Below are 67500 nucleotides of genomic sequence, written 5' to 3' on the forward strand. Positions count from 1 at the left end.
TACAGGTATAAACCTCAACTTGTAACCTGGATAGAGCAACTTCAGATTTCTCAATAGTTCAGCGTATGTGTTCTCTTTTTCACTGATCTTCAGCTTTATGTTAACAACCGCTGGGTAGCTGATTACCACAGCTATACACAGTTGCTCTTCTCTATCCCAAATCATTATATCAAGTCTATTATGCTTACATTTTATTGAGGTCTTCACTGGAACATTCCACCAGTATTCCTTTTTTATTATGAATGGCTATGGCTTCTATCATACTGAGGGTTCTTATTTCTTTGTCCTTGAGGTTATCCTTTCAACAGATCTCGCTATTCAGCGTCCTAGCTACATCATGTCTCATCGATAGATAGTACCGTAGTGACATTTTTTTACAAATGCTTATGATGTGCGTGATATCTTCGGTGTCAACCCCACAAATCTGCATCGGTTGTCACATTTTACTGCTTTTCCTGCATCTCTATCCCTTTTGTGCATCAGGTATTTGGTTGATATTTCCTGTTCCTGGATTGCAAACGCATACCCTTCAAAGTGAGAGGTAGTAATCTGGTTGTTCGTCCATGATAGACTGCTTTGAGGATCAATGTTACTATCGTCTCAGAGCTTTCTACTCACATATCCATACATGGTCTTCTGCTCATATATGCTTATCCCTTCATCTAATGATATGCTGCGGTAGAGTTGTGCGACTTCGCTGTGCATGCATTTAATGTTATCAGACAAAGAATGTTACTCAAGGAGCTGCCTTCCAAGTCTTATGATGTTATCAGCCTCATGTATGCAAACTTAGTGAAGGGATGCACTTCGACACTTGGTGGCTAAAAGATGTAGCCGAAGGGATATGATACAACATTCAAAAGCATTTTGGATCGATGTTAAACCTCTTCTGCCTTGTTTTCGTTTTAGTGGTCACTGTTTATGTGGAAATTATGTGTTTGTTAATATCTTCCGGAATTTCACATCAATGGCTCGGATCTCATCAAGCGTCCAATCAAGGAGCCCAAATGTTGGTATCAGTATTGACAGTGCAAACACATTGTGGGCCATTGTTTTATTGAATGCAGAGAGTTCTGAGGTCCAAATTTTCTTTATTCGGCTGTAATATTCTTTAGTGTTTTATGACAGGCGCCATTTCAAAATATATTTTCATCCACCCCTAGATACCTGTAACATTCCTCGTCAGATACAGGGGAAACAGTCAAATCATTGATGGAGGTGTTACTAGTCTAGTTTATAGTTTTCTCCTTTTTCACAACCATATAACAACATTTATCCTAAAAAAAACTCCAACCCTATATCCTTTGAAAATGTTGTAACCAGGTCAAGGCTCTTTTTCCCCTCATGCATATTCTTTCCATAAAGTTTCAAGTCATCCCCAAAGGAACAGTGTGTAATTTTGGTCTTTCTGTTTCCCTGCGAACCAGAGAGAAATCCTTCGGACTACCTCAACATGAATGACAAGGGGTTTACAAAAAGTATAAACAACATCACAGAGAGGGTGTCCCCTTGGAATATACCTCTGCAATATTGTACTCTGTGTAATAACACAGTCACTCCTTGTGTCTAATTTCAAGATGGTAGCCCACGATGCCCACGATGAATTCAGGTCAGCTTTGGCTTTGACTATACTCATTGGAACTTTGGCATGTATGTATGTATGTATGTATGTATGTATGTATGTATGTATGTATGTACGTACGTATGTATGTATGTATGTGGAGAAACAAAGAACGGAGATCACGGCATTACATTTATGAATCAATTTCGATCGTTTTGGTAATTGGTAGAATTGTTACATCAAGCGAAGTGCAAGGTTATTTAAATAAAATTTTGTAAAAGCCACAGACAGTAAATGAAAATTTTTCACCAGCATCTCAAAAACGTACATAGTCAAATTTGGTTAAACAAATGAGAAGGGGTCACTTGGATCATCATAGTAAAAAATTAAAAAGCAAGTCATAACTCTGACAAAGAAGTAGCCCAGGAGCAAGACTACGAAGACAAAGTATCGTCTTAGTTCCATTGGCTAGATTTAGTAAATCACGAAGATGTCTAAATGACAGAATAAGAGAAATGAAAGATTAATCATATACATTTATATACTAGTAGAGAGATAAGTTGATTAAGGGATATAATAGAAATGTTCAAAGAGATGATAGCTTGCTACTAAATTCTTAGAAGTGTAATTAATAGGAGGAAGAGAAGTATAAAGAGAAAAATCAAGATAAAGACTTGAAAAGATAAGTACAAGGAATTACAATAAAGGTATAGAATAAATCTATAAGACTGTCACAAGAATTATGGCTGGATTTCATTTGATCACTTACAGTTGAAATCAAATAAATACATTAGTTAAGGAATAAATGATTAGTTACATAGGAAATAATTTATGCAGGAAGTATCAAGACATAGTGAACATCTTATATTGAATCACCTATGATAAAACTGGGGCACCAGAAATAATACGAACGTCATGGAATTTTCAAGAATGTTTTATTGAATTAGTGGAAACAAAGGATCAATAATTCGTTATGCTTGTTAATTTGATCTGACTTTACACTTGAAAACTTCAAATACTTCCATAGAATATAAGTTACAACCACCCCAACCTCTTTCTATGGAAGTGTTGTACGTATAATTAACCATGAAATTGAGAAATCAATATTCCTCTCTTTAAGAGCCCAGATGAATATGGCAAGTGAAGTGCAAAAAGTTTTCTTTCATTACTAAAGAAATGCATATGAATGTACACTCTAATTTTGAATTTAGATGGCGTAGTACTTTGTAATAATGAACTTTATCGGGTGTTTTAGCAGAGCATTTATATATTAAATTACATAAAAGACATTGGTTATTTTGATCCCTACAGTTATACAAACTATTAGGTTTATTATCAGAAGAGGCATTTGGTATTATTCTTATTGCTGGGAGAGGATAACAAAGAGCTCTTATTATTTATACTAGACAGAGACATATAATTTACAGAAGACCTAAAGTTATATTTACAACAGGAAAAATTGAAAATACGCTTCCTATTACATATAATATTTAGTTTCCTTTGTTGCAATAGTATTAGCTAAATTAGGTGTGGTAGAATACATAAATTTTACACTATTCCTATTAACGATTTTCCTATACTATACCAGAGGCGAGAAAATGCTTTTCCAAAGCCCCTTAATATTCCAGGGATACCGATTTTATATCAATTCCGAAGGGAGGTTAGACCCTGTAATATTTCTCTTGTGTAGCCTATTTTTACCAGTTATGTTGTTTTTTAAGGGTGGTGTAGTTCATTCTAGATTCGCTCATTCTTCTACTTTTATTGGAGGTAAGATAAATATCATTGGAATAAAACTTGTCATATTTATATTTAATCATTTTACTCCTACTACTTTGAAATCCGTTTCCTGAATCATTCAGGTTCGGGTTGGGATTTCTAAGGGGAGTTTCAATGCTTTTCAAATAGTTTGCATTTTTAACCAATGAGTTATTCCTATCCCTATCTATAGGGATTAACGTTTCCCTATTCAGTTTTTTTATTGCTTTCTACGTGGGAATTTGTCACAGATTTAACCATGTAACTCATAGTATTCTTACTCATGTATATGTTAGTTAACATATTAGTTAAAAATGCTAGTTAAAATTTTTAAGACGAGTTTTATCTCTATGTCTATATCTTTTTAATTGAAGCCCACTAACTTTATTAATATTTACAATTTTGCCATCAGAGATATATCATGTTTTCATTACACCAGGGTCGAGTTAAAGCTGTATTATAAAAGTCTGCATTTTGAGAGAAAGTCTGGAATTTCTAGATGAAGCGCCTCTAAGGACGGACTTAATAACGGTTCTAGGGTGATTGAAATGTCTCTTAACGTATTGCAGGTTTTCGTTGGGTTTATGATAGGGATCATAAAGGATTGTATTATGTTCCAACGTCACATTAAAAAAATTAGCTATCTTACAACTATTTCTTAACATAATGTATAACCTTAGGTTCTTAAGTAAATTTCTAGGCTCTTTTCATTATCCTCTAGTTCTAGTTCTTTGCTACTTTTATAAAAGTTGTAAAGAGCCACATCCTACTGTTCGTTTTCCTTTAATGGGTAGCATTTTAACTTGATGTTATTAATCATATTTATCACTTCAACTGCACTGAAAAGCCTTTACAAGTTCAAATATCTCTCAAACATATTTGAACTGGGTTTAACTTTGTATTCTTTCCGTTATTATTTCACACACAGACTATCAAATTAGTTTCACCTTGGTGACTAATGTGTACTAGCAGTCAATAATATTGATTTCAAATTTTGGCACAAGGCCAGCAATTTCAGGTAAGGCGATAAGTTGATTATATCGAATCCAGCATTCAATTAGTGCTTATTTTATCAACTCCAAAAGGATGAAAGGCAAAGTCAACCTTGGCAGAATTTGATCTCAGAATGTAAAGACGAAATGCCGCTAAACATTTTGTCTGGCATGCTAATGATTCTAGCAACTCACCACCTTCTAGAAATCTTTGTATTCTTTACCATAAATCAGTCAATAATAAAACGAGGACATAAAAAAGACATAGAAAACGAACAACGAAAGAAACAAATAGAGAAACGAGACAGGCAACATAAAGAACATTCCTTTCATCAGTTGTCCTGCTTCAAAGGTAGGGACAAGACGCGAGTTCGTTAAAACAGTCGTTCCCGCAAAGCAAATTAAATAAAATTTGGGTTTTTTTGTGGAGGGTGAAAGTGGTAACAAAAACAGGACAGTGAGAACAAAACAGTAAAAACAAACGGTGAGGGCTGTTAAGCCAAGACAATGTGAAGTGGTGAACGCTGGAAAAATTAGCTTTGAGAAGAAACAAGTAAAAGCACGCCTTGTCGTTTAGGAAGGAAGTGGAAGAAAGAGCAAACTTTATATCCTACTTAATGTGGGTTTATTATAAGAATGCCATAATACTGTAGTATTTGTTCTGAGAGAGAACCTCTTAGAGATGTTTAGTGCTTAAAGACACAGAAAATCAGTGGTGGACTAAAATTGTCCAGCACTAGTGCTGGAACTGCGAAATCCTTTAATTCCAGCATTTGTGTTCTTCATCAGCAACAGGTATTCACTTTCACAGTATACATTAGGCACACATGAATACACACTTACTTGTATATAATATGTATGCAAGAGACTCATACATATACAAATGCATACATATATTCATACATAAATACATACATATATATATATATATATGTTAACATAGAGTGGTGAATAAATCGATATATCGAATTGGAAGTCTCTGTCTCTTTTGAATATGAAAATTTAAAAGTTTAAAAACCTTATGATATAAATATAAACTGTGAGAACGACCCTTAAGGAATCTAATTAATGATCTCCTAAGGTAAGTTCTTATGCTATATTGGTAACGGTTGCTACATCCTCTGGCAAAAAAATTATTATATATATATATATATATATATATATATATATATATATATATATATAAGACTGTTACTCGGAGTTTCCCGTTCCGTTCATCACACACACACAACCTACTTGTATACGTACAAGCATGCATACATATAGATAGACAATCCTATATGCACACAGATACACCTTATATCTATATTCAAATTTGGGGATTGTTTTCACATCAGCCTTTCCACGCTGGCATGGGTTAAATGTGATTTATTGAAGTATAGTCTTCAACCAAATGCCCCATCGCCTTTTTTTTTTCCTTTTTTGTCAACCCACATATCTTAGGTAAAGCATGCAATCATCAGTTAACATCTGTTTTCCATGCCATGAGGAATTGGTAGGAGCAGCCTTATATCTTTCCAGAAGACTGCACAGAGCTCTACTGTTTGCTTTGAATGGTTTCTTTGACTTGATGACCTTCCCAATTCCAACCATTTCATAGAGTAGACTAGGTACTTTTTATGTGGCATATATATATATATATATGTGTGTGTGTGTGTGTGTGTGTGTGTGTGTGTGTGTGTGTGTGTGTGTGTGTGTGTGTGTGTGTGTGTGTGTGTGTGTAATATGCATATATGCATCTCACCTGTCTCTTTCCATATGTATATCGTCGTCGCCGTCGTCGTCGTCATCCTTTAATACCTGTTTTCCATGCTGGTATACGTTGGACGGTTTGACCAGAACTGGAAAGCTGGAGAGCTGCACCCAGTTATAATCTGATTTGTCTTGGTTTCTATGCTTGGATGCTCTTCTTGTTAATGCCAACCACTTCACAGTGTGCGCTGGAGGCTTTTAATATGGCAGTGCATGAGCACTTTAACACGTCACTAACTGGCACAAGTGCTATATATGTGACACTAGCACGTGACTCTTGCAAGCCAATCCTCTTCACCAGAAGTCAGGTCTCTTGAGTACAGCAAAGCACCAGATATCTCAGTCTTTTGTTGTCGTCTCGTCTGAAAGGCTCAGCATCCTCAGGTTGTCCTTCAGTATAATATATATATATATATATATATATATATATATATATATATATATATATATATATATATATATACATATATATATATATATATGGTTGAACACACTCAGTATGCAACATTTATTCCCTTCAGGTTTTGACACCTCTTGTTAATTGTGTTAAACTATTATCATTGTGAGTTCACAAAGGGTCCTGAGTGCTCTAAGGAAGGCTACTATGACAAAATACAAAGGGCACATGTACAACGACAGGAAAGAACATAGGGTTGAACTTCATATTCGTTTATTTCATCTCTTACATATGTTTCAGGGTGCTATGTCGTTTCGTCCGACGTCACTTCGTCAAACGCTTTTTCGTCCGACGTCACTTCGTCAAATGTCTTTTCGTCCACGTCATTTGGTCCGACGTCATTTGGTCCGACGTCTTTTTGTCCAATGATATTTTTATCCAACGGCATTTTGTCCAATTTTAAATAAACTCTTTAGAAAACAATGTGAAATATCTCTAATGATATATTCACAGAACTATAACGAGCCTTATAGTAAAATCCCAGTTTTGTTCAATGTAAAATGACTAAAATTCTTCAAGGAGATCCATCAAATTCATGAACACGATATCAAAGAATTACTGAACGCCTCAAAAGATTGGTCATTGAATATGGGTCAACAAGAAAAATTGATTTTTTGAAGAGTGTGTCATATAATTTGCATAAATTTTAAGCAATCATAATAAATCACTAGTTATATCTTATTACTTTTTTGTAAATGACTTGTTTTTAAATACATTTTTCCACAGTATTTTACTTGAATCCTATCAATAAAATTCTCAATGATTATTTGATTTTGATGTTCACTTTCTTTTCTATTGAGTTTATTTAAAATTGGACAAAAAGTTGTTGGACAAAACAATCATCGGATAAAAAGACATTGGACCAAAAGATGTGAGTATGAAGTGACAGTGGACAAAGTAACATCGGACGAAAGGTCAGGTTGTGATGTTTCACTGTTTGGTAATAAATGATGTTATATCATAAATGCAATCCATAGATTCTACTCATAAGGATAACTTGCATAAGCAAACGCTTTCTCAGACAAAGTAACAAGAAAAACAAGTCACAAACATGCAGTAACCAAATTTAAATATCCAAGAGATACAAGACTAGGGGTGAGGAGTGGAATGATGATGATGATGATATGTATATATGTATATGTATATATATATATATATATATATATATATATATATATATATATATATATATATTAGGGACAAAATATATATATATATATATTTTTTCGCCATGAACGGTTTGTGTTTTTAAACGGAGTGTATTTTTTCTGATGTTATATCTGTTCCTGAATGATGTGTAAAGAAATTTTGATTTAAGCATCTTAATGAATTCTTTATACTGAAATATATATTGAAGAAGATAAATATGTTCTTTTGAATTTATACGTTTTTGCGTCGTAACTCCTTTATTATTATTAATATATATATATATATATATATATATATATATATATCTTTTGCTCTTTTACTTGTTTCAGTCATTTGACTGTGGCCATGCTGGAGCACCGCCTTTTTAGTCGAGCTAATCGACCCCAGGACTTATTCTTTGTAAGCCTAGTACTTATTCTATAGGTCTCTTTTGCCGAACCGCTAGGTTACAGGGACGTAAACACACCAGCATCGGTTGTCAAGCGATGTTGGGGGGACAAACACAGACACAAAAACATACACGCACACATACATATATATATATATATATATATATATATATATATATATATATATATATATATACATATATACGACGGGCTTCTTTCAGTTTCCGTCTAGCAAATCCACTCACAAACCACCAGGTGTATACTATATGATTTATTAACTAATAATATATATATTATTATATATATATATATATATAATATATATTATTATTATATATATATGTATGTATGTATAAGTAGAGTAAAATCCCAGTTTTGTCCTGAAGTACTTCTGCTTATTCCATTATTATAGCCCAGTATGTAGTTGTTGTCATTGTTGCATAGATGCAAGGTACATATCAGAGTTCAAAATTTTGAAAATTTTGATTGCTGAGTTATTGTATAACAAAGGAGGAGGATGGAAAATTTATTGGCATTATTTATTCACCATTACACACGTTTCTTTTGTTATTATCGTTCTTTTTCCTTCTCTGTTAACAGTTTTACTTTGCTCATTTTCCTTCTCTCTCATAAGTATGACGCTGTGTATAGAGAGTGCAGCAAATTTAGTGTACACATTTTTAACTTACCCATCCTGAAATGACAAAATTCATAGCATCGACCAAAAACAAAAGAAAAGTAGTTGATGAAAGTAATTAAATCTACGATTTTCATTCAAGCAATTCAAAACTAGGAAAAGAATACTGGAGATGCGAGAAAAGAAAGCTGTGTTCATTGTAAATTCACACAGTAATGGAAAACAAGGAACCGAATATTATATATTTTTCTAGTGAGCACCTTTATCTAGCTGATGTAGATTTGTTAAATGCTAGAAAAGCAGTTGCAGAAATAAAGCATGAAGCGGTGGGAAACGTAGCAGCAAGTTTGTGTAGCACAATAGTGGCTAAGTTTACGCAGCTAAGAGAAAATACTTGCTCATAACTTTCTCGTTTGCCTGTACTTTCCAAGATTATTCAAAGGTGCCAAAAAAAAAGTTCTGGATTTCCCGTTAATCCAGGGGCTAGAACTGGTTTTGAAATGCCTGAAGGATATTTTAAATTTGATAATGGCAAATAGCTCCTGCGATACGATTCAGGTATCGACAGCTCATACCAGTATTTGCATCAGAAAGTGCTCTTCAAGATATGGCATCATATTGTCATTGGGTATGTGATAGAATGTTCAAAATTGTGCCAGAACAGTGGTTTCAACTGTTTAGTATTCGTGTACAAGTTAAAGGTAGTAGTTTTCCACAGGTTTTTGCATTACTGCCAAAGCAGATATACAAATTATTTTTCGAGCAATTGAAAATTATGCAATCTAATCCATATCTGCTTCATCTCATGGCAGATTTCAAAGTTGAATTTCATACAGCATTTAATTCATGATTCCTTAATTCATCTATCGTGGCATGTTTGTTTCATTTGAGCTGATCAGTATTTCAAAAAATTACAGATTTAGGCCTCAAAGAAAAATACAATAAAGACTCTGACTTCTGTCTTAAAATTCGGTATTTTTTAGCATTAGCCTTCCTATCAATTGAAGATGTCAAAGAAGCCTATGAAGAATTAACAGACAATGAAGAAATACCTGCTTAATTTTTTACTTACTTTGACTTAACTTACATAGGTGTTGTGAGAGGAGGTGATGCTAGACGAAGGAGAGAACCACCTACATTCCCGATAGCTGTATGGAATGTTAATCAGCATGTTCTTCAAGACATTCCCAGAACAAATAATGCTGTGGTAAGGTTTCATTCTGTGATAAAGCATTTGGCAGGTGGAGTACATTTGAATATTTGGAAATTAATCAAAACTCTGAAGGAAAATGACTAAATTCTTCAAGGAGATCCATCAAATTCATGAACACGATATCAAAGAATAACTGAACGCCTCAAAAGATTGGTCATTGAATATGGGTCAACAAGAAAAATTGATTTTTTGAAGAGTGTCATATAATTTGCATCAATTTTAAGCAATCATAATAAATCACTAGTTATATCTTATTACTTTATTAAAAATGACTTGTTTTTAAATACATTTTTCCACAGTATTTTACTTGAATCCTATCAATAAAATTCTCAATGATTATTTGATTTTGATGTTCACTTTCTTTTCTATTGAGTTTATTTAAAATTGGACAAAAAGTTGTTGGACAAAACAATCATCGGATAAAAAGACATTGGACCAAAAGATGTGAGTATGAAGTGACAGTGGACAAAGTAACATCAGACGAAAGGTCAGGTTGTGATGTTTCAGTGTTTGGTAATAAATGATGTTATATCATAAATGCAATCCATAGATTCTACTCATAAGGACAACTTGCATAAGCAAACGCTTTCTCAGACAAAGTAACAAGAAAAACAAGTCACAAACATGCAGTAACCAAATTTAAATATCCAAGAAATACAAGACTAGGGGTGAGGAGTGGAATGATGATGATGATGATGTTAATGATGATAAATGGAAGTGAAGAGACAAGTTACTGAAGAGATTGCAAGAGTGCAATGAAATAATTTAACAAAAAACTATATAAATTAATAAAGGACTGAACCAGTGCGTGTGTTTATTACTGGCATAATGCCTCTCCCAAGGTTTAATTGTATTTCTTTCAACACACGTATCCACATCAAGAATCTTGCACACGAAATACACATACGAAATATATATATATATATATATATATATATCTTTTACTCTTTTACTTGTTTCAGTCATTTGACTGCGGCCATGCTGGAGCACCGCCTTTTTAGTCGAGCTAATCGACCCCAGGACTTATTCTTTGTAAGCCTAGTACTTATTCTATTGGTCTCTTTTGCCGAACCGCTAAGTTACAGGGACGTAAACACACCAGCATCGGTTGTCAAGCGATGTTGGGGGGACAAACACAGACACAAAAACATACACACACACATACATATATATATATATATATATATATATACAACGGGCTTCTTTCAGTTTCCGTCTAGCAAATCCACTCACAAGGCTTTGGTCAGCCCGAGGCTATAGTAGCAGACACTTGCCCAAGGTGCCACGCAGTGGGACTGAACCCGGAACCATGTGGTTAGTAAGCAAGCTACTTACCACACAGCCACTACTACTGAACACTGAGAAAGTGAACACACTTTACCGGTAAACTACCAGGTGTATACTATATGATTTATTAACTAATAATATATATATTATTATATATATATATATATAATATATATATATATATATATATATATGTATGTATGTATAAGTAGAGTAAAATCCCAGTTTTGTCCTGAAGTACTTCTGCTTATTCCATTATTATAGCCCAGTATGTAGTTGTTGTCATTGTTGCATAGATGCAAGGTACATATCAGAGTTCAAAATTTTGAAAATTTTGATTGCAGAGTTATTGTATAACAAAGAAGGAGGTTGGAAAATTTATTGGCATTATTTATTCACCATTACACATGTTTCTTTTGTTAAAAGGAATTACAGAACTTTACGCGTTAGACAGACATGTAAGGAATTTCCCATTAGAAATTCTTCAGATAGAGAATTAAATAACATTATTTAATTTAAATAGTATTATTTAATTCTCCATCTAAAGAATTTTTTTACATGTTTATCTAATATGTAAAACTCATTAATTTCTATTAACAAATGAAACATGTGTAATGGTGAATAAATAATACCAATAAATTTCTCAATTTCCTGTTTTGCTTAATATATATATATATATATATATATATATATATATATATATATATATATATATATATATTATACAATACAAATAAGATGATATTTTTTTTTAATGTAGAATTTCCATTAGATCAGTAGAAATACTGGGTAAATTACCCATACAAAGCAAAAACATTTGTCAACAAATGGCCATGGGATGTGGGTCCATGCCCCATGGCTGGTTGTTGAGAATTTTTCCCACTTTGTTCTAACAGCAATTCTGCATTTGAAAAAAATAAAATTTTATTTGTATCATTCAATACACATTTCAATGCTTATAAAAACAAAAGTTAGTTTGTTCATATTTATATATATATATATATGAAGTATTATTGGCAGAAGTAGTATTAGTACCAATGAGCATTCTTTTTATCCAACTAAACATGAATGTATTATAAGAATGCCACAACCACAAAAGTGGATTGGTATTGGTAAGAATTGAGGTGAACTGCTGACTGCACATTCATGTATGTATGTGTGTCTATATATGTATGTATGTTTTAATTACTCTTTTTTGTCCTATCTTTTATACCAGAATTTTTTTTTTTTTAATCATAACGAGATAGTCATGTCAATCAACTCATTTGACCAATCTGTGTCAAATACATGAATTTATTTTCCACTGGATGAAGATAAAATTCCTGCAAGAGACAGATATAGTTGATTAGCCCAACATCCATTCTCAATCAATATTTTACTAGTTCCTATTTTGCTATCTGCCACCATTTATTCCAGATTGAGGAAAAAAAAAAAGAAAATGTTGAAGTCAAACCCTAATGAGGTTGAAATTAAAATATGCAGAACTGGAAGCGTGACAAAACATTGAATTAGTCTTAACATGTGTGTGTGTGTGTGTGTACTTGTGATTGGATGTGCATCATGCCATAGAAAGCTGTTTTTAAGGTCTTGTCCTAATATAAACATGAGAATGTATATGTATATATAGAGATATGTACATTATGTCTATCAATCCATCTCTTTATTTCTCTCTCTCTCTATCTCTATCTCTTTCTCTCTCTCTCTCTATCTCTATCTCTTTCTCTATCTCTCTCTCTCTCTCTCTCTCTCTCTCTCTATACATACATACATACATACATACATACATATATATATATATATATATATATATATATATATATATTGATATATACATATATACATATATCATCATCATGTCTTCCACACTGGCATATATATATATATATATATATATATATATATCGCAGGAGTGGCTGTGTGGTAAGTAGCTTGCTTACCAACCACATGGTTCCAGGTTCATTCCCACTGTGTGGCACCTTGGGCAAGTGTCTTCTACTACAGCCTCGAGCTGACCAATGCCTTGTGAGTGGATTTGGTAGACAGAAACTGAAGGAAATCCGTTGTATATATGTATATATATGTATATATATATATATATGTATGTTTGTGTATGTTTGTGTGTCTGTGTTTGTACCCCTACCATCGCTTGACAACCGATGCTGGTGCGATTACGTCCCCGTAACTTAGCGGTTCGGCAAAGAGACCGATAGAATAAGTACTAGGCTTACAAAGAATAAGTCCTAAAGGTGGTGCTCCAGCATAGCCGCAGTCAAATGACTGAAACAAGTAAAAGAGTAAAACAGTAATATATATATATATATATATATATATATATATATATATATATATATACATATATATATATACATATATATATACATATATATATATATATATACATATATCCACACAGAGAGACAGACAGACAGACAGACAGACAAACTGACTGACAGACAGACAGATAGATAGATAGATAGATAGATAGATAGATAGATAGATAGATAGATAGATAGATAGATAAATAGATAGATAGACGTATTCTCTGTATTTGTACAAGTGTCACTTGTTTTAAATGTGCATGTGTTTACACCCACACTGACATAGATTCTTGTAAGCATACATAGATGCATACCTATGCATATGTGTGTGCGTGCGTGTGTATTTGTATGTATGTATGTATGTATGTATAAAATATTGAATATATCTGGCTAATAATGTAATTTTATAGAGACTACTTTCAATTTCGATAGAATGTCACACATATTTTGGAAATGACATACGCTGGTGTAATCGATATGAACAGCTGAACAGTTGGGACATTACTGGAAAGGAAAAGTAGAAACGATTTAGGTAAGGTTTGAACTCACGACGTCATTAAAAGGAGACTTAATTAAATACAAAGCTTATTTTTGTTCGGTGTTTATTGCTATGAAATGGAAGAATTGTTGGCAGCTTTCTTTTAAGTGTCTGTATTTATCACTGTTTAATGCTCCTCCCTCGCGTACACACATCCACACGAACATAGATTCATACACTGAGATAAGCATGCGTACACACAAGCAGAGAGAGAGAGAGAGAGGGGGGGGGGAGAGAGAGGGGAATCATTAACTGTTCCATAAAATGGCAGATTTATGAACATTCACACATGCATACACACACAATATATATAAACATATATGTTAACACACATGTTCACGCAAGATTGTGTTCCTTTGTAACATAAACAAAATGACAAATACTCTTTTACAATATATACACACTCATATACACACAGACATGACTACTCCCACACACCCACACACATGCATACATACATATACACACAAACACCTACACGTGAGCAAGTGCACACATACACACACACACACACACACACACCAGGAAGTATACATACACACACACATTCATACACATACGTAAACGCATACGCATCTACACTACCAGATACGCACGCGTACACACACACACACAGTATATTGCGGTTATTGTGAACTCATTGAAACGACTGAAAGCTGGTTGGAAGGAGTTGTGCAGTTGTCTCCCTTAACAACATTCACCAACATTAAATCACACCAGGTAATTTCTGATATTTTTATCTCTGTTAACACACTAACAACTACGGTTTATTAATTGATTTTTAGACGCACCTGTTTATTAAAAACACCATCGCTTTATTTGCAAGCTATACACCCTCCTACTTACTAGAAATAGCGTAAAAAATATCGTCTTGAAAAATAGAAGACTCTTCCAGTAATAATTATATTTTGTGCGTGATGTTGAATATACGCGAAATATGAACGAGTTGGTCCTGATTGGAGCGTATTCAATCATAGTTTTTACTCTGTGTACTTTGACATGAGACTACGCAACAAGTCATGATAACCTCTTTCCTGCATCACACACACAGACACATTCTAGGCTGGTTATGTTTTTACTAGGACTCTCTCATATTCTTACAACATAGCAATAATATAGTTATTTTGTGTTAGTTACTATGTCGAACTTTCTTTTATTCCTGTTTTTTTTTTTCTTTATCATTTAACAAATATTTTCTAGTGATGTATTCGTTAAGGGAAGCATTGGTCGCCGCCTAATATATATAATAACGATTATCTTAATCTTCAAATAACAGGAACCTGTTTCTTTGTTTTGATTTTGAAGTATACACGCGTGCGCATTATTATGCATATATACGTTACATATAAACATATATGTAACGTACATATGTTTATATATACGTTACAGAGCAATGGTAAAGAATGCGCACACCCGGTGTTTAGGATTAGGGTTATAAATATATTTATGTGTACGTGTGGTATATTTTTTGTTTATGCAATAATTCTCTTCGGACGTTTTGCTCTCTCTCTCTCTCCCTCTCTCTCTCTCTCTCTCTTTGTTTCACTCTCTCTCTCTCTCCAGCATAGTTTCTTACCACACAAAGTTATAACCGGGTATTTGTTAATGAACTTGGAAAGACTTCACAACTTACACGAATAATTTCACCATATATTAAAATATTTTTCAACAAAACAAAACAACCCAGAACAATACAACAACAAAACTGGATGGAACATAAAGCGAACACTTCATGCATCTTAGCAACATACAGTTTCTCTAACAGGTCTATGACCCCTACCAATGCAAGTACATCAGGAGTTGCAATGAAAAATCTATAAACCTATTGAAAATGCATAATAATAATTGTTCAAATTTCGGCATCAGGCCAATGACTTTTAGTGGGAGGGGCAAATCGATAACATTGACATAGACGCAGGAGTGGCTGTGTGGTAAGTAGCTCGCTTCCCAACTACATGGTTATGGTTTCAGTCCCACTGCGTGGCACCTTGATCAAGTGTCTTCTATTATAGCCTTGGGCCAACCAAAGCCTTGTGAGTGGATATGGTTGATGGAAATTAAAAGCCCGTTGTATATATATATAAATATATATAGATGTGTGAGTATATGTATGTCCACTTGACAACCGATGTTGGTGTGTTCTTGGCCTCGTAACTTAGTGGTTTGGCAAAAGAGGCTGATAGAATAAGTACTAGGCTTAAAAAGAATAAGTCCTGGGGTCGATTTTCTGGACTAAAGGCGGTGCTCCAGCATGGCCGCAGTGAAATGACTGAAACAAGTAAAAGAAGAAAAGAATCAGTACAATTAAAGTACAAAACTGGTTCTTTATTTTATCAATACCCAATAGGATGAGATGCAAAGTTGAAATCAGCAGGATTTGAAACCAGAATGTAAAGGGATGAAAAATAATTCACCAAGACACTTCAACTGACACCATAACCATTCTACCTATAATAAAGATGGCGAGCTGGCAGAATTGTTAGCACGCCGGGCGAAATGCTTAGCGGTATTTCGTCTGCCGCTACGTTCTGAGTTCAAATTCCGCCGAGGTCGACTTTGGCTTTCATCCTTTCAGGGTCGATAAATTAAGTACCAGTTACGCACTGAGGTCGATATAATCGACTTAATCCCTTTGTCTGTACTTGTTTGTCCCTTCTTTGTGTAGCCCCCTGTGGACAATGAAGAAATAAATATGATAATATTTCCTTTATTAGCCACATGGACAGGACACAAAGCAAAATGGGAGAAGTAGGGATCAGCATAATATTCATGTATGAAATAAAACAATAACAATTAGCAGCAAAAATTTTTAAATAAGATTCTCCAAAAGGGGTTAGTTCCTCCCAGGCCCATCCTAAGTAATCTTTTTTCAGTTAAAACTAATTGGAGGTTGATATTTCTAATAAAACTGGACAACTCTTATTCTCTCTTTCATCATGTATTTTTACATCATCATCATCATCACCATCATTTAACATCTGTTTTCCATGCTGGCAAGGGTTGGATGGCTTGACAGGAACTGGTAAGCCCAGGGACCACACCAGGCTCCATTTGTCTGTTTTGACATGGTTTCTATGGCTAGATGCCCTTCCTAACACCAACCACTCCACAAAGAGTACTGGGTACTTTTTACGTGGCACCATCACAGGTGCTTTTTAGGTGGCACCAGCACCACTGCTTTTTATGTGGCATTATTATGGAAATCTGAGATTAATAAAAGTTATAATCAAAATTTTCTAATCATGAACTTTCAAATTAACAAGATACTAACCACACCTATTAGATGTGAAAAAGAAAGAAAAGATTTGGGGGGTGACTTTTGTACCACCCTGTGTTACATTAAGGTGTTAAATTGATGGAATTGGAAGAAAAGCTAACCAATTGTCTTTATGCGCATTTTCATTTTTCAAAGGTTGATGAAAATTTTGTACCAGTGATTCACTGGGATCAATCTATTCAGGGTGAATAAAATAATGTACCAGCCACATACCAGGCTCAATGTCATTGACTGTTACTTCCCTCAACATTACTCAAAGCTGTCTGCCAAGGTTAGAAATCTTTCCATAAATATCAAAAATCAACATTGAGTCATTTGGTCAGCTGATTTACATGTTCGTTTATTTACCATGTAAATGGCTGCGTGTTCCATAGACACTTGACCCTTAAAGTAATTCTAAGACAGGCTTGTTTAGCAACATAGAAAACTACACAAGATTATGCCCTTTCAATTACAGCTGTGTTCCATTTGACAGGCTTCCACACAGTTTCCAACCACCCACATTCGTTAATGAACAGAAACCAAAGCCATAATAAAAAAAAAAAATAAGGAACTTACACAAGATTCTATGCAGTGTGATTGCACCCACTATCTCCACCCACTTAATTGCAAATTGAAATTGTTGACCATTCAGTGATGGTACCTTGCCTACACTTATTTCTTTGAATTTAAAGATAGAGTAGATCAGTAGAATTGGTAGAGCAGAAGATAAACCATCTAGTGGTATTTATATACTGATTTTAAATCCTACCGAATTTACCTTATATTGTATTTGTCTAGGATCACCAGTATGTACCGGTGATTTACTGGTGTTTATCTTATTGTCTGTGTCCTTTCCAGTAATATGTAGCATTTGCTCTATGTTAAAAATATTATCTGTGTACATGTAGTGCAATGGACAAAATGCTTTGTATTTAACTTAAAAGTTAGATAAATTTACATTCCAGGTTCAAATCCTACTGAGGTCTACTTCATTTTTTTTATCCTTCCAGGGGTAGGTGGAGGATAAAAAATACCATTCATGTATTGATATCTATTTAACAAGTTTGGGTCTCCTCCAACAAAAGTTTATGTTTTCGTGACATGGGCATATAGCATAGTGGTTAAGAGCGTGGGCTACTAACCCCAAGATTCCAGGCAGTGACCTGAATAATAATAATGATAATAATAATAACATCGAAAAATACCTTAGGAATGAGAACCCAGGTTCGAAATTTTCCCAAGATACCTAATGAAGGCTGGAGGGTATATCAGCCAAAACGTTGTGTTAACAACAAACAAGATGAGGATGAATATCCGTCAAATGTAAATAATGTACATAATTCCACATCTTTTAAATATAAAACTATACTACACCACGCCACAATAAACCACATGGCACTGCACCACAAACTACTAAGTAACACACCTGTTCTACTCACACATTTTTGGTGTAGAGGCAGGTGTGTATGTTGAATGAAATATTGGCATTTCTCCATGGCTAACAACTGCTTTTGTGTAAAGAGAGAGAGAGAAAGAAACTAGCCAGGCTTGAGTCAGTTCATCTGACTTGTTCTCTGTCTTTATTTCCATGTAGTATCCTTGGTTACGACCTCAAGTGGTTAGCTAAAAATACCCAGAAATATCATTAATAGTTGGGTATCATCAATACAGCTTACAATGACATGTAACAGACATCTTCAATAAGAGCTTCAAATGCTTATTTTTTTTTAATAGAGACCAACTACTCAAATTTGGAAGCTGTATGATGGTTACACTGACTTTATTGTCTAGACCAGGGGTTTTCAAACTGTGGTCCGCAGACCACAGGGGGTTCGCAAGGACAAGACAGGAGTCCGTGGACAGCAAATACTTTTTATGGGCAATTTGATTTTATATATGTTTTTTAATTGAAATCTTTTAATTGACAATAAACCTATTTGTTAAATACTGTTAAATAAATAAATGTAAAAATATATGTTATTTTAAGCAAATATTTATGTATAAATTTCATAAGCATTTATAAGGGTAAAGCCTGAAATATAAAGGGGTCCGCAAGTCAAAAAGTTTGAAAACCCCTGCTCTAGACTACAAAGACAATAAATAAATTCACTAAAATATTTGGGTTTACTTTTTTTTTTTATTGTTTAGCCTCATGGCAGTTCTGTTTCAGTAGATCTGTGATTAAAGACTTTCCAGCCATGACAATACTGCCTTTTATTCAGATATATGTAACATTATGCTGTTCAGTACAGTAGAAGCTCAATTTGTGAACACATCTCATCATGAAAAAAATGGTTTATGGACAATTTTTCGGGTTACGAACGATGTCACAAGTAATGAACATGCAAGCCAGCAACAATTGTTGGTGACAAGCTGGGAGTAACAAAGAGAGTGTTAGTTGCTGTCTAGCTTTCACTCAGTGTACATCCCCACTTAAATTCACTGAGCTTTTCTTTCAATTTCTTATGGGAAAAATAGTTTCAGTTTATAAACATTTCAAGTGAGAAGCATCCTTCAGCAATGAATTAAATTTTAAACCGAGATTCTACTGTATTTCTTTTCGTGTCTTTGTATGGTGGGTGTGATGTGAAGGCATTCAGGCTGCTATTTTTAGCATGTCTAATGGCTAAAAAATGTCTCATTGACTCAAGTCTAATGACTGAAACAAGTAAAAGATAAAAGATATAACATATTGAATTAATACATGCTATCAATAGGCAACTTACTGCAATATTTGTTTTGAGATAACTATAAATATAGTTTTCTTTCTCTTTTCCTGTCAGATGTTATTTGTTCATTCATTTTTAACTCTTCTTCTTTTCTATGCTGGTGTGAGTTAGATGAATGCATTATTGAGTGATTGTTTTATGTCTGGGTGCCTTTCCTGCCTTTAAACCTTTGCTCTGTAGGTATCGGGTTATACACCATCAGGTGTATCCCAATTCCGTACATTAAATTTCTTAAGGAAGAAAACGGAACGCAGACTCTAAACTAACAACACAACAAATATTTTATTACAGTAGAATTCTGCTCACTCTAGGAGGGAATTCGGTAGCATGTCGCCTTTTGGTTAGATGAGACGCCGTCGATGAAGTTGCGTGGTTAGAAGTAATTTTTCTCCTCTCTGGTTGTCTATGTGGTTCCATTGTAGAGTTGTCGGAGTGCTGCTATTGTGACGTCTAGCTTCCACGAAGTTCAGCGTCAAAAGAGGTAGAAATACGCGGGAACGCTTGGATATTGAATGACTACGCATGCTCATGAGATTCTTCCTGTATTCCTTCCGGAACTAGTCTCTGCGCATGCGTGGATAAACTCCAGAATGGCGACTGATATTAGGCGCTACTACATGGCTCCCCCTCGAGTGCAGAAGCACGAAAATGGAAAAATTGGAGTGGCGCCTGAGGCAAGATGGCTACCAAAACCACCCACAAGATGTGGCACAAATATATGAGTGCACAAGTGTGTGTGTGAGAGAAACACAGAACATAGTAAAAGTGTCTGTAACATAGACTGTGAAAAGTTTTAAAACACTGAGATAGAGAAAACCAGTTCATATTAAAGTTACACAAGGAGATAGAATGTTCATACGCAGGAAGTTGTGGTCAAGGAGCAGAGCTGTAATATCACACTGTGTGTTGAGCGTCGAATGCTGACCTGTGTTACCTGGTACAGAATATTCTGGCTGGTTAGTTCTGACTGTTGTTCGTGAGTGGATACTCCACTCAACAGCGTCGATAAAACCTGGTTTGTTGATATTGGTGTGTCCCTGGTGGTGGGGTTGCTGGCGCACGACATTGTGGTAGACAGTACATTGGTGGTGAAAACGTCGGCGCTGGAACTGGCTGTAGCTGTGTTCTGTATGTGTGTGGTCAACGACCAGACCTGTGAGAGATCTGAAGCCGCAACATGTGTGTGGTCAACAACCAGACCAGTGAGAGATCTGAAGCCGCGACTCACTGGCAACGGTCCAACCAAATCAAGGTGGACGTGACGGAAACGGGCCTCAGTGGATGGAAATTGTCCAAGTGGAGCACGAACGTGCCGGTGGACTTTTGCACTCTGGCACTTCAAGCAAGAGCATGCCCGAGTGGTGATTGACCGCCCGCATGTTGGGCCAAAAAGAAAAGACACAATATTTTTCGTGTTCTTGTAAGTTACGGTGTGCACAAAAGAGAGAGAAAAAAAAAATTTTCGTAAAGAAAACAATTGTGTTTGCCTTTTTTTTTTTTTTTCTTAGTGTGTATGTGTGTTGCTTTTGTGTACTGTATGCAGGAACATAATATCACCCACCTTGTCGCGCTGAAAGGGAAATATAACACAATAAAACAGGGCAAAAAATTAAATGTGTGCGAGTCTGTGTTTGTTTATAAGGCTGTCCTGCTAGACAAAGTCAAAAGCAACGTCTGTGGTGAAATATAGCGATTCAAAAGGAACCATGAAAAAGGCATGTGAAGTCGGGTGGAAAATTACTGTTCAGTTGTTTGTCTTGTCTCGCGGTCTAAGGCTACTGTGGAAAGCATGTGTGAGACAGGCGACGGCTTGTGTAGTATTGTGGTCGGTAGTTCAGAGTTTTCGGGCTGCATTTGTTCTTGATTCTGGGTCACCAGTTGTAGGTATCGGGTTATACACCATTAGGTGTATTCCAATTCCGTACATTAAATTTCTTAATGAAGAAAACGGAACGCAGACTCTAAACTAACAACACAACAAATATTTTATTACAGTAGAATACTGCTCACTCTAGGAGGGAATTCGGTAGCATGTCGCCTTTTGGTTAGATGAGACGCCGTCAATGAAGTTGCGTGGTTAGAAGTAATTTTTCTCCTCTCTGTTTGTCTATGTGGCTCCATTGTAGAGTTGTCGGAGTGCTGCTATTGTGACGTCTAGCTTCCACGAAGTTCAGCGTCAAAAGAGGTAGAAATATGCGGGAACACTTGGATATTGAATGACTACGCATGCTCATGAGACTCTTCCTGTATTCCTTCCGGAACTAGTCCCTGCGCATGCGTGGATAAACTCCAGAATGGCGACTGATATTAGGCGCCACTACAGCTCTTTTACTTGTTTCAGGCATTTGACTGCGGCCATGCTGGAGCACCACCTTTAGTCGAGCAAATCAACCCCAGGACTTATTCTTTGGAAGCCTAGTACTTATTCTATCGGTCTCTTTTGCCGAACCGCTAAGTTACGGGGATGTAAACACACCACCATCGGTTGTCAAGCGATGTTGAGGGAACAAACACAGACACACAAACATATACACACATATATATATACGACGGGCTTCTTTCAGTTTCTGTCTACCAAATCCACTTACAAGGCTTTGGTCGGCCCAAGGCTATAGTAGAAGACACTTGCCCAAGGTGCCACGCAGTGGGAATGAACCCGGAACCATATGATTGGTAAGCAAGCTACTTACTATACAGCCACTCCTGTGCCTATACCTTGTTTGTTTATCAAGTAAAGTATCTTTTAATCCAGATGTCTTAGAAGACATGATTCCACCAAAAATAATTTGAGAACGGAGGAAATGACAATAACGTTACTACAGCAATTCAGTATTTTCAATGAAGTACAAATGTAAACAAACATATATATATACACATGCACATATCACACACACACACAAATACTATGGGCTTCTTTCAGTTTCCATCTACTAAATCCACTCACAAGGCTTTGGTCAGCCTGAGGCTATAGTAGAAGACACTTGCCCAAGGTGCCACGCAGTGGGACTGAACCTGTAACCACATGGTTGGGAAATGAATTTCTTAACTGCATAATATACTCTATTGCAAGAGGCAAGTGATTGAAAAGAATGTATGAGGCAAAAGGGGTCTTTCCGTGCTGGCTCAACTGAGTGACCAGCCATTAATCTTTTAATCCTTTAATTTTCTATCCATTAATCTTTTAATTCCTTAAATCATTGTTATAGTTTCAGGTACTTTTCATTTTTTTTTCCTTCTCTTTTTTGTTTCATTTTAAGATCAAACCATGGAAGCTGCCCAGATCTATTATTTTTTCTTGGACAACTCAACAGATAGAATCATATTCAGTTTTGTGGGTATTCTTCTCAGCATCTATGCACTTTATGTAGAAATCCGGAAAGAAGCAGATCCAACTTTCAAAGCTGTTTGCGATTTGGGTAACAATGTTAGTTGTTCAAAAGTTTTGACATCAGAGTAAGTGACTGATTTATTGTTTATTTACTTTTTACACATTTCAATCAGCAGACTGCGGCCATACTGGGGCACCACCTCAAAGGATTTTTAGTGGAATGAATCAACCTCAGTACTTATTTTCTCTAAGCTTGGTACTTATTCTATCGATCTCTGAAGATGAACTGCTAAGTTACAGAGACATAAACACACCAACATGGTTGTCAAGCAGTGTTAACTGACAAATATAGACACAAAGACAAAACACACACACACACACACATACACACACACACACACACATACATATATATATTAATCACCATCTTTTAACGTCCACTTTCCATACTGGCATTTGTTAGATGTTTAGATGGTTTGACTGGAACTGGTAAGCTGAAGAACTGCACCAAGTCCCAGTCTGATTTGGCATGGTTTCTACGGCTGGACATCCTTCGTAACGCCAACCACTCCAAGAGTGTAATGAGTGCTTTTTACAAGCCACCGGCACAGGTGCCATTTACATAACACCAGCAACATCCACAACTACAGGTGTCAATTACATGACATTGGCAACAGCCACAACTACGATTTCACATGGCTTGATGAGTCTTCTGAAGCACAGCATATCATGAAAGGTCTCGGTCATTCACTTCTTTCAGTCTCCATCCACCAAATCCACAAGGCTACCTAAGGCTATCGTAGAAGACACTTGCTCAAGGTGTTTCACAGTGGAACTGAACCCAGAACCACATGGTTGGGAAGCAAACTTGCTATTTATAACTGTCCTATTTTTGAAATTATATTTTAAAAGATTGTCAAAGGAACGGGTGGAAATTTTGTTTTTAATGCTGTTGTCATTTATGCAGAGCCTCTAAGACTAGTGAGATTATTTTGATGTGGTTTATGTATATCTTGGGTATTTATAGATCAGTACCCGTGACCATTGAGTGCTCAACACTTTATGCAGATCTCCTCCTCCTTTATATGTATTACATGCTTGTCCACACTGACAGTTTTCTCTCTTGCACACTGCACCTGATTCCTCTTATTCCCAATTCTTCTCTCAGCTTGTTTTTCTATATTGTCACTCATGTATGGTAACGTTACACATCCAATAGCAATGAAAGAACTCTGACAAATCTATCTTATTGGTTGATTGACTAAGCAATTAATGAAACAGTCAATTAGTTAATCAGTTACATGATTAACCAAATTGACTGATAAAAATAAAAGAATTGTGTGTGTGTGTGTTTATTATTGACATATTGACCCTCCTGAGATATAACAAAAAAAAAATTAACAAACTGATATAAAATACAAAAGTTTATTGTGTCTTTCTCGTTGATGAAAAAATATGCAGATGTTATTTACTTGAGTCAGACAAGCAAAATCTATCTGAACTCTGTAAATGGCAGACAGAATTTATATCTTTGGTGAGCACTTTGCTTATACGGTAACAGTATATTTTATGTAATATCTTATATGCAAGGCAGCAATCATTAGCACACCAGACAAAATGCTTATTAGCATTGCGTTCATCTTTTACATTCTGAGTTCAAATGTCACTAAGGTTGACTTTGCCTGTCATCTTTTCTGGGTCGATAAAATAAGTACCAGTGGAGTACTGGGGTTCAATGTAATCAACTCAGCCCTCTACTGAATTTGTGGGCCTTAAAATGTGGAATTTAAAACCAATATTTTATATGCAAGGATGAAAGCTGGCAGAATTGTTAGCAACCTGGGCAAAATGCTTAACATCATTTAGTCCATCTTTGTCTTTTGAGTTCAAATTCCATCAGTTTTGAGGTCAATAAAATCAGTACCGGTTGAGCACTGTTGGCCAATGTAATCAACTTACCTCATTCCGTGATATTACTGGCCTCGTGCCAAAATTTAAAACCAATATTTTATATGTAATTATTTTACTCTTTTACTTGTTTCAGTCATTTGACTGCGGCCATACTGGGGCACCGCCTTTAGTCGAGCAACTCGACTCCAGGACTTATTCTTTGGAAGCATAGTACTTATTCTATTGGTCTCTTTTTGCCGAACCGCCAAGTTACGGGGACGCAAACACACCGGCATCGGTCGTCAAGCGAAGCTGGGGAGACAAACACAGACACACGAACATATACACACACATACATACACATATATATATATATATATATATACAACGGGCTTCTTTCAGTTTCCGTCTACTAAATCCACTCACAAGGCTTTGGTCGGCCCGAGGCTATAGTAGAAGACACTTGCCCAAGGTGCCACACAGTGGGACTGAACCCAGAACCATGTGGTTGGTAAGCAAGCTACTCACCACACAGCCACTCCTGCACCTATTGATTACAAATTTGTAAGACAGAGTGAACCAATACTCTAGATTAAGTCTACATGATATGGATAGCAGAAACTGGTACTATGCCATACCTTAACTTGCATTTTGCCAGAAATACAATGCATTGATTTGTTAAGGTTTTTCTGTACAGATTTTCTATAGAATTGGAGCTTACACCACTAGACATTTTTTATGTTTATCGTACAAAACCAGCAACATTCAAGAAATTGCAGCCCGCCACTGAACAAGAATGTGTTACAAATATTAAATGAAATGGTTTTTGATGTTTGCAATTTCATAACTTCACATTATCAACCATGAACAAGAATGGTCATTAGTTTGAAAACAAGATGAGTAAATTTTCTCTGTTAATTCTATTAAATGTTGAAAATTAAATGTGTTTTAATAAACACTGACTTTATAATCATTCAGTGTGACACTCTACACACACACACACACACACACACACACACACACACACTCTCACATATACACACAAATATTGGTCCAACTCATACCAGCATGGAAAATGGACATTAAGTGATGATATATATATATATATATATATATATATATATATATATATATATATATATAAAGTGGCTGTGTGGTAAGTAGCTTGCTTACCAACCACATGGTTCCAGGTTCTGTCCCACTGCGTGGCACTTGGGCAAGTGTCTTCTACTATAGCTTCAGGACAACCAAAGCCTTGTGAGTGGATATGGTAGACAGAAACTGAAAGAAGCCTGTCGTATATATGTATATATATATATATATATATGTTTGTGTGTCTGTGTTTGTCCCACTAACATCGCTTGACATGCGATGCTGGTGTGTTTATGTCCCCGTAACTTAGTGGTTCAGCAAAAAGAGATCAATAGAATAAGTACTAGGCTTACAAAAAATAAGCCCTGGGTCGATTTGCTTAACTAAAAAAAAAAAAGGTGGTGCTCCAGCATGGCCGCAGTCAAATGACTGAAACAAGTAAATGAATAAAAGAATATATATATATATATATATATATATATATAATTAGAAAGAGCTATTACCTCATTTTGTACAAAAGGCCCTCCCTTTCTCAGACTGAAAGGCAAATTGTACAATGCTTGTGTATGAACAGCAATGTTACGTGGTTGTGAAACCTGAGCTGTAAATAAAGATGACATGTAAGGGCGTGAAAAAAAATGAAGCTTGCCTCCTCCACTGGATGTGTATGTCAGTGTGCATGTGTGACAGAGTGTAAATGTGTTGAGAGAAAAATTGGACATCATAAGAAGCATCTGATGTAGAGTGTAAGAGAGAATATTTTGCTAGTATGTTCATGTGATGTGGATGAATGAGGACAGCTGCATAAAGATGTGTCAATCATTAAATTTTTGGTGGAAGAGGGAGATTCTGGAAAAAGCGGAGAAAAGCAGGGAAAAATGACCTCTGGATGTTGAGTCTCACTGAGGGGATAACAAAGGACCATGATGAGTGATGATTTGTTCTGCTAGTGACGACTCATGCATCCAGGCAAAAATGAGGCCCTGCTCGGTATCATCCCTTACCACCTTATTTTCCACTATACTTTTCTTTCTCCTCTCCTTTCCCCTATACATCCCTTCATTTTGCCAATGGCTGCACACCCACTACTTCTTTTCATTCTGCACTATTAACTCCTCTATTCACCTCTGATTTCTTCTCTGGCACTTTACATCTTTCTCACACCCAACTCCTACACACTTCACTTCATCTCTGTTTTCACCTATTTCCTCCCTGACCCACACCTATTTTCCACTACCTCCCCAACTCTAATAGATATTCATGACTGACTATGCCTCCATCTGTGGTTACCATTCACTGTATTCTCTATCCTTCGACCATTCTTCTTCCATATTCTCTCAGATTTATTACCCACTCATCCTGTCCAATCTCTTGCACTTCCTTTGTTATTTGCAGCTTCCTCTAAATTACAGGTACACATTGACACTTCTTCTCTCTTTTCCAACAGGGGTAACCTTGTATCTCCCCTACAGCAACACACCTGTTCCTGTCCCTCTATTTATACTTTAACCTCTCATTACCTAGCATAAAGCCACCTTCCTCAATACTCCCTCTGAGTTGAGGGAGTCTTGTCTTGTAAGTTGCTTGGTCACCTCACTGGTGCTGGTGTCATGTAAAAAGCACCCAGCAAATTCTGCAAAGTGGTCAGTATTAGAAAGGGCTTTCAGCCATAGAAACCTGTCCAAAACAAACTGTAGAGCTTAACACAGTCTTCTGACTGGCCATCTCCTCTCAAACAGCTCAACCCATGCCAGCATGGAAAATGGATATTAAATGATGATGATGATGGTGGTGGTGGTGGTGGCGGTGGCGGCAGCGGTGGTGGAGGTGGGGGGTATGTGTGTGTTTACATTTGTCTTCAACAAAAGTTGCTCCCTATGAGCAGAGATTTTACTGATGTTTGAGTGTGAATGTCAATTCCATGTCATCCTCAGTAATGTTTGAGCAAGAAACAGTGACATCAATTACTGGTTCCAGTAATTCAGTCGACATGTTATGATTAACAGAATACAGAAATAAAACAAGAAAGGCTTAACAACTGGAGAAGCATCTGGCCATATTAAAACTGCCTCAACAAAGTTTCCTGTAACCCATGCAAAAACAAAATAGACATAACAAGAGCACTCAGAGAACATAAACCTCTGCCTAGGCAACACCAATGTCCTCTCAATGATTAGCTGGAAATGATTTTTAAAATGAGAATATCTGAAATAAACCCAAATGTTCTCACAAACGAGAATACTAAAAATGGACCCAACCACTTTAAAAAATTAAGTAAAAAAACAGGAAAAATAATCCAGAATCCTTGTTTGGTACCTGATTGATCCCAATGGTAGTCATGGAATGTGAAGTTGAGTGTGTGGGCCGTGTCTGTAAAATCATAATACTTCATGTAAAGTAAATATGACAAATAATCCAGAATCTTTGTCCAGTACTGGATCGATCCCATAATCTAATCAGTTTGTGCTGGTCACGAGGCCAAACATTCCTGAAAGTTTCATCCAAATCCATCCTGCAGTCCTTGAGATATCTTATCCATGGACAAACAAAGAAGCAAACAAACATGACCGAAAACAATACCAGCAGTAGCGGCAGCAGTGATGAGGATCATGATGATGCTGGTGATGGTCTTCATGTTGATGGTGACGGTCTTCATGTTGATGGTGACGGTCTTCATGTTGATGGTGACGGTCTTCATGTTGATGGTGACGGTCTTCATGTTGATGGTGACGGTCTTCATGTTGATGGTGACGGTCTTCATGTTGATGGTGACGGTCTTCATGTTGATGGTGACGGTCTTCATGTTGATGGTGACGGTCTTCATGTTGATGGTGACGGTCTTCATGTTGATGGTGACGGTCTTCATGTTGATGGTGACGGTCTTCATGTTGATGGTGACGGTCTTCATGTTGATGGTGACGGTCTTCATGTTGATGGTGACGGTCTTCATGTTGATGGTGACGGTCTTCATGTTGATGGTGACGGTCTTCATGTTGATGGTGACGGTCTTCATGTTGATGTGACGGTCTTCATGTTGATGGTGACGGTCTTCATGTTGATGGTGACGGTCTTCATGTTGATGGTGACGGTCTTCATGTTGATGGTGACGGTCTTCATGTTGATGGTGACGGTCTTCATGTTGATGGTGACGGTCTTCATGTTGATGGTGACGGTCTTCATGTTGATGGTGATGAGGGTAATGAGGTCAGTGAGATATGTTGTTGTTGTTGTAGTTATAATTTTGTTATTGTTATATTAGTTCACTAATCTGGCAATTCTCATTATCCTCGTTATTTCCCAGATATGGACGAGGTTTTGGGATTGTTGAAGCATTGGTTGGAAAAGAAAACTTCATGAATGTGAGAAACTGTAATCTTGGAATCCTCTTCTATGCTGCACAGATAATCTTGAGTAAGTTCTTTCATACCGTCTTCTTTTATTTAACATGCCAACATACCATCGTTTTTTTTCTTTTTTGACTCACCTTTAGTCCTTTTGTCAAAGCACACTTGTGACCATTTTACCTCAACCTGTAAGCAATATCATCAGCCCAGTCCATTTCCCATCACTCTGTTCTGCAGACATATGTTTTCATATTGACCTATTCTTTTGTTTAGAACAGGGCTGACCAACCTGAGGCCTGTAGGACGCATACAGCCCACAGACTTTTATTTTGTGGCCTGCTTGATACTTTCTTGAAATGGGTTTATTTAAACAAACAGTTTAAAACTTTTACCAAAAATTAAAGATTGTAATGCAAAGTAAAAAAGAAAGATACTACTGTTTTTGCAATGATAATAATATTTTATGTTGAATCAATAATCATTCATTCATTATTGTAATAATAAAACGAGAAAGCAAAATGCTTTCAATTCTGTCAGTATACAAGCGGCCCTCAAAAAACTTTCTGTGATTAAAGTGGCCCGCAATGTAATTCGAGCTGGCCAGGCCTGGTTTAGAATATCATATAATAACTATTGTACCAAACAAGGATGGAATATGAATACATACATACATACATACACACACACACACACACATACATATATATATGTGTGTGTGTACATATTCATATTCCTTGCTTGTTTGGTATATTAGTTTACAGGCAACATTTTGAATATGCATATAAAAGCGCCTATTCAATTATGTCAGCTATTGCCTAATGCTGCCACCTGGTGATATCAGTTTCTTGGGGTCACACCGAGTTGTGCCGATATAATGTAGGATAAATACAGTAATAATAATAATAATAATATAATCCTTGGATGGAATTTTTAAATATCCTAATACTTCACTACGCCTGTAGCAATGCATTGAAATATTTATAAAATTGCATCCATGGATTATTGTTATTATTACTATATATATATATACTTTACTCTTTTACTCTTTTACTTGTTTCAGTCATTTGACTGCGGCCATGCTGGAGCACTGCCTTTAGTCGAACAAATTGACCACAGGACTTATTCTTTGTAAGCCTAGTACTTATTCTATCGGTCTCTTTTGCCGAACCGCTAAGTTACGGGGATGTAAACACACCAGCATCGGTTGTCAAGCGATGTTGGGGGGGGACAAACACAGACACACAAACACGCATACATATATATATATATACATATATACGACGGGTTTCTTTCAGTTTCCGCCTACCAAATCCACTCACAAGGCATTGGTCGGCCCGAGGCTATAGTAGAAGACACTTGCCCAAGATGCCACGCAGTGCGACTGAACCCGGAACCATGTGGTTTGTAAGCAAGCTACTTACCACACAGCCACTCCTGCGCCTATATATATATATATATATATATATATATATATATATAAAATAAAAAGTTTTGAATGGTACAACAATGCACTATAATACAAAAAAATGGACTATATACCTGTTGTAATTTAGTTATCTATAGTTCGATGATATTTCGAAATACAAACATCTGAACACGAGAGTCTCCTCCTTCAGGAAACATCTAGACAGATGCCAGCACACTGACAAAAGCATAACAGTCGCAATTGAGGCCAATAAAAGAAATTTGCGTAATTTAAGAATTAAGGAAGCTTTACTCATACACAGACTAGGACCCCAAATTAACAACAGGCTGGAGGTTGGTAATCAATATATTATTTAGCTACATCTGGATGCATGTAGGTTCATTCTTAATAACATGCTCTTGTATTGTTTGTAAAAAAAAAAAAAGAGGAAAAAAAAGGGGGAAAAAAGAGAAGCTGCACGTATAACACATAACTTAGAAGCAGCTCTACAGATGTACCAACGCACACGAGACTGAAACATAGCCAACCTCACGCACTTCTCATGAGGAATTCTGGAAGGAGCTTCGTGAGACCACCGCTGAGTCACTTCCGGAAAAAAGAAAAGCCGTTGGAAAACAGTTTATAGCAGAGACTCCATCTAAGATCTGAAGAAGGAATTATATTCCGAAATATCATCGGACTATAGATAACCAAATTACAACAGGTGTATAGTCCATTCTTTGTATTCTAGTACATTGTTGTACCATTCAAAACTTTTTATTCTTTACAAATAATACACAATGCTTCAAGCTAATTACAATACTCTCCTCTCTCTCTCTCTCTATATATATATATATATATATATATATATATATATATAGTTCAAAACTTACTGTGTAAAGATAACGCATACGTTCTGTCATGTGATACAAACAATATATGAGTATATGCATATATATGTACATGTATGTACATACCTTCATCTACATGTACATATAGATACATATCTGGGTACATGACGTTGCAAAAGAACATGGACAAAATGATAAACAAGGTACAACAAACAAGCAGGCCACATAGAGGACATATCCTTCATCAGCTGCCACCATTAAAACACCGGCGTTTCGAAGAGTTAGGGCAGGACGCATTGTTAAAATGGCTCTTCCCAGTAACACAAATTAAATTTTTTTCGTGGAGGATAGTGGCGGACGGAAAACAAGACAGGAAAACGAAACGGTGAAATAAACAAACAAAAAGGCTGTACAGCCAGACGTGGAGAAGTGTGTGTGTATTGAACGCTGTGAAGCACGAACTGGAGAGGCGAAGAAGTGCGTGCGAAGCTTGGGGAGTCCAAGACTGAAAAGAAATAGCAACCGGACACATGTGACCAGCGAGTAGCAGAGGGAGAAGAAGGGGAGGAAGTAGAATAAAAGTGAGCAACGAGAGGTAGAGAGGGAGAGAGATAGTAGTAGTGACAGTGAGAGGCGAAGGACGAGCAACGAGAGATACAGAGAGAGAGAGAGATAGTAGTGACAGGCAGAGGCGAAGAACAGTAGAAGGAAGAATGAGAGGGGGAGATAGATATAGAGATAGAGAGAGTCGCATTAGAAAAATAGTTAAAAACTTACTGTGTAAAGATAACGTGTGCGTTCTGTCGTGTGATACAAACAATATATGAGTATATGCATATATATGTACATGTATGGATTGATAAAGTGATAAGTGTCTCTCAAGTAACATCTGCTTAACTATTCTTAGCAATGTTAAAATAAAGATGAAATGATTTACAGTGTGGACATCTGTGGTCATAGGTCTACTTGATCAGGACTAACCTAGGGTTAAAGAACAATAACAATGAGTCTCGATAAATATGTTTAACTAATGTAATTCTAAAATTGATGCACTACAATCTGTGGAGTCTCTTTTCATCCAAAATGTCAGTTAGTTGATTTATATGAATTATCTCCCTTTCATGTTGTCATTTAGACGTAGAAAAACTTCAGCAGAGTTAGTTTTGCTTATTAAAGTTGTTTAACTCACATATATGGAGGCCCTACTATCATCATCGTCATCAAATGTCCGTTTTCCATGCTGGCATGGGTTGGATGGTTTGACCAGAACCGGAAAGCTGGGCAGCTACACCAGGTTCCAGTCTGATGTGGCTTGGTTTCTTCTACAGTTGGATGCCCTTCCGAACATCACCCACTTTACAATGTATGCTTGATGCTTTTAACATGCCGCTGGCATGAACGATTTTATGTGGCATTAACACGAGTGTTTATATGTATAAATACAGTAATCCCTCAGCTATCATGGGTTAAATACAGTAATCCCTCAACTATCATGGGTGTTACACTCCAAAACCCCTGCAATAGGTGAAAATCCACAAAGTAGAAACAGTATTTACTCTTTACTCTTTTACTCTTTTACATGTTTCAGTCATTTGACTGCGGCCATGCTGGAGCACCGCCTTTACTCGAGCAAATCGACACCAGGAATTATTCTTTGTAAGCCTAGTACTTATTCTATCGGTCTCTTTTGCCGAACCGCTAAGTGACAGGGGCATAAACACACCAGCATCGGTTGTCAAGCAATGCTAAGGGAACAAACACAGACGCACAGACACACACACATATACATATATATATATACATATATACGACGGGCTTCTTTCAGTTGCCGTCTACTAAATCCACTCACAAGGCTTTGGTCGGCCCGAGGCTATAGTAGAAGGCACTTGCCCAAGGTGCCACGCAGTGGGACTGAACCCGGAACCATGTGGTTGGTAAGCAAGCTACTTACCACACAGCCACTCCTGCGCCTGTATATATTTATTTTATTATAAATGCAAAACAACACCACGGAGGAATCCATGTTATCTTAAGTAATAAACCACAATAGGTGAACCACGATGGGAGAACTGTAATATGGTGACGGATTGCTGTATATGTATTTAGTAAACATACTTACATGACTCTGAAAAATAGGTAAACATGAATGGTAGGAAGAAAATAAGCGGTAAAAACGATGTCTCAGTAACATGTATTTGCCTAACCCATGGTGGCATGGTAAAACGCATAAATTTAATTTTAAAATTATGGCTGTGTGGTAAGAAGCTTGCTTTCTAGCCACATGGTTCTGGGTTCATTCTCACTGCGTGGCACCTTGGGCAAGTGTCTTCTACTATAGTCTCAGGCAAACCAAAGCCTTGTGAGTGGATATGGTGGACATAAACTGAATAAAAGAAGCCTGTCATATATATGTATATAAATATATGTGTGTGTCTATGTGTGTCCCCCACCACACACACACACACTTCAGGACTGTTTGACAACCAGTGTTGGAGTTCTGCATCCCCATAACCTAGTGGTTTGGCAAAAGGGAACAATAAAATAGATACCAGGCTTAAAACAAAAAGTACTGGGGTTGATTCGACTACAAATTCAAGGTGGTGCCCCAGCATGGCCGCAGTCTAATAAAAGATTTATATTCTATGCTCAGTTATTATATGATATTCCAAACTAGATTTTTCTTTAAAAAAAAAAATGATAAAACGCAACACAACCACCTTGATCTAAATGATAAATGATTCTTTAATTTATATTTCTGTTCATATTTTCAGGTTTTTTTCCTGGTTATATACCAATTTTCGTGCTTTATTGGTCTGCTTTGATCTCGGTGCTTGGCTGTGTATATCTGGCATATATTCTTGTCTTTGTGCTCAAAGACCTCTGTATCTTGTGTATGGCAACCTATGTCATCAATGCATGTATTCTGATTTTAAACTATGCTGCCTACAACAAAATGACCGTTTAATTCCGTTTAACAAACAATCATGGCTCCCGAAACAATCAAAGAAAGAAATAAAGGTTTTGCATAATTGACAGTTGTTGTCGTCATTGTTGTCTTCTTCTTCTCCTTCTTCTTCTTCTTCTTCTTCTTCTTCTTCTTCTTCGTCTTCTTCTTCTTCTTCTGAGGAGGAGGAGGAGGATGCAAGTCGATTATATTGACCCCAGTGGTCAACTGGTACTTATTTTATCAACCCTGAAATGATAAAAGACAAAGTTGACCATGGCGGAATTTAAACAACTCAGAGATAATGTCAAATGAAATGCTGTAAAGCATTTTTCCTGGCATGCAAATGATTCTGCCAGTTCTCCATGTTCATATATATATATATATATATATATATATATATATATATATATATATATATATATATCATCTATTGATAAATAGATACTTTTATTTTGGAAGTATTGATTTTGAAACTATAATCTGCAGATAATCGAGGTATGTACAATTTTCACTGGTTTAGCCCGCCTGTTTTTGCTCTGCTGAATCCGTATTTGAGAATTTTTTAAGTGAGCTTCTTCTAGCATATTGACAGACCGGTCACTGGTCAATCTTATATACACAAGCACTATAATCTTTTTAGGATCTCCAAAAAAATTTTTTCATGAACCTTCTGATTCTTTTAATGTGCTAGTTTCCTGGTATTAAATTGATATTAATTAATATCGAATTTTTTACCATATTATGTTAATTATATATATATATATATATATATACATATATATATATATGTAAGAATCTTGCAGGCGTGAAGTGGATTCGATCCACTATGCCACAAATTTGAATCAACACTGTGTCAGAACTTTTCCCGCGGTGGAACAATGGTTTTTGAAGTGATGTCTCCACCACTTGACCCTTTTCTGACCTCTTCTACTCCATCTAGAATAGAGATAAACAAGCTAAATCCTTTGTACTCACTACCCTTCTCGATAGCTATAAAAACAGGAGACCTCCAAGCAAACTTTCTCTCTTTAGTCACCAGCGGTGACGCCTCGACAGCTTGGTCGCCGGTCGGTGGCGGCTGGACATCTAGAGCCATGGACACAAGCAGGCATACGAGCTCGCATCCTTTTCTCTTTAACACTACCATCTCTCTATATATATAAATACTACTATGAGAAAGTGTACATACAGATACAGGCCGAAATTCTTTATTCAGCATGCTTTACGTACAAACTGTTATACTATTACACTGGCCTACCCGTCGTGGTATGGCAACATATAAAGTAACGATAAATAAACATTTCTATAGAAATGTTGATCATCTACATCGTTCAATCAATAACCGTTACAATTAGTGACCTTCCAACGTTAACATCTTATAACCATTACATATATATATATATATATATATATATATATATATATATCTATATCTCGATGCTATTATGTTAAACTGTCGTATATCCAAATTTGGCCAAATGCATTTTTTTCAATATTTATTTTCTGCTATTGTATCCCCACCTGCTTCAGATGCCAAGATATCAAAAATTGTCAAAGCGTAGTACAGTTGTTTTGCTATGGAATGGTGAAACTATTTTTTCATTTTCTGAAAAAGCAACATTTTGGACTTACAACACTTTTGCATAATAGCAACAATATATATATATATAAGTTTTTGGAAAGTAACTGTGTTTTACCAGAATGGATGTAAAAACATGTAAACAACATTTATCTGAATAGTTTTAATCACGAATGTAAATACCATTGTTTTCAAAAACTGCAGCCCAACGAGAAAGTCATTTTTTAATGCCATGTTCAAAGAAACATTTTCCTTTCCTGAAAATGTCTGAAAGACTGTTTTGAACTTCCTCTCTGTTTCTGAATGTTTTGTCTCTTATAAAATGTTCTAATGATCAGAACAGATGGAAGTCTGTAGGTACCAAGTCAGGTGAGTCTGGAGGATGTAGAACTTCCTATCCTAACAATCTTAATTTTTCTTGGGTTTGTTCTGAAGAATGTGGCCATGCATTGTCATGCTGGAGAATAAGACCTATTCTGTTTACCAAAGCTGGTCACTTTTGACATAATTTTTCATTTACCCAATCAAGTTGTTAGCAATAGACATCTGCACTGATGGTCCTTTCATGTTCCAACAGCTCATAATGGATGATACCTTTCATGTTCCACCAAGCACAGAGCAGTGATATTTGTTGTGGAAGGAGTTCTGGTTTCAATGATTGTGTTTTTTTTTTTTTGTTTTCTGTTGTCATGCAAAACCCATTTTTCATCCACCTGCAACAATGCACTGCAGAAATAACAGCTTTTTAATTCCTGGTTAGAAGACTACTACAAATGGTAGATTATTGTGTTTGGTTCCCTCTTTGCATGTTTTCCGAATTTGCTTGTGATGAATAGTTGAACATGACACATTAAATTCTTGTGCCAAATCTTTGGTGTCTTCACGTGGATCTAATACATTAGTCTCATTTAAAAGGTCATCGTTAAGAGTGAATCATCTTCCAGAGCAGGGCCTGTCAGATATTTCACAATTACCATCTTTAAACCTTAAACCACAGCTGACATGTACAAGCTTTCACTGCATCCAGAAACATTTCACAGATGTTTTTCATTGCTTCTGTAAGGGGTTCTTTTCTTTTGAAACTCATGCAGTAAGCAATGACGAATATGTATACTGGTTCGTAAAGTCCTTATCCTCCATGAGGTTAATTACTGAAATAACTATGAATGACACACTGCCTGATAGAAGAGATGATATACTATTTCTAGACAGTTCTTGCCTATTCGACTTTGGTTCTGAAGTGATTGGTTGAGTCATATTTCATAGTGGCAAAAAACACTTACTTTCCAAACACGCTAGTGTATATATATATATATATATATATATATATTATACAAGAATAAGGGCAGGGAATCGTCAATTAGTAATAGAATTAATAATTAACAATTTTGCCAAGTAGTTCAGTATGAAAAAAACCTTTATCGGTAAAATCATTTATCATCGTAAATATACAGGGATTAGCATTGAGCTGAAAATTTAGAAATAGCAGTCAAAAAACTACTGATTCTAAACTACAAATTTTTCTCTAAATGGATTTTTGTTCTATGTGTGCCATAAATATCGCCATCCATTTAGAGAAAAATTTGTAGTTTAGAATCAGTAGTTTTTTGACTGCTATTTCTAAATTTTCAGTATGTTGGAGAAGCAACTCAATGCTAATCCCTGTATATTTACGATGATATATATATATATATATGGTTCCGGGTTCAGTCCCACTGTGTGGCATCTTGGGCAAGTGTCTTCTACTATAGCCTCGAGCCGACCAAAGCCTTGTGAGTGGATTTGGTAGACGGAAACTGAAAAGAAGCCCGTCGTATATATGTATATATATATATATATATGTGTGTGTGTGTCTGTGTTTGTCCGCCTAGCATTGCTTGACAACCGATGCTGGTGTGTTTATGTCCCCGTCACTTAGCAGTTCGGCAAAAAGAGACCGATAGAATAAGTACTAGGCTTACAAAGAATAAGTCCCAGGGTCGATTTGCTCGACTAAAGGCGGTGCTCCAGCATGGCCGCAGTCAAATGACTGAAACAAGTAAAAGAGTAAAAGAGTATATATATATATATATATATACATATACATATATATATATATATATATATATATATATATATATATATATATATATATATATATATTTATATATATGGATGGATGGATGGATGGATGGAAACACGTCTGTGTGTGCATATGCGTGTAATGAAATATAAGGTATACTGTTTTTAACAATAAACGTGCAATTTGGATTCACTGTAAATGATAACACTTTACTTTTATAGTGAGATTAAATTATCTATTGAAATTATTGCATGTCTTTTAATTAAGCTTACTCAAACTAAAGCTAATGCTCAAGCAATCAAACCTACATACAAATTATGCAGCACAAGTCTACAGTTGCCTCCCTTGCAGTCACTTACCTCCCTTTGAATGTATTTATTCATACCACAATAGCTTACTTTTCAAGTGCATAGTGGTACATCAATGTAAATGTCAAAATTTAGCCGTACCTCAGATCTGAGTACAGTTATGAAAATCAAACCAGCGATGACCACACAATTTTCTTCTTTTTTTTTTTCAATTCTGGTTACTATGTCTACACATTTTGCAATTCATTCTTCCTGCTCAATAAGATTTCTTAGTTGGTGACTTGCAATCCACTTACAACTTGGAAAATATTTTTAAGTCTCTGTTCATGCCTGTTCTATGATACCTCTGGGCTGTGGTTAAGATGTTAAATAACCTTTGCTTTAATTCTTTGTTTCAATATGAAAAATGTGAGTATAGGCGGAAGTGTGGCTGTGTGGTAAGATGCTTGTTACCCAACTATATGGTTCCTGGTTCAGTCCCACTGCATGGCATCTTGGCAAGTGTCTTCTACTATTGCCTCAGACCAACCAAAGCCTTGTGAGTGGATTTGGTAGACAGAAATTGAAAGAAGCCCATTGTGTGTGTGTGTATATGCATATATATATATAAATATATATACATGTATACATATATATATATATATATATACACACACATATATATACACACACACATATATATATATATATATATATATATATATATATATATATATATATATACACACACATATATATATATATATATATATATATATATATATATATATATATATATATATATATATATATATATATATACATATATATATATATATATATATATATATACATATATACATATATATATATATATACATATATACATATATATATATATATATATATATATACATATATACATATATATATATATATACATATATACATATATATATATATATATATATATATATATATATACATTTATATATATATATACATATATTTATACATATATATACATATATTTATATATACATATATTTATATATATATATACATATATTTATATACATATACATATATTATATATATATATATATATATATATATATATATATATATATATAATTATAAGATCTGGTAATTAGTCATATATTAATATATTAATTAATATCGATTAATTATCAGGGGGCAAGCACATTTAAAGAATCAAAGAGATTCAGAAATATTATCTGCAATCTCAGGGGATTAAGGTACATTTTAAAAAATAACGTCGACCACTAACGTGGACAATTAATGCGCTAGAAATAGATCACATCTTGTGTCTATTAAGACCTAAAAAGTTCTCAACATGAAATATAGCAGCATACCAAAAACGTGAGCGGGCAAGACATTTAAAATCACCTAAAAAAATCATTATTAAACAGGAACCAGGTTTCGGATTTAACAAATTCTTACCATTTGTCTATTCCTCATCAGCCTGATTTGTAATGTAACAGTAATTATCAGAATCGTATACATAGTTGCCCACCGCCAGACACAAGATGTAATATATATATATATATGTATATATATATATATATATATATATATATATATATATATATATACATATATTTATATACATATACATATATTATATATATATATATATATATATATCATACAGTTAAAGGAAGAAAATAAAATGAAGATAAGGAAGTTAACAATTATTTGTTATTAACAAATTGTTCATATTCGCTTCTTACAGCCATTTCAACTAATATTCAATAATTTAATTACAAATTTGTACATTAAATTTGCATTTATGTGACATGAGCATAATTTCATCAAAGAAAAAAAAAGATGTACCTTGGGATGTTATATGTGAACCTATCAATTCATTTTAGCAGGTCCACATATAACATCCCAAGGTACATCTTTTTTTTTTCTTTGATGAAATTATGTTCATGTCACATAAATGTAAATTTAATGTACAAATTTGTAATTAAATTATTGAATATTAATTGGAATGGCTGTAAGAAGTGAAGATGACCAATCTGTTAATAATAAATAATTGATAAATTCCTAATCTCCATTTTCTTTTCTTCTTTTAACAGGATATATACTATATGCTTTATATATACTTATTGTTTTAAGGGAATTTCATTGAACCAGTATTTCTTTGGATGCAACCATCCCTTCACGAGGTTAACATATCCTGTAATTATATATATATATATATATATATATATATATATATATATATATATATATATATATATATATATATATATATATAGAAGGTTTGGATTTAGATTCAAGATTGAATATGGTACTTATGTTTAGGCACCAGAATATAGTATGGAATGGTATTATACAAAAACCATTCCAAAAAAAACTAGGTGATCAAAAAATCAAAATAAGCAACACGGATTTCAAAGATGATTGCAGTACGCACGTTTCATGCTACTCCATTTATTTAAGTAATGCGAGCATTACATTAAATGCAATATGTAGAGCAATCTTCAGCTGCAGGAAAATGCAGAAAATCACAGTAGAATAGACATATTATAATTGTGGCAACATTTCAAATCCAAGTGGGAGGAAGAATACATAAAAATCCATCTTGACATAGCCAAGTCTATCAGGCTAGTAATTGGTTCTAGGCAAAAATTCTAAACTGTCTCTGATTTTATTGTCTCTTATCTAATAGTAATAGTATGAGGGACAATCACTTCTAAGGAAAGGGAAGGTGTAATCATTATGCATGGACAAGGCTATAAAAGATATGGTTATAAAGGATTCTCTGGTCAGAGTGGCAAACACTCTTATAGGTTGGGGTATTTTACTACTATCAAAATGTTGAGGAGTTAAACCCTAGGTATATAGGTCAAACAGGGCTTTTCCTTTAGTCTAAATAGAGCATCAATTGTTTTACAGATATCAATATTAGTTTAACCAATATTTTAACAGTAAGAGGTATGCTAATAAAATATGCTAATAAAAATAAAAAGCATGAAGTAATGTCAGTATTGAATTCAGAGGCTATAGATAAGGTGTAAAGTCTAAGGATATTAAGTATATTGGGCTCATGAAGATAATTTTGAATTATTTAAAAAAATTATTTTAAAATTTAAGCTGATATATATAATAATACTATTTAGAAGGCACATAAAAATTTAAGCTTTATTTTTATAATGTGAAGAAACAATTAGTATAGGATTTATACTAGTTTATGGGTTTACTAAGGTTTAAGGGACAGAAAAAGAAAAAGGATATTAGGAATTAACAAGGATATCCAATACAGGAACCTGATGATTGATTAAAAGTTTCATTAGTCATGGATTTGTTTCAAGATTAACATGGGCTAATTAAAAAATATTAATTGAATAAGGATTAGATTAATTTTGGGCATAAGGATTAGATTTATTTAAGTAAAAAATACAAAATAAACAAGACACTATTGCTGTAAGCCCTGGAATAATGTAAATAACAACAACAATAATGATTCTTTTAAAGTCAAGCATTAAATAACGTAAAAACTTATGAAAATTTCCAATTCTTATAAGCTATATAGGGTTAAGATACATATTGAGAAACTAACAGCAATAGCAGAAGTGGTGTGAAAGAATATCTTCTATGGAGTAGATTTTAAATCTTATTTATCACAAGTAGATTAAATGTAAAGGTGAGAGATCAGGAATATAAGTTATAAAGGTTCAATTTCCAATTTAAAATATGTGCTAATTAATAGCCCTAGATGACCATGGTGGAAGTTAAATTACTATAATTTGATAATTTTAACTACTTTATAAAAAACTATTTTTTTTAAATTTAAAAGTGCGAGTAGAGCAGTGTACACACGATACCCTAAGGTCTAATCTATTATTGATTAGATTAGGATTATTTCTAAGTTTAGAAATTTCATATATTTCCATAGAACATAATTCACATCCATATCTATTATTTCTATAAGGTTGAGCTCTTCTTATAATTTCCCATTTAAGGCTAAAATTAATACCATTATCTTTTAACTCCCAAATTTTACTTGCCAATGTCATACTATTTGCCTTGTGTCTAAGTCTAAAAGAGGACCCGTGGTTATATATTCTCTGTTTCACATTAATACTACATCCTATGTAAATATAATTCTCGGTTATTGTACTAATAATGCATCTGCACACTACGTTACGGGTGCAACAAATTCCTAATAAAGGACAATGGGACTTATTTCTGCAGTTGCACAAGGTGGTGCTAACAACCCCACCTATATTATTTCTAAAAACTCTATTATTATTATTACAATTATTTACACTAATATTATTTGTCGATTCCTCAATTCTACTATTAGGTATATATTGATCATTTCCATCATTACCTAACTCGTTTCTTGATGTGCTATCAGTTAGAATTATTCTAGATCTCTGATTCCTATTATTTTCATTGGAGTCGAGCTCATCATCAACTTCTGTTAGAACCACAACATCATTACTGCTGCATTCTATTTGCTGGTTAAAATTATGGTTGGTAGGACTAAGCATTTTGTTATTATCCTCATAATATATATATATATATATATATATGTTATATGTGTGTGTGTGTGCATCTTTGTGCCTGTGTTTGTTCTCCATCACCACTTCACAACTGGTGTTGGTATGTTTATATCCCCGTAATTCAGCAGTTCACCTAAAATGACAGATAGAATAAGTACAAGGCTAAAGGAAAAAGTCTTGAGGTCAATTTGTTCAACTAAAACCCTTTGAGGTAATGTTATTAATTCAGCCTTTTCTTTGATAGCAGAAACTGTTCAAATACTGAATTACTTTGATAATGGAGTAAAGATTGTTTGCCAACATAACATGGCAGTCCTGGCTTAGGACGAATGTTGCTGTAATTTAGCCCCAGGAGATATCGTCTCCAGCTGGTTATATGACATGATCTGTGTCCTTATATTTTCGAACAAGGGAATCTAGCACCCCCACTCAGCTCAAAACAATATCTGTGTATCGCAATTTCTAGGTTATTTCCCTTCATCAGCACAGAAAATATAAGGACACAGATCATGTTGCATAGCCAGCTGGAGACGATGTCTCCTGGGGCTAAATTACAGCAACATTCATCCTAAACCAGGACTGCCATGTTATGTTGGCAAACAATCTTTACTCCAAAGTATCGTTGCTAAATATCTCGTGTTGATGTTGTGAGATATTCAGCAACAGTACCTTAAAACTTGAAAAGACATAACAAATAATGTGAACCAAGATGTATCTTGTTTGAATAAAAATATGACATTTGGAAAGCCTTTTATCGTAAGATTGATCTAGGATTAAACAAGAAACGATAAATACCTATATTATAATTTCAGAAATAGCTTTTCTTTTTTTCTTTTTTTTTTTTTGTTATTCTCATAATAATGGTGTTTGAAATTACTTGTAATCAGTTAGTCAGTTAGTGATGTTGATATTTACCCCCAATCATCCCTAACTAAGCTCAACTATAATTAACAGCATTCCTACTATGACCATTCCATTTCCTTTTTTTTTTTTTTTTTTTGATCATCATCAAAAATTAGGTTTAATGTCATACCCTGTTGTCTTGCATTTGGTGTCGAGGCTCCAGTTTGGAAGTTCTGGAGTTGTGTGGAGAGTGAAGTCACTATTTAATTATCATTACTCCCAGGTAACGGCAATTAAGGTGCATGGTTCAGTGGTTAAGGTGTCGGGCTCACAATTATGAAGTAGTGAGTTAAAATTCCCAGACCAGGTTGTGTGTTGTCTTCTTGAGCAAGACACTTTATTTCACACTGTTCCAGTTCATTCATCTGTAGAAATGAGTTGCGACATCGCTGGTGCCAAGCCTTTGTATCAGCCTTTGCCTTTCCCTTGGATGTGGAGATAGGAAGCTGGTATGCATGGGCAACTGCTGGTCTTCCATTAGCAACCTTGCCTAGACTTCTGTGCTTCTGAGGAGAACTTTCTCGGTGCAATCCCATGGTCATTCATGACCAAGGTTGTGGGGGTGGGGTCTTTACCCTTTACCCTTTTTTACTCCCAGGTTCAATCTGATATGGAATGGTAGTACCTGTCAGTATCCCATCTATGAGTTAAATAGATTTTTTTAAAGAGTAGATCAATTTCTTTTACTTGCAGTGAAAGCAATCAATCTTGGACAGGGGTTCTCAACCATTTTTTTAATTTATGGACCCCTTTGATTACTATTTTATTCTGGTGGACCCCCATAGCCATTCGACGTTTAAAAACTAGTTTTATTGAAACTTCTTACAAAATTCCTATTTTGTTTATCAAACAATCACTTGTGTAGGCTGAACTATATAAAATGTTAGAGAAAGAAACCTGTTTCTTACAATGCATACCAATACATACATCTAAAGCAAGAAATTTTCAGGGGCCCTTAAAATACTAATGTGGATCCCCAATTTACTGTTCTATTACATGGTCCCCCAAAACTCTTATATAGACCTTCAGGGGCCATATAGACCCTGGTTGAGAACCACTGATTTAAGAGCAAGAAAACTCCAAAATTGATATTATCTTGAAGCATGCCCTAAGCCAGCACAGAGGAGTATGGCTGATGAAACTAACATTAGGTATGTCCAATAACACAGATTCATACCATGGATGCAACTATCTCTTGTTAAGTGCACAGTCTGCTACTGGTGGTGATGGCTAGAAATGATGACTTTCCAATTTAAACATTCTTTTACAAATCAAGATGAGTAATTTCAAGGAGACTTAGATGCTATTTCTCCCAGATTATGTGCATACAAGTGTGTATATGTGTGTGTGTGTGTGTGTGTGTGTGTAAATGTATTGTCAAAGCTACTCCGAGAATTTCAATTCGTAGTTGTAGTCCTTAGTTCTTTCCATTCCGTTGCTTAATATTTTTTGAAAAGTATAATGAATAGGAGAATATAAAATGGCTAAGAAACCATAAATGCGAAACTTCGAAATCGAAAGTGTTTTGCTACAATTATTCTTGCTGTTATTTAATCCCAGTTCTGTTGTGATTGAGTAAAATATTGATCAGAGATGTTCCAACCGTGACCATCTGGTATTTTTTCCTATGTGATAAAATCGCTACTATATTATACATAGAAACGTTCGTTCTCTTCTAAAGCAAAAACGTATGATTCGAAGAGAAATTAGTCTCTATATCTTGCAATTGAATGACTCCCAGGGTAAGTAGCTTTATACAGTCTACAAGGGAAATAACTCTGTAATCCTGATATATATATGGACGGAATTGGAATAGTTATTTGTGATCATTAAGTTTGCTTAGCCTAAGTGAGTGCTAGGGTCAAACAACTGACCGAAGTCTTTCAACTCAATTGTGTGTGTGTGTGTGTGTGTGTGTGTGTAGACGCAGGCGTGACTGTGTGGTTAGAAGTTTGCTTCCCAGCCACATGGTTCTGAGTGCAGTCCTACTGCGTGACACCTTGGGCAACTGTCTTCTACCATAGCCTCGGGCCAATCAAAGCCTGTCCTATACATGTGTGAGTGTTTGTCCTCCACCATCGCTTGACAACCAGTATTGATGAGTTTATATATCTCCATAACCTAGTGGTTGAGCAAAATAAATTGATAAATTGATAGAATAAGAACCAGATTTTTAAAAAAAACTAAAGCACTGGGGTTAATTCCCTTGATTAAAAATTCTTCAAGGCAGTGCTCCATCATGACCACAACTAATGACTGAATACCAGTAAGAAGCAAAAGATAAAAGACACATGTACATAAGACTGTATTGTATTTGAACTTTATTATGCAGATCACTTCAGATATTTTTTCTTCAAGCACATTATTAATATTCATTATCAGTATCATCATATTCCGCTGTCTATGTCTCTCTGCCGACCTGTCTTTCTGCCGACCTCTCTCTCTCCCGACCTGTCTTTCTGCCGACCTGTCTCTCTGCCTACCTGTCTGTCTGCCTACATACATACACATATGCATTTATGTATGCATGTTATTCTTCTCTTCCGCTCTTATATAAACCTACCCTGGGCTGGCTCAAGGTACTGGTACCTCAGGCAGTCACCTGGCACACCTAGGAGGATGTGACAAAGGAAATTTCCACGACCGTCGGCTTGTACATGCCAAAGTTTAGCTTGCCTAGGGTGCCAGCAACCCTAAGTCCAGCCCTGAACCTACCCAACGACCCTTCCTGATCCTCGGTTCCTGTTATCTCTTACACTCGCCTTCATGTATCTTCAATGTATGTTCTTCTGACAACCATGGATATTTTCCTTCCCTTATGTAATGCAGAGCATCCGGCAGTAGAATCCGTGCCAAATTTGACACTGTATCCTCAACACGCAGTTCCAGCTCGTCAGATCTAATCACACTATCCAATCTATATCAGCACTGAAGACAGATCAAATGCTGATGATGATGATGGTGATGTTGATGATGCATGAATGCATATGTATGTGCCTGTGTGTACATATATATGTTTTATATGTACGTATTATGCATGTATGTGTGGGGAACTGTTTGTAACAGCATGGGGGCAAAACACACTGTACACATACACACAACACCCATATTTTATTAACATCTGTCCATACTGGTTTCAAATTTTGGCACAAGGCCAGCAATTACAGAGCAGGGGTTAAGTCAATTACATCAACTCCAATGCTCCACTGGTACGTATCTTAATATCCTAGAAACATCTTAACATCCCAGAAAAAATGAAAGGTAAAGTCAACCTCAGTAGAATTTGAACACACAACATAAAGGCAGAAAAAATGCCACAAAACACATTGTCTGGTGCCATAATGATTCTGCCAGCTCAGTGCCTTAAATGTCTGTCCATATTACCCACACTCACATTAATGTTCACATTATATTTCATATCTTACAAAGACAATGAAGTAAGCCATAGACAAGGTGGCATCAAAAAGTTCTGGACTAGTTCTGTAGCACACCAATAGATGGCAGCACACAACTGTGTGCAGTGAGATCTAGCTGTGACTTATTGAGGCAATTTGGTGAATAATACCATTGTGATTACTTCGCAAGTTGTGAAATTTGTGTTTTTGTGATCACATGTATGTTTGTAGTCTGTGATTTTTGTCATGGACTGAAAGTTGGAACAAAGGCCAATGGAAAATTTTGTGTTAACCTTCAGAAGTCTGTTACTGAGACATTGAGCCTGCTTACAGCAACAAGGCAGCAGGTCGTACACCATGTTTCAAGCGGCATAGGTGCTTTGAAAGAGAAAGACAATGAGCAATCTGGAAGACCTGCTATGAGTGTCACCCCCAGAAATGTGGTATTGTGTACTGAGAATTTATCTTCCAGGGTTAGACTATCAATCTATCTAGAGTTCTACTGCAATGTTTTGAAGTGTTTGAGAGAGGACATTCAGGAAAAAGTGACCGAATCTGTGGAATGCAAAGAATTAGATTCTTCATGACAACAATGCACCCCCATCACCAAGCTCTCCTTACTTGTGAGTTTCTTGCCAAAACCAACATGCTGTTGCTTCTGCATCCACCCTATTTGCCAGATTCTATCTCCTCGCTGACTTCAATCCCCTCTCCAAGATCAAAATGCTGATCAGAGGACACCGTTTTAACACCATTATCGAGATCCTGAGCAAATCGCAGAAGGTCCTTGACTTGCTTATGGAAAGTGACTTCCAGGCCAGATTCCAAAAGTGGTAAGAATGCTGGGACTGGTGTATCGCTGTGCAGGGTGACTATATCAAAGGAGATGATGTTAAAACTAAGTTATTTTTTATTAAGTAAAACTAGTCCAGAAACCTTTTGACACCACTCATATATATATATATGCATAGACGTGGCAACATGGAAAATGAACATTAAAGAAGGAGGTGGAGGGAGAGCAGGAGGAAGGGGAGGAAGATGATGATGATGACAACAACGACAATAACAACAATGAACTGAAATATTTGAAAGCAGAGTTGCATCATGGGTAAAGGCCACTTGCAAATTAGACTACTTATGAATTATCTAGGAAGTGATTGATACCGAAGTTTCAACACCTTTATGCAACATGAAATTTAAATAGCAACAGAAGTCATATGAGCTGGATTAAAACCAAATTATGCTTTAATCACAACCGCAATAACAAAGAGGAGGAATGTGACTTAGTAGTTAGGGTATTTGATTCACAGTTATAAGATTTTTAGTATAGATTCTGTAGAAACCATGCCAAAGCAAACAATGGAGACTTGCCTGCTCCTGTCATTTTCCAACTTGCCAGCTCTTGTCAAACTTCCCAACCCATGCCAGCATGGAAAACAGACATTAACACATGATGATGTCAATGGTGATGATATATCTTTTTCGCATAAATTAAAACTAACCTTATAGTAAATAACTATTCGGTTCGTTATGCCTGACAAATTCAACAGACAATGAAGATACCTGTCGGGTTCTTTTTTATCTTTTTACTCACTGGGTCTGAGAAAAAAGGGACAGTGTTCTAGGACCACCAAGACCAAAGAGACTGATTCCAATTACTGTTCCTCTTGAACTTTGGTAAATCATTTTTATCAAATTTCTTTAAAAAGAAAAGAGGCATTCAATACTGTCCTAAACATTCAATAATGTCCTAAATACACAATGTCTGAATAAGAGGAAGGAGATAGTATTATTTACTTGTTTCAGTCATTTCACTGTGACCATGCTGGAGCATCACTTTAAAAGGCTTTAATTCGAACAAATTGACCCCAGGACTTTTTTTAATGGTCTAGTACTTATTTTATTGGTTGCTTTTGCCGAACTGCTAGGTTATGGGCACATAAGCACACCAACAACGGTTGTCAAGTAGTGATGGGGGTACAAACACAAATACAAACACACACACACATACATATATTCAAAAGGCTTCTTTCAGTTTCCTATTTCTTTACTGCCCACCAGGGGCTACACACAGAGGGGACAAATGAAGACAGACAAACGGATTAAGTCGATTATATCGACCCAGTGCGTAACTGGTACTTATTTAATCAACCCCGAAAGGATGAAAGGCAAAGTCGACCTCAGCAGAATTTGAACTCAGAACGCAGCGGCAGGCAAATAGAAGCTAAAGTAGAAGATACTTGCCCAAGGTACCATGCAGTGAGACTGAACCTGGAATCATGTGATTGGGAAGCAAGCTTCTTACCACACAGCTATGCCTACACAAACACACACATCTTTTACTTTTTACTTGTTTTAGTCATCAGAATGTGGCCATGCTGGGGCACTGCCTTAAAGAATTTTAGTCAAATAAATCAACCCGGTGAGTATTATCTTTTTTTTTTTTCAAGTCTAGTACTTATTCTATCAGTTTTTTGCTGAACTGCTATGTTATGGGATGTAAACACACCAACACCGGTCATGAAGGACACATACAAACAGACATACACACACATGCAATAGGCTTCTTTCAGTTTCTTATTTCTTTATTGCCGACAAGGGGCTAAACATAGAGGTGACAGACAAGGACAAAGGAATTAAGTCAATTACACCGACCCCAATGCGTAGCTGATACTTCAGCGGAATTTGAACTCAAAACGTAGCGGTAGACGAAATACCACTAAGCATTTCGCCCAGCATGCTAACGATTCTGCCAGCTCACCACCTTTACTTCTTTCAGTTTCTGTCTACCAAATCACCCCAAGGTTTTGGTAGGCCTGAGGATATAGTAGAAGACACTTTCCCAAAGTGCTACGCAGTGGGACTGAACCTGAAATCATTTAGTTGGGAAACAAACTTTTTACCACACAACCACACTTGTTTATATACACATATTATAGAGTTTTGGCATTTATTGCTGTTAATATTGAAGATGCAAGTAAGTCAGTTTGTGTTGAAGCTTCCTTCTGTGGAAACCCAGAGGATCATGTTTCTGTTTTTTAATACAACCAGTAAAAGTAAAAATATAAAACTCCTGGTTGCCACAAAGAGAAGCAGCAGCTCTAAATTAATCTAACACACACACACACACAGAGGCATGGCTGTATGGTAAGAAGCTTGCTTCCTAACTAACATGGTTTCAGGTTCAATTCCAATGCATGGCACCTCGTGCAAGTGTCTTCTGCTGATCAGGCTGACCAAAAACCCTGTAAGCAGATTTAGCAGACGAAAACTGTAAGAATCCCATGTGTGTGTGCCTGTATGTATGACATTATTAAGTTTTATTTCAAGACTTCTTGCCAATAGAGAAAGAACCGGAATTTCAACAACATCAACATCAACAAGATATTTTTGCATGTCTGCTTCTATGTATGTGTGTACATATGTACGTATGTGCATGTGTGTGTGTGGGCATATGTAGTATGTATGTGTGCATTTCTGTATGTATGTGCATATTAATATATGTATGTATGTGTTTGTGTGTATGTACGTATGTATGTACTGATAGATGGATGCATGCATTCATGTATGTATGTGTATGTACATGTGCGTGTACATGTGTGTGTGTGCATATGTAGTATGTATGTATGTATGTGTGCATTTCTGTATGTATGCGTGTGCATATTAATATATGTATGTATGTGCTTGTGTGTATGTATGTACGGATAGATGGATGCAGGCATGCATGCATGTATGTATGTGTATGTACATGTGTGTGTGTACATATGTGTGTGTGTGTGCATATTTATGTAGGTATGTATGTAGGTATGTATGTAGGTATGTATGCATGTGTGTATGTATGTATGTATGTATGTATGTGTTTATGTGTGTGTATGTATGTGAGCATGCATATTTGAGCCTCCTGGTCTTAACATCATGGGGTAATTGTAAACAAGTGTCACCATCATGGAAGTAGTTTGTTTCATTTCCATTTATCCATGGAGAACACAGCCGGTCGGTCATGGGGAAATATTACCCGTATTTGGAAACAAGTGATTGATTGTTGACAGGAAGGGCAATCAGCCATATAAAAAATTGCCTCAATGAACTCCATCTGATCCATGCAAGCAAGGGAAAAGGTGGACGTTGAGACACCGACAATGATGATGATGATGATGATGTTGATGATGATGGTGATGATGATGTTGATGATGATGGTGATGATGATGGTGATGATGATGATGATGTCAACAATGGTGGTGATGATGATGATGATGATGGTGGTGGTGGTGATGATGGTGGCAGTGTTGGTTGTGAAGATGACAACAATAATGACAGTGATGATGGTGGTGGTAAGGATGATGATGATTATTATTATGATGACAATGACAACGACGATGATTACTGATGTTGATAATGATGATGATGACAACGTTGACAATGACGATGGTTAATGACAATGATGATGATCTACGATGACGAAGATGGTGATGATACTGATGACAATGGCAACATATATATCTGGTATGTGAAAAGAAAGGCAACAACAGCAACAACATGCACACCAAGTGAATTAAATTGCTTTGCATTTATGCGTGTACATGTTGTTGCACAAAGGAATTACAACAACAATGCATTATACGTAAATGAATTAAAACAAGGACGCGTTATTATAGTGTTAAATCAACATTTTTTACTATAATATATGATACAATCTGCCATCTATAATAAACATTATCACACATCTTTCCGTACTATCTGAAAAAAAAACAATTTTTTTTTCCTCTACAATAAACCACTCTGGAATATGATTAAAAAAAAAAATGTTAAAAAAATGTCAGGTGGTGATTAACTCACACAGTTGCTCTTTTTGTTTTGGTTTTTTTTTTTTTGTTGTTTTGTTTAGGCTTAAAAAAAAACAAACAAACAAATGAACAAACATACATAACAAAAAAAACATTTAAGAAAAAAAACATACTTGGAATGGGTTTAAAAAAAAATCTTTTACAAATTTGATACACAACTACGGAGATACATATACATATACATACATGCATACACATATATATGTATGCATGCATGAACGTATATGAACATACACACATAACACATGCATGTATGTATGTATGTATGTAGGTATGTGTATGTATGCATAAATGCAGGAGTAAACCAAACTCTAAGATGAAGTCTTAGAGTTCACCTTTCTTTTGTTAACCTCTGTTCAAAAGAAGCGAAGAGTGAGTGTCACCTACTAAATAACAACCAATTCATGACCCTTGAACCTAATGTGTATATATATGTATATATATATATATATATATATATATATATATATATATATATATATATATATATATATATAACTGGTACTTTATCAAACCCTTTTTAAGATGAAAGGTCAAGATGACTCAGACAGAACTTGAAATGCAAATATCAAATAAGTGGTACTTTAGAACTGAGCCTCCTTTCAATCATTCATATATGTATGTGTGTGTGTATGTATATATATATATACATATATATATCTATATCTATATATGATATATATATATATATATATATATAATATATATATATATATATATATATATATAATATATATATATATATATATATAATATATATATATATATATATATATAATATATATATATATATATATATATTATATATATATATATATATATATATATTATATATATATATATATACATATATATATATATTATATATATACATATATATATATATTATATATATACATATATATATATATTATATATATACATATATATATATATTATATATATACATATATATATATATTATATATATGCATATATATATATTATATATATACATATATATATATATTATATATATATACATATATATATATACATATATATATATATTATATATATATTATATATATATATATATATATATATATATATATATATATATATATATATATATCCATATATATAGATGTATATATATATATAATATATGTATGCATGTGAGTCTGTATGTATACATACACACATAAATATATATATATATATATATATATATATATATATATATATATATATATATGTATACACACTCAAATATATATATATATATATATATACTATACACACTCATATAAAACATGCAGTAACAGGTAAAACATTTTGGGACACCTGATTTTGTTTATTTTGTTTGTTTTTCTTTTGTATAATCATTTTTATTCCGTTTTTTTTTTTTTTGCATAAATTATTAAAATGTAAAATTATGTTAAATCCAATGAAAAGCAACAAATTAAAAGTAATCTTTCGCTTTTTTTTAAAATTTTTAATTGCATATTATTGTTTTCATCTCTTTATAAATATATTTTTTTGTAATGTGATGTTTCTTTTCCTATATTACCTCCTCCCAATAATAATAATAATAATAATAATAATAATAATAATAATAATAATAATAATAATTTAATATCTTGTTCTACATTAAGAAATAAAAATTGTTTCTCATGGTCTAAAAAGTCAGCTATTTTTAGGAGAGGAATATTAGTAAATATAATCAACCTCAGAGACTAACTGAAACACGATTTTATTCACCCCAGGGGGATTAAAGGCAAAATTAATCCCAGCACAATTTGCAAAGAGAATATAAAGAATTGGAAGAAGTACCACAAGGCATTTTTTTTTTTTTTTGGCTGCTGTAAGAATTGTTTGATATGACAACAACCACTATTGTTTATCACTCATTCTATCTATATTTCTGTTTCTTTCTGTGATTCTTTTTAGAATATAATATTCATCATCATTTAACGTCTGTGTTCCATGCTAGCATATACATAAATATACATACAAATATACATATACATGCATACATGTAAATGCATGTGTGTAGATGTATGCATGTATAATGTACATGTGTATAGACAACACACAGGTGCCCTTATTAATATTGATTGATCTTTGTATAATTACAAACTTAATAAAATATTAGTAATAAAGTAAAAACATCCAAATTCTATGAATTCTAACAATGGCCTCCACTAGCAAAAATTTATGTCTAAGAAGTTTGTAAATTGTAAATAAATTTAAAAGAAAATGAAAAAAATTTAAAGGGAGTTAATTTGCTTAGTGGCATTAAAAAATTCAATATCCTTTGTTTAAACAACCCTTTACAGGATTCTAAATAATAAATTCCACTTTTTTTTCCTCTCCAAAGAAAAGCATTCGCTTTTTTTTATTGTCTAATTTTTATTTTTCCTAAAAATTTGGCCAAGTAGTAGTAATAATAATAATAATAATAATAATAATAATAATAATAATAATAATAATAAGAAGAAGAAGAAGAAGAAGAAGAAGAAGAAGAAGAAGACGAAGAAGAAGAATAAGAAGAAGAAGAAGAAGAAGAAGACGAAGAAGAAGAAGAAGAAGACGAAGAAGAAGAAGAAGAAGAAGAAGAAGAAGAATTTATTTATGAACTCATTTACACACATGCATACTATATATATATACACAATCATATACATGTATGTATACATGTGTGTGTTTGTGTGCATCTATAAAATGTAAAACAACATTTAACAAGTGTGTTCATTATTATTTCTAGGACAATAAAGCTCCTGTCAATCAAATTAAATTCATTGCATTCAATTTTACTATTTTATTACTTATAGTTTGAAAAAAATTCATGTATTTCCTCACAATTCTAATTAATTTCTTTTCTTATTCAATGCCACTGAGGACAGGAAGAGAGAGAAAGTAAAACAGAGAGGAAAGTTAGTAGAGTGAGGAAAACAGAGAAAAACAGAGATTAAGAGAGAGTGGGAGGGAAAGATTTTGCCTCTGTGTGTGTATGATATTTACACATGCATATTTACATATATATATACACACGCAAGTACTCAAACATGCAGGCATATATTTCTAACATTCTACTATTATTACCATATTCTAAATGAAGTTGCAGTGGATGCAATATCTGCAAATATCAGATTGGATGCAGAATCTAAAAAAAAAAAGAATTAAAAAATATTAAAAAAAAAAAAAAAACAGAATTCTTTCCTCACAATCCTTTAAAAATATTCATAACAGACTTAGCCAAACCTCTGCTGCAGGTGATGTTTTAGAGATACATATCTTAAGAAGAATCTCTAAGACAGTATAATAAATATCAATGCATATTAGAAGTGGAACAGATGTAGTAAAAAAAGCCAAGCTTGTCTCTTTGAATTCACATAACGGAAATCAAAACGAATGCATAGCAAATTATGGAAGAGAAGTCTGTAACATTTCCAGAAGGTTTAGAAACTGTTTCGTTTGATAGACAGAATCATCTGTTATCTAGTACTCCCACACAAGCACACAGCCTACCTAACCCAGAACAAGGCTTGATTCTGCAGATTTTTGGTCAAAGACATTCCAGTTGAAATGTTAATGGATTTCGGAATGTTATTGTTCCAAACTAAAAGGGCAAATGAGGGAATATGGTAAATCCTTATAAACGAAAGGGTCAAACTTCAACGTAAGACGTATCTATATTTAAAAGAAAACTTGTTGCCTATTTTGGGTTTCACACACACACTCACACACATTTATATATATGTATATTAATATATACGTATGTATGCACATACACAATGAGAAAAGATAACTGCAAAGGTATAGAGTTAGAGCGAGGAGGAAAAGGTAAAGGAACCAAAACATTCTCTACAGATGATGGCAATACATCCTCTGGGGAATATACATGCATATAGCTACACACAAACATGCATGTATATATATATACATATATATATATGAAGAGAGAGAGGAAGGGAGAAAGAGAGTGAGAGAGAGAGAGTGAGAGAGAAGTTTGGTAAAGCAAACAAGAACATAGAACTCAAAACATAAGTGTATATATATATTTTTGTACTTTTTAATTAATCAGCAGACAACACTTTGTAACTTCTGCTGATTATATATATATATATATATATATATATATATATATAAAAATTTAAGGAATGGAATTACACCACAGTTATTTTGTGATCTTTGCTATCTTGGTTTCTATTAACCCATTTATTCTATCCAAATTATTATTTATTAGGATAAAATAAATACATATAATTATATATATATATATATATCATAGTGGATGATAGCCTGGTTTAAGAAACTAGAACAATAGAAAACCCCAGTATAAGGTTGCCTTTTTGTTTTTATTTTTGAAAAATGTTTGCTCTTCAATATATATTGAGTGTATGTGCATGTATGCATATGTATATATATATATATATATATATATATATATATATATATATAAATATATATACATATATATATATGTGTGTATGTATGTATGTGCGTATATATATATATATATATATATATATATATATATACATACATACATATACACATGAATAAAACAGATGGTTCCAAGATATAAAAGTGTGTTTACCTGCTACTGCATATATCATTGAGGAATAACATAAATAAATATATTATAAAATAATATATAAAATAAGCTATCACACACATGAATGATTTGGAATTTTCTAACAATAATAATAATAATAATAATAATAATAATAATAATAATAAATAAATAAATTAATGAAAATGATAATGAGACGATGACAATAATAATAATAATAATGGCAATGATGATGATGATGATGACGATAGTGATGATTTTAGTCAGAATAATCATAACAACGGTGTAATGATTATGATGGTGATTTCTTTTGCTTAACCAGATGTGAAGTTGTGGGTTCATGGTAGAGAAAGACAGAATGTATGTGTAAGTGTGTGTGTGAGGGATAAAGACAAAGGGAAAGAGAGTATGTGTGTGTGAGCAGGGGGGGGGGGAGTTTTGATGTTCAAGTATTTCCCAAGAATTATTTAGCAACGTAATATTTGGTGTTTTGACTGTAAATTGAAACCAGGTTCTGGACATGGTTTAACGAGAACTTACTGCCACCACCATCACCAACCACTACCACATTCACCACTAAATTATAGAAATTAATGTTGCTAACATTATTAATTTTTCATCAAATAGATAGAAAATAACTTTAATTTAGGAAAAAAAAGTTTAAATGAAGATGCAGTATTGACACCTTTTACATGAAATCGTTTTTTATTCTCTATTTCTTTTTATTCTTTTAATTGAAAGTGCAATGATTTTGAATGGCTATGCATAGTTATGCAGTTGAGAAGTTTCCTTACAACCACAGGGTTTCAGGTTCAATCTCAATGCATGGCAAGTGAGTGGGTTTGGTTGAAAGAAACTAAAAGAACCTATTGTATATGAAACTTAGATGAAGGCATAATAGTAATTAAATAACACCAATTAAATAAATCATTGCGTTTAACTGTCCAGTATCTAGATGACTCTGTCAAATGTAATGCTTGTTTGGAATTAATTATGTATTATGTCATAGCTTTGAGATTTTGATGATGTGACTTTATTTTTAGAGTGATATTGTAAGGTATGTGTGAAAGGATGAATCTGGCCAGTTTGAATATAAAACTAGTAGAATATTTGAACTTGATATGGCCAGTTTAAATGCTTAAGGGTTAATGTTTCACACTCATTTCATAAAGTTGAGATCGAAGCAAGATTTGAACTTAGAATGTAAAGGAGCATCATTGCAACATTTTATGTTCTCTCTCTCTCAATTCTAAAAATTTATCATACTTAGTTCATAATAATAACAACTATTTTTAATTTAAAGACAAGACAACCAATCTTGAGGGGTTAAGGTTAGTCAATATAACCAACCCTAGTGTATGACTGGTGCTTTATTTTATCAGCTCCAGATGGATGAAAGCCAAAGTTCACTTGGTGGGATTTGAACTCCGAGCATAACGGGAAATGCTTCAATGCTCACATTTTGTCTGATGCTTTAATAGTTCTACCAACTCACCATCTTATATAATAATTATGCCTCCAAATTTTGACACAAGGTTAGCAATTTAAGGGGAGGGGTTTAAGTCAACCCCAATGGTTGACTGATACTATTTTACCAACCCTGAAAGGATTAAAGGCAAAGTCAAACTTGGTGGGATTTGAAATCAGAATGTAAATAGGGATGGAATGCAGCCAAGCATTCTGCTCGGTGAGCTAACGATTCTGCCAGCTTGTCATCCTCTATTACAATAATAATAATAATAATAACAACAGTAATAATAGCGGTAGTAGTGGTGGTATTGGTTGTAAGAGTGGTGGTTGTAATAGTAGTATAGTAGTAGCAGCAGCTAATGGAGATCATTTTGATTAACTCACCTGCATGGAGGTAGGTTCGTTGGGGTGGGAAGGTTGTCTTGGTGAAGTGGATGAATTTGTAGAATTTGCTATGTTTGCTAAACGTGTCAGTGGAGAAGAAAGAAGAAGCGGAAGAAAAGAAGGAGAATGAGAATAATAATAATAATAATAATAATAATAATAATAATGATAATAATAATGACTTAAAATTTTGGCACAAGGCCAGCAAGTTGTAGGGAATGGGTAAGTCAATTACATTGACTCCAGTGCATAACTGGTACTTAATTTATCGACCCCGAAAGGATGAAAGGCAAAGTCAACCTCGGTGCAATTTGAACTCTGAATGTAAAGATAAGCAAAATGCTAAGTATTTTGCCTGGCATGCTAATGATTCTGCAGGCTTACCACCTTAATAATAATAATAATAATATATTGAGAAGAAGAAGAAGAATTCTTTCAAATTTTGACACAATGTCAGCAACTTTAGAGGTGAGTGGGCAAGTCCATTACACTGACCCCAGAAAAATAAAAAGCAAAGTTGACCTCAATCAGATTTGAACTCAGAACATAAAAAGCCAGAAGAAAAAACCCTAGGCATTTTCCTAATGGTCTAACTTTTCTACCAGCTTACTACCTCAATAATAATAATAATAATAATAATAATAATAATAATAATAATAATAATAACAAATTTTGGCACACAGCCAGTTATTTAGGGGGAGCCAGTTATTCAGAGGTAAGTTGCTTACATCGACCCCAGTGCTTAACTAGTATTTATTTCATTGACCCCAAAAGAATGAAAAGCAAAGTCAACTTTGGTAGCATTTGAAACTCAGAACATAAAGACATGAAATACTGCTAAGCATTTCGTCCAGCATGCTAACGTTTCGGCCAGCTTGCCACCTTATTAATAATAATAATAATAATAATAATAATAATAATAATAATAATCTTTTCTACTATAGGCACAAAGCCAGAAATTTGGGAGGAGGGCACAAGTCAATTACATCAACCCCAAAATGATGGAAGGCAAAGTCTACCTCAGTGAGATTTGAACTCAGAATGTAAAAATCAGCAAAATACTGCTAAGCATTTTGTCTGCCACAGTACCAATTCTGCCAGTTCCCCACCTTAAATACAAATTAGAAGAAATGCCACCTGGTGTTTTTTCCTCTATGCTAACAATTTTGCCAGCTAGCCACCTCAATAAGAACAATTATTATTATAATAATGGTTTCAAACTTTTGCACAAGGCCAGCAATTTTGGGGTAAAGGTTAAGTCAGTTACATTGACCCCAGTGTTTAATAGGTACTTATTTTATCAACCTGAAAGGAAAAGTCAACCTTAGCAGAATTTGAATTCAAAATGTAAGGATGGACAAAATATCACTAGGCATTTTGCACAGCATGCTTAACGGCCCTGCCAGTTTGCCTTACAGTAATAATAATAATCCTTATTACTAAAGGTACAATGCCTGAAATTTAATGGGATGGGACCAGTCTATTACATCAACACCAGTGTATTACTGGTACTTAATTTATTGATCCTAAAAGGATGAAAGGTGAAGTTGACCTCGGCAGAATTTGAACCCAGAATGTAACGACGGGTGAAATACCACTAAGCAATTTCACCCAGTATGCTACCAATTCTGCCAGCTCACCACCTTAATAATAATAACAATAATAATAATAATGAGAAGAAGAAGAAGAAGAAGAAGAAGAAGAAGAAGAAGAAGAAGATGATGATGATGATGATGATAGTGATGATGAAGCTGATGAAGAAGAAAAAGAGAGGAGGAGGAGAAAGAAGAGGAAGAGAAAGAGAGGACGGAATAGCAAAATAGTGAATAACAATTAGGGAAAAACTTAAACCATTTGTTAATAAGTTTCAATGTCTTTTTTTCTCTCTATTGTTTGTTGCTTTTGTTTTTTTTCTTTTTTTTTTGAGAAAAAACAATTATTTAATCATTTATTTATTCTTTTCTTTCTCCGTTCGGTGTTTTTTTTTTATTATTTTAAAATTTTATATATTTTTTTTTTATTTTGAAAATTTTTATATTTATTTATTTATTTTTTGCATAAAGTTTACCTTTCCCAGATCAAACTAGGCAAACTGTATATTGTTGAAATTATCAATTAACAACAACAATAACAACAATAACAACAACAATAATAATAATTATTATAATAACAATAATGATGAGGATGCAAATAACAATGAAGAGGATTTTGATGATGAAAAGGATGATTGCAGTGATAAATGTTCATGATGACAATCAATGAATAATATTTATTATTATTATTATTATTATTATCATCATTGTCATCATTATCATCATCATCATTATTATTATTATTATTATTATTATTATATTATATTACTATTTTCATTATTATCATTATTATTATAAATCATGATGATGATTTTGATGGCGATGATAATGATGATTGGTAGTCATGGTAATGATTACTTCGATTAAAATTTTTAAACCCAGGTTTAAAAAAAAAAAGTTTTGTTTACTGGAGAAATTGCAGTAAATAAATAAATAAATAAATAAAATTCATACCATTTATTCAAAATGAAAAATACCAGAGACACTTTCATAAAAGCAAGACTCTTAGGACTCTTGCTTAAGTGTTGTAATTCATTAAAAAAAAACAACAAAAACTAATAATAATAATAATAATAATGATGATTGTTTCTAATACAGGCAGAAAACCTGAAATTTGGGAACTGTGGTTAATTGATATCATCAGCCCCAGTGCTTGTCTGGTACTTTGTGATATTAGCCCCTAAAAGATGAAAGGCAAAGCTGACCTTGTTAGGATTTGATCTTAGAATGTAAAGTATCAGAACAAAATGTAGCAAGGCATTTTGTCCAGCATTCTAATGATTCTGCCAATCCACCACCCTTAACAGCTACAACAGCAATGACGATGACAACGACGACAATGATGATGGTGATGATAATGATGATGATGATGATGATGGTGGTGGTACTGGTATTGTACATTGCCACAAGACAACAAATTAATAGGAAATGGCAATGATTGGTTGAACTGATCCACTTGATCCCAGTATTTGATTTGTAGTTATTTTGATGTTCATAAGAGGCATGAAAGATAACAAGTTGCCAATGGCAGGATTTAAACTCAGAACACAGAGGGACAAAAGTAAAATAATGTAAGGTATTTAATTTAGCACTGCTGCAATGCTGATAATAAATACCATTCCTGCGGTTCCAATGAAAATAAATAAATGAAACATTTTTTTTTTTTTTTAAATGAAAGAGGATGAGGAGGAAGAGAAGGATTTCATAGAAAGAATTTTACTTAGTAACGGAGAAACAGTTGTTTAATCAAATGATTTAACCCCAGTGTATAACTGGTGTATTTGTCTGACTTTGGAATTGTAAAGTCAAGCCCATACTGAAATGAGTTCAGAAAATTTCAAGCACCAAATCTAATTATTATAAAACATCTATCAAAGTTAATTAACTACATTCACTGGCACTCATCGTACTAATTATGATAACAATGATGATAGTCATGTTGGTGATGGTGACAACTGAGAAACCTAAATGATATTGTCTTTACATGTTTAGGATTGATTAGTATCCATTAATAAATCCTGGCAACTCTCCTCACACTATCAACAAGTCCAAACCCAATTCTTAACTTTTACCACTTGGAGATTGAAGATCAGTGCCTATGGCCCCTTTATATTATCATGGTCTATGACATTATTAGTTAAAAAGGGAGGAAGTTATTGTTAAACCAGAGATGTGGTCACTGCTAAAGGCACCCCAAGATGTCAAATAGTGGTGTTAAACTGGGTGATGGATTAAATTTGCCATCAAAGAATTCAGGATGTAAAAAGCTAAAACCGATAGCACAAGGTATTTCATCCAATGCATTAACAATTTCATCAAATCAATGCCCTGAACAGGTTCTTTTATTGACCCTGAAAGAATGAAAAGCAAAGTTGACTGTGGTGGGATTTGAACTCAGAGAGCAGAGAACAGAAACAAATACTCTCTAATGATTCTGCCAATTCACTGCCTGATAGATACTCATTCAAATTGTTTTTATTTGCTACATTCCAGGAGTAATCAACAAGACTACTGGAGCTACTGCTACATTCACTCACCTACACTAATATCAGCTGATGGATGAGTATAGTAACGCTGTCAAGTGTGAGTGCCACTGTTGTGTGAGTGGTAGTGTTAAGTGTGAGTGGTGCTATTAAGTGTGAGAGATACTAATAAAAAACTAGATTTATTCAAACTGCACATGATCGAGTGTGAGAGGTGCTGTAAAACGTGAGAGAGATATTGAGTTGTCACTAGATTTACCCAAACTGTATCTGCTTGTGTTAAGAGGTGCCATAAATGGTAAGAGAGATATTAAGTGGCAAAGACAGAGAGAATTACTCTGGCTACACTTCATACATAGTGTAAATATGAGTGATACTGTCAGGTATGAGAGATGAAGAAATAATTCTTAAACTTATTGATTGGTAATTCTTTAGTCAGTAAATGTTGTTGCTGATGGATAGTCTTTATACAGGTGTTATGCATTAACATCAATAAACAAAAAGGTGACCCTGAATGCTCCCTAAACTTCACCAAAGAAAGACAAGGGAATTATACCATACAAATCAACAAGGGAGCAAAACTTACATGGTGATTAGACCTGTTTGAAATAACAGCTAAATTGCTGTCAAATCACAGCCTACTGTCTTAAATAAAGATATATAGAATAATGTAGTCCCTGATATAAAAAAAAAAAAAATGACAGGGTGGCCATAGCTGGAAAGTCTTTGATCATTGTGTAGTACTTGACAGGTTTGACCTGGCACTAACAACAATGGTGGCAGATTACTGTCGTTGAATGAAAGTGAATGAAGAATGATTGCAATTGATAGAATACCATGTCTTTATTAAATGTAAGAGCTCCAAGAATGGTAAGAAGAGAGGAAAGAAATTATTCTCAAACCAAAGATCTGATGAATGGCTGCAACAGAGTAGATTCTGATACAGGTACTCAAAGACCAGATGGTGGTGATAGTGGTGGTGTCGGTGTAAGATGGTTACTGATGATGATCATGATGATGATGAGAATAATTATAACAACAACAACAACAACAATAATAATCATAATAATGATAATGATAATAATAGTAATTTCTAACATAGGCACAAGGTCCCAAATTTGAAGGAGCAGTATAATAAAAAATATCAACTCCAGTACTTGACTGGTTCTTTATTTTATAGACCTCAAAAGTATTAAAAATCAAAATTAAACTTGATGGGATTTGACTCAGAATGTAGAATACTATAACTAACTAATAATAAATAACACATTTTATCTGATACATTAACAATTCTGTCAGCTTACTGTCCTTAGTAATGACATTAACAATGATTTTCATTTCCTTTTTTTTTTATATATTTGCTAGAAGCAAATTGCTGATTGAACTGCTTTCTCTTACAACCAAGGCTACTCCCTCAGTAGATAACTGATACTAATTATATCAACTTGAACAATAGAAAGGCAAAGTTTTATCTCTGGTGGCAAGATTTGAACCAAGAATGTAGGAAGTGGTGGACAAAACAAAAACAAAAAAAATGGTAAGGCAATTTTAGTCTAAGAATCATTCTACCAACTCAGTGTTTAATGAGCATTTTTTTTCTTCATTAAGTTATTAGAATATGTGGCGGGTATGGCTGATTGAGCTAAAATTGCCCTTATCCACTAGTGTATTTTATTATATTACCTGCTATTTATTTTTATATTAGCCTTTGTAAATAATAAAAACCTCCACACTTATATACAGGGTTTTAACTCATGAAGTGGAGGGTCAAAACTAAATATTGTAAAAGTATTTAATCTGGTACTGTGCTATTCCTGCCAACTCTCCAAATAATAATGGTTTCAAATTTTGGAACAAGACCAACAATTTCAGTATAGTGGGTAAGTCAATTACATCAACACCAATGCTCAACTGCTACTTATTCCATTGACCCCCCAAAAGGATGAAAAACAGAATTTGAACAGACGAAATGCCACTAAGCATTTTGCCCAGCATGCTAATGATTCTGTCAGTCTGCTGCCTCAACTCTCCGAATAATAATAACAATAATGATACCAATAATAACATCAACAACAAAACAACATTAGAAAATGAGTGTAATGTTTGTTCTAATTCTTTGTTATTTTTTTTTATTATTTTTTAGTTCCAGTAAGAACTTTGAATTCAAGAGCCAAAGATTAAATACCCCAAATTTATCAACATTTGTAGGAGGAGGAGGGGGCAGAGTTCAACATGATGCTCAAATACACATACTCTTTTACTTGTTTCAGTCATTTGACTGCGGCCATGCTGGAGCACCGCCTTTAGTCGAGCAAATCGACCCCAGGACTTATTCTTTGTAAGCCTAGTACTTATGCTATCGGTCTTGTTTGCCGAACCACTAAGTTACGGGGACGTAAACACACCACCAATGGTTGTCAAGCAATGCTAGGGGGACAAACATAGACACACACACACACACACACACATATATATATATATATATATATATATATATATATATATATATATATATATATATATACATACATATACATATATACGACGGGCTTCTTTCAGTTTCCGTCTACCAAATCCACTCACAAGGCTTTGGTCGGCCTGAGGCTATAGTAGAAGGCACTTGCCCAAGGTGCCACGCAGTGGGACAGAACCCAGAACCATGTGGTTGGTAAGCAAGCTACTTACCACACAGCCACTCCTATGCCTATTTAATTATTTTAACAACAGTAAGGCTGATTTATTTTAGGATTAAAGCCTTTGAAAAACAAGCATTAAAGCTTTGCCCTCTTGTGTTCAAATACAAACACAATACTTCCCCCCTCTCTCTCTCTCTCTCTTTCTGGTACCCTACCCTCAAACCTCCAAATGATGACAGATATATTTCACAAAGGAACCCCTCATGTGGTACCTTGAACAGCTAGAAATAGCAGCCAAATATATCCTGCGGATCAATTAAAATAGAAAGAAGAAAAAGTGTGGGGTAGACAAAGGTAAACATTGGTCAATTTAGTCCCTGATTTTACACATGCATATATATATATATATATACATATGATATGCTGAGAGGATGGTGAATGATGAAAAGAATGGCCTTGAACAAATGCTTGCTCAATCTAGCATTAAACACCACCACTGCCACCACTACCATCACCAATAACAATGACAAATACACCATCAGTAAAAATAGCCAAAAATTGCCCTTATGAAGCAGTATAATTTTGCTCAACTATAATTCATCATGATCATCACTATCATCATCATTATCAACCGCATAATGATTATGAATAATGATTGCCATCATCATAGACTACAAACATTCAAAGAATCAACTGATTCCAACAAGGATAAAGAAAATATTTTGCTAGCATGGATATAAATTATATTACATTATTAAAAGAAAAAAAAAAGAGGGGATGGGAAGGATTTAATTGAAAGGGATTCCAATTTTTCTCATAATTACTTGGTGATGGTATCCATCTGTTGTTTCCCTATTTGTTGTATTTTGAAAAAATTAAATAAATAAATAAATAAAAATTATAAAGGAGCTGAGATATTCCTTCTTTCTTCTACCCTTCACTGTCATCATCATCATCATCATTACCATCATCATTATCATCATCATCATCATCACCAATTTATTTAGTAGTTCTTTGTGAATGATTATGTTTGTCACCAGTTAGAATGGAAAGAATGTGTGTGTGTGTGTGTGTGTGTGTGTGTGTTAGCTAGACACCCATGAACCTCACAAGGCACATCTTAATATTCATCTAATCAAAGCTTTTACGCACTGAGAGTGCTCTACAATCATGTAGAATTTACTTGGAGCTATGACCATAGTCAAGGTATAATAATGAAATGGGTCAAATGAATTTCAGATATACTCATAGAAACAAAATATGCATATATTTACTTTATATAGCCCTTCCAGGACATCTGGATGTTTCTGTGGGCTACTCATGTCTATAACATATAAGTGTGTGTGTGTGTGTGTGTATGCGCACGCATGCGCATGTGTATATATATATACATATATACACATACACTTATGTATGCATACAGTGATGATTTCTAAAATGTGGTTAAATTTTAATAATAGCTTCTAACATTTATAAGAAGAGATTAAGAAAGTGAGAAATAGAACATGAGAGAGAGAGAGAGAGAGAGAAAAAGGGAAAGAATGGAGATAATGAAAAGTAGAGAGGGATAAGCAATGATAAAATTATTTCAAAAAGCACTATATTAGTGAAATAAACACTAGTCTTTAGCAATGGTAGAGATGAAAGTGATGACAAGGAGCATGATTGTAAAAATGCTTTAATGGTTATTAAAGTAGTAGTAGTATAGTAGTAGTAGTACTAGTAGTAATAATAATAATAATAATAATAATTGTTTAAAAATAATAATCGGCTATATATATATATATATATATATATATATATATATATATATATATATATATATATATATATATATATATATATACATATATATATTTATGGCATA

General features: G+C 34.3%; 1 protein-coding gene across 2 annotated transcripts; it reads left to right on the plus strand.

Moving 5' to 3' along the window:
* Positions 1-14511: 14511 nt before the first annotated feature.
* LOC106877249 (vitamin K epoxide reductase complex subunit 1-like protein 1) lies at positions 14512-34980 on the plus strand. Of its 2 annotated transcripts, XM_052973527.2 has the most exons (5): positions 14512-14771; positions 17464-17599; positions 23297-23492; positions 29651-29760; positions 34721-34980. In XM_052973527.2, the coding sequence occupies exons 3-5, from the start codon at positions 23305-23307 to the stop codon at positions 34912-34914; spliced, it is 492 nt and encodes a 163-aa protein (XP_052829487.1). In that variant the 5' UTR covers positions 14512-14771; positions 17464-17599; positions 23297-23304; the 3' UTR covers positions 34915-34980. The 2 variants fall into 2 exon arrangements, with proteins under 2 accessions (XP_052829487.1, XP_014781597.1); XM_014926111.3 differs by lacking the exon at positions 17464-17599 and having other exon boundaries at positions 14557-14771.
* The last annotated feature ends 32520 nt before the right edge of the window (positions 34981-67500 follow it).

The sequence above is a fragment of the Octopus bimaculoides genome, chromosome Z (genome assembly GCF_046866305.1).
Source record: "Octopus bimaculoides isolate indiv1 chromosome Z, ASM4686630v1, whole genome shotgun sequence".
Classification (NCBI taxonomy): Eukaryota; Metazoa; Mollusca; class Cephalopoda; order Octopoda; family Octopodidae; genus Octopus; species Octopus bimaculoides.

What these genes read in the sequence shown, in the direction of transcription:
- LOC106877249 (XM_052973527.2), top strand. Translation starts at nt 23,305, where the DNA reads ATGGAAGCTGCCCAGATCTATTATTTTTTCTTGGACAACTCAACAGAT. An exon ending in TCAAAAGTTTTGACATCAGA is followed by an intron (nt 23,493 to 29,650) that starts GTAAGTGACTGA and finishes GTTATTTCCCAG; the next exon opens with ATATGGACGAGGTTTTGGGA. An exon ending in TGCTGCACAGATAATCTTGA is followed by an intron (nt 29,761 to 34,720) that starts GTAAGTTCTTTC and finishes TCATATTTTCAG; the next exon opens with GTTTTTTTCCTGGTTATATA.